This window comes from Chenopodium quinoa, unplaced genomic scaffold, assembly GCF_001683475.1.
Source record: "Chenopodium quinoa cultivar QQ74 unplaced genomic scaffold, ASM168347v1, whole genome shotgun sequence".
NCBI classification, from domain to species: Eukaryota; Viridiplantae; Streptophyta; class Magnoliopsida; order Caryophyllales; family Amaranthaceae; genus Chenopodium; species Chenopodium quinoa.
Window position 1 is genome coordinate 803,349 of NW_018744093.1, and position 71,937 is coordinate 875,285.

The 71,937-nt window shown below is 37.2% G+C and overlaps 4 protein-coding genes across 7 annotated transcripts; all 4 read left to right on the forward strand.

Moving 5' to 3' along the window:
- The first annotated feature begins 1,596 nt into the window (after positions 1 to 1,596).
- Positions 1,597 to 21,783, forward strand: LOC110692110 (protein NRDE2 homolog). Its single transcript, XM_021869096.1, has 10 exons — positions 1,597 to 2,223; positions 4,658 to 5,417; positions 6,752 to 7,373; positions 8,740 to 8,905; positions 11,779 to 12,133; positions 12,327 to 12,437; positions 13,702 to 14,056; positions 15,840 to 16,065; positions 18,757 to 18,975; positions 21,542 to 21,783. Exons 1-10 carry the CDS (start codon positions 1,694 to 1,696, stop codon positions 21,705 to 21,707), a joined length of 3,510 nt encoding a protein of 1,169 aa, XP_021724788.1. The 5' UTR covers positions 1,597 to 1,693; the 3' UTR covers positions 21,708 to 21,783.
- Positions 21,784 to 36,856: 15,073 nt separating this feature from the next.
- Positions 36,857 to 45,248, forward strand: LOC110692111. Of its 3 annotated transcripts, XM_021869097.1 has the most exons (10): positions 36,857 to 37,372; positions 38,659 to 41,365; positions 41,458 to 41,940; positions 42,954 to 43,178; positions 43,287 to 43,522; positions 43,612 to 43,824; positions 43,911 to 44,003; positions 44,081 to 44,182; positions 44,262 to 44,655; positions 44,979 to 45,248. In XM_021869097.1, the coding sequence occupies exons 4-9, from the start codon at positions 43,091 to 43,093 to the stop codon at positions 44,577 to 44,579; spliced, it is 1,050 nt and encodes a 349-aa protein (XP_021724789.1). In that variant the 5' UTR covers positions 36,857 to 37,372; positions 38,659 to 41,365; positions 41,458 to 41,940; positions 42,954 to 43,090; the 3' UTR covers positions 44,580 to 44,655; positions 44,979 to 45,248. The 3 variants fall into 3 exon arrangements, with proteins under 3 accessions (XP_021724789.1, XP_021724791.1, XP_021724790.1); XM_021869099.1 differs by having other exon boundaries at positions 38,659 to 41,940; positions 44,985 to 45,248; XM_021869098.1 differs by lacking the exon at positions 41,458 to 41,940 and having other exon boundaries at positions 38,659 to 38,724.
- LOC110692189 lies at positions 39,128 to 39,946 on the forward strand. The gene has a single exon (XM_021869189.1). It carries the CDS (start codon positions 39,128 to 39,130, stop codon positions 39,944 to 39,946), a length of 819 nt encoding a protein of 272 aa, XP_021724881.1.
- Positions 45,249 to 47,217: 1,969 nt separating the features above from the next.
- LOC110692113 (BTB/POZ domain-containing protein At5g60050-like) lies at positions 47,218 to 55,450 on the forward strand. 2 transcript variants are annotated; one of them, XR_002505390.1, is made up of 6 exons: positions 47,218 to 48,067; positions 48,948 to 49,949; positions 50,224 to 51,009; positions 52,616 to 52,738; positions 53,470 to 53,573; positions 55,080 to 55,450. XR_002505390.1 is itself a non-coding variant. In XM_021869100.1 (2 exons), exons 1-2 carry the CDS (start codon positions 47,492 to 47,494, stop codon positions 49,908 to 49,910), a joined length of 1,539 nt encoding a protein of 512 aa, XP_021724792.1. In that variant the 5' UTR covers positions 47,219 to 47,491; the 3' UTR covers positions 49,911 to 50,166. The 2 variants fall into 2 exon arrangements, 1 of the variants encoding a protein (XP_021724792.1); XM_021869100.1 differs by lacking the exons at positions 50,224 to 51,009; positions 52,616 to 52,738; positions 53,470 to 53,573; positions 55,080 to 55,450 and having other exon boundaries at positions 47,219 to 48,067; positions 48,948 to 50,166.
- Positions 55,451 to 71,937: the final 16,487 nt, after the last annotated feature.

Below are 71,937 nucleotides of genomic sequence, written 5' to 3' on the forward strand. Positions count from 1 at the left end.
TATATGATATATTAATGTGATTAGGTGTGTTATATTCACTTGATTGTAATTTGAATTTATTTTAACTTAATTGAACTTGTCTAAACTTATATAAACAACTATGAATTTATCTGAATTTATATAAACATATCTAAATTTATCTGAACTCATATCAATATGAACCTGGCCTATCTTAATTTATTTGAAGTTATCTGAACTTATTTAAATATATAAGAAAATATCTTAATGATCTAAAATAATTTGAACTTATATTAATTTATCTAAACTTTTCCAAATTTATTTGAAATTATCTGAACTTATCTTAACTTATCATAATTATTAGAACTAATCTGAATATTTCAAAAATTATCTGAACTTTTCTTAATGTATCTGAAACTATCCAAACTTATCTGAATTTATTTGAACTAATTTGAATTTGTGTGAACTAATGTGAATTTATATAAACTTATCTACAACTATATGATATTATCTGAACTTATAATCTTATAATAAAAGAAAATAAGGTGAATTGAACAAACCTTTATCTGAACATACTTTAACTTATTAGACTTTATTATAGCTTATTTTAGTTGTAATTTATTTAAATTCAGATAACCTTTATTAAGGTTTATTGAAACTTATATTAGTTATACGTCAAACTCAAGTAATATTTATTCATTATTGACCCTTAGTAATGTGTCCTTACAAAATAAGGTGTTAGAATTATTATGAAGCTAACGTAAAATAAATGTGTTGCGATAATTACGAAATTGAGTGGTATAACTTCATTAACAATAACAAAATTCAAACATTACTAGTCTTTGAAAAACTTGTATTCTTAATCACAATTTAGATACTAATATATAATAAACAATCTTGATACTTCTAATAATCAAGTTGCCAATGATTTGACGATGATAAATAGCCGCAAAGACAACGATAAACGCAAAACGGTAAGGAAAAAGACATTTTACAATGATGTGATAATCACCCGATCAAAGCGATAAATGATCATTTTCAGCAATTCCTTGAGTTGTCAATCTTATAACAATTCTAATAAGCCAATACGAAACTTAATTAAATAAAACCCAACAGACTATATATAAATGAAAATCTCCAATAACAAAACTGACATTCCCTGTGTTTTTATATACCTAAAACGACTTGATCTGAGATTGACCCGAATTCAAATTAGTCGACTCAAAACTGAAACTAAAGTAATTTTAACTGAGAAGGAGCTAATAATCGAAATAACCAAATTCATCAAATTTTAACCGGAACTTAATTGATTTGAACCGAGATCCAATTTTATTCGAAGTGACCCGATCCAAAGTCAAATAAATCCATTTTAACCCAAACAAACCCGATAAAATTCGGATTCGAGTTCATCTTAACTCGATATGACTACTCGACCCGAATTTGGCTTGACCCAAGTTTGATTTGTATCCGACCATGTTTGAACTCAACTTTAACCTGAATCTAATTAAGCTCAACATGATTTGATTTAATTTGTTAGATTAAAATGACCCATTATTACCCGACCCAAACATCCCGAGCCGTCGTGGGTTAACTCAAACTCTATCTAGTTACCTAATTTGACACCTTTAGGCACATTAGAGTATTAGTAGAAGTAGCAATTCGAGTATTCCTTTCCTTCCCCAATTTTTCCATTCAAAGTATAGTTGTCATCGTTGAAGCTTCGGCTATTGCAACAATGGAGGAAGAACCAACCTCAACACCCAATACATCTGCTCCAGAAATCAACCCAACCTCTCTCTTCCCCATAAATTCCGACACCACCGTCGTCACCACCGCCACCACTTCCCAATGGCTAAGCAGTTCTAGCTTCACCACCGACCTCTCCGTCATCAACGACACCGTCGCCGCTCTTCAAACTTCTAAAAACACCGACGACACCGACGACGAAGATTTAGCTAAACGAGCATCACCAATATTAACGAAGCCGTCTTCAACCTCGTATGAGCTTCTGGAATCTTCTGAATCCGACAGAAATGGTAGAGATTATTCGGAGAATAAGAGGGAGAAGAAGAAGAAATCCAACAAGTCGAAGAAGAAGCAAAAGAGAGAGACTAAAGGAGGAGGTGCTGAATTTGAGCCGTTTGCATATGGTGGTAGAAAGTCTGGTGTTCGTGCTTGGGAGAATTCTGATACAAAACCCTCTAAGGATTATTATATTGATATTCGTGGCGATCGCGATAATTTGGCCTTTGGTTGCTTGTATAGGTAATTCTTTATCCTTCGCATTTTTATGCTTGATTTGTATTGATATTTGGTTGAATTTTGGGTTACATTAAGGTAAACTTCTTTATATGATTTTGGTGCAATTTGTTTATTTGTATATTGGAGATGGATTGAATGGAAAAATTGGGGAAGGCAAGGGATAGTCGAATTTGGTTTGATAGCTAGGAAGGAAAGAAACTAACATAAAATCGATTGTAATCGTTGTATTGGTGATTCTATAGTCCTAATGATGAAAAACTCATAAATCGATGGCAAAATAATGCAGCACATTGATTACAAGAGTATAAGATTCAGCTCTTAGTATAAGATACTAAAGAACTCTATAACTAAAGTATCTTAGACTCTAAGTTCAACTTGGAATTCAAACTAAATTCCACTGCAGCTGTAATTGCCAACTTGCTTCCAGTTTTGTGACTAAGAATTGAAGCTAGCTCCTTGTTGAAGCAAACATGTATCAACCGTCTTCATTTTTGCCCTTAAAAGTAATGTGTTTTAGGAATTGTGTTGTAACACTTGATTTATGCCAACCTTTTTAAAATAGAAAAATTAGAAATAATAATCCCAACTTTCATGAATTTTGCTAGAATAATCCCGACTTTGGATTATTGTGAAATAATCCAAACTTTAGGGGTTCTTCTTTTTCTTCAATCCCTAACCGGTCAACAAAAGTCAATGACCTATTATATCAGGTCACTTGACACATGTTTGATTGGTCCAAATTTTTTTTAAAAAAAGTAATGAAAAACAAAAAAAAAAATAAAAAAAATCAAAAATCAAAAATCACAAACACCAGCCAGCCTCCCCTTCCCTAATGGCCACCAGCCCGCTGCTTGGCCAGATCGCCGCCGTCCGTGTCGGCCGACCACCCCTTTCCAACCGCTGACGTCACCACTTTCCTCCTCTGCCATTCCCCCATTCAACCACGAAGAAATCTCATCCCCCCGCTCGTAAAAACCCCAAACCGCCCTTTCCCCCATCTCGAAACCCTAGCGGCTAGGGTTTTCGATGGTGGGGGAAGGGTTTTTGGGAGTTTGGAAGAGTTTTAAAGGGAGTTTTGAGTGGTGGTGGCTGGAGAAGGAGTTTCGAGTGGTGGTTGCCGACGGAAAAGGAGGGGAGGAAGGTGGGTCGCATCACCGACGTTGGGGGAGGGGGGAAACCAGTGTTAGGGGAGGGGGGAATCCGGCGCGGGAGGAGGGGGAGTAGCAGCATCCGCCGGCGGCAAGGTTTTGGGTGGCCGGATTCGGGGTTTGGTTGGTGGTTTTTTTTTTAATATTTTTTTTACCAATTAACTCGTGATACGTGTCACATTAAAAAAAACAAAAAAAAATTAACCCATTCAACCGGTTATCGGTATTTGGGATTGAAGAAAAAGAAGAACCCCCAAAAATCGGATTATTCCAGAATAATCTAAACTTGGGATTATTGTAGCAAAATTCATGAAAGTTGGGATTATTATTTCTAATTTTTCCTTTTAAAATTATGATCATGTGGTAATGTAAAAAATCATCCCATTCAGACCTTGCATGCATGTAAGTTAACACAACTTCTTTTATACTTAAGACTTTCATTGCCTATTCTTAGCAGCAATTACAAAGGGAGGGTTGGGGGTAGCTGAAAGGGGAATGTTGTGGGAGGGAGTTAGAAACGTTTTGATTTGCTTTCTCTTTCTGAAAATTTTAGAGACAACAGAACCCGAATGTATTTGTGGTGGGTTCAAGTTATAGGATTTGCTATAAACATTGCCATTTGGTTATATTTCATCTTTGATAATAGATCGGAATTAGGAGCTTCAATGGAAATACGAGATTCTAAAGTTATGGCTTATAATTACCAGCCTAATTTTAATCAGTAACTCGACCAACTTGTGGTCACAATCTCATCACTTTGGTTTGGTGTGGGCAATTTTTTGTGTTTTATGGTAGCTCAATTTCTTATCTAGAGCAACTAGGAACCAAACTATTCAATGAATAATTATGTAACAAGCAAAGTCTCTAGGATATGGTTTGCAACTTTGCTAAACTACTTACAACTTAGCTTTTAGGAAAATAAGAAAGGGATTGACAGGAATTGTAGTTGGTTTAGGGAGGGGTGGGGGAGAGGGGAGCCTTGTAAAGGTTGGAAGTTTCTGATACATTAACAACTAGGGTTTTTCTGATATTCAACTTTTTCCATTGGGAAATTATGGTGACATATACTATTATAATTGGATATCTTAACTATAAGAGAGAACGAGGACATAACTTGTAAAGGGTATTTTAGTGATTTTATGCTGAATTCTTTATTTTAAGGGTTTGGAAGTTTGGGGCAGTGTGATTACTATTTTCAGATAGAGGAAATATATTGTCTCAAGTATCAAACTTGTGCTTGTGTCATCTGCTTACCATCTAATTTGTGTGTATTGTTTTGCTTGCTACAGGATGGATATTGGGCAATATAAGCTTCATGATACTACAAAAACTTCAATGATTGATTTCAAACGGCATTCTCGACCGAGTGATTGGGGTTTTCTTACTAGAGGGGAGCTTGATGCTGATGGATTAGATTCGAAACTGAAATCTAGTGGCCGTTATTGGTCTGCTAAGCATTCGGTCTTTGAACAACATAGGAATTTTAAGCGCATTCGAATTGTTGCTCCTGCGAAGCATGTTTATGTGACATGTGATGATTTTATTCCTTTTTTGGATGAAGATGATGATGATAGCTTACATTCCAGTGCTTCTGTGATTGTTGAGTCATGGGAAGATGAGGTGTTGCGGAAAACAAGAGAATTCAATAAAATGACTAGGGAGCACCCCCATAATGTAAAAGTATGGCTGGATTTTGCTGAATTCCAAGACAAAATAGCAAGTAAGCAACCACAAAAAGGAGCACGTTTACAGACATTTGAGAAGAAAATCAGTATATTAGAGAAGGCAGTTGAGTTGAACCCAGAAGATGAAGACTTGTTGCTTTGCCTTCTTAAAGCTTATCAGAAAAGAGATAGTGCCGATGTTTTTATTGGTCGATGGGAGAAGGTTCTGATGCAACATTCTGGAAGCTGCAAGTTGTGGAGAGAGTTTTTACGGGCTGTTCAGGGAGACTTCTCCACTTTTAAAGTATCTGAGATTCGGAAGATGTATGCTTATGCAATCCAAGCTCTTTATGCTACATCCAGGAACAGGAAGAAGCATAGGCAGGTTCTTACGTCCACTTTATGCTTGTGTTTTCCATTTGCATGTTTGCATCTGTGGGTGTAGCATCAGCTCTAATTTTCTTGTTTATTTGCTCTTGTGAACTGGCAAATGTTATTTGTTCTCTTCATGCTATATAATGTTTTTCTTTGGTTTGCCTTTCTCTGAATCTATGATGATCAATCAATTCATCAATTGTACCTCAAATACCAGCAATGAGATCTATGTTGGGTGTTAATAGATTTTTACTATCAACAAATGGTTATGGAGTATAAGTGTTTTAATATTTTTTGGGGAGGGGGGGGGGTGGAGGTAAAAAGAATTTCCCTACCGGTTTGGAACCTCTCGGTTAAAAGCTACACTTTAAGAGTGAGGGGGAAGGGTAAGGGGATCTACACCCTCAAAGTGTCCCTAGTGGAGATTGAACCCCGACCTTAAGGTTGGAAGGTCATTTCCTTACCACTAAGCCATCGCTTGTTGGTAGGTTTTTTGTCCTGTTGAGCTCCGTATTCGTAATGATTAAATTGTGAATTGTATGCCTACATTTTTTTTAGGGGACACTGCTGCAAAATATTTACACGTTTTTACAGTTTTATATTACCGTGATGCGATCAAATGGAGTAATATGTTTTGGATTATATTCTAAATGTCATACTTCCTCCATTAAATGTTAATTGCAATAAAGGAATATTTTATATCTCACAAATAATACCCCTTTGTTGCAATTAATATTTAACGGAGGAAGTACTAAAAAATCAGAAAATAGGTGAATGCCATCTATCACAAAAGCAGGTCCAACACGCCACACACACACACACACAAAAAAAAAAGGAATTGCATTAGTGCCTTAGTGGTTCTCTCTTAGCTTATGCTGTACTGTACTTTTCTTTATCTTGTCATTGCAGTTATCATTCACCTTCTACAGAAAATTCAGATGTCCACTCTCTTTAAACTATTCTTTTAGTTTTCCATTTGTCCTATGTGTGCATATATTACATAGTAAACTTATGAGCGCCTTGTCTTAGGGCCCTTGAGGGAGGAGTAAGGAGTAGGGTTTAAACCCAGGTTCCACCCTTGGAAGCACCACAATATATTGTTGTCTCTGTGGCCTGTTCATTATATTAAATATGGGCGCTGACTTTTAAGGCTTATTGTTAATGTTTACTAGTGCATTAAATATCTTTTTTATTTTGTTTCTTATGGAGATGAAGGCTCTGATTGCTGTCATAAATGCACCTCTATGTGATATCTGTCTCTATTTGATTTATTTTCTGAATTTCATGGGCATTAGAAGGCTCGCTGTCTTGCTTAAATGCTTTATTTGTACATGGTAAGTGCAGGTTTGTTCAATTGCGGATCTGTCTTCTTCAGAGACTGTGGATACTGACCTTGAATTGGGCATTGTCGATATTTTTCTTAGTCTGTGCCGGTTTGAGTGGCAAGCAGGTTATCATGAGTTGGCCACTGCTTTATTGCAGGCTGAAATAGAATATAGTTTGTTTTATCCTCCTTTACAGCTCACAGAGCAGAGTAAAAAAAGATTGTTTGAGCACTTCTGGACTAGTAATGGTGCAAGAGTTGGAGAAGATGGTGCCCTTGGTTGGTGCACCTGGCTGGAGAATGAAGAGGAAACCAGACAGAAGCTCTTGCGAGAAACGTCTGCTAAGGAAGATAAGCAAGCTGGTTGGAGTGGGTGGTTTGTCCCACCATCCAAAGCTAAGGAGAATTCACCTAATTTAGAAGATGTCAATACTGATATGGCTGTGGAGGAGGTGGAAGAACCAAAGGATGACATGGATGCAAATCAAGAAGAGGACGATACTTCTTTGCTGAGGATGTTGGGGATTGATGTCGATACTGAAGCCAACAGGGAGGTTCATGACATAAAAACGTGGGTCAGGTGGTCACAAGAGGAATTATCAAGAGACCATGATCAATGGATGCCAATTCGTTTAAACTCTGGTACTAAGCTTTTCTATTGCGAAATTTCTATTTGTGCTTTCCACTTGTGGAGGGTGGAAATCTTAGCCCTTCTTTTTTCTTTCCTTTTTTTTTTTTTAAATTCTTGTTTTTTGGGTTTTCACTACACTGCCCTCTTTTTTAGCTCACTGTGTTTTTTCTCGTTGTTTCATCTACTTTCATTTTATCAATTTTCTTTCTTTGTTCCATTTTGGCGGATTGTTTTTTATGATGATTCAGGTTAGCCGACCCCAAATCATTTTGGGACTGAGGCTTTGTTGTTGTTGTTGCTGCTTTCCACTTGTGCATAATTCCTCTGTTGCCTTTTCTTTTCCCTTGTCTTAAGTAAAGAAATAAGGCTACCAGATTTATCATGCTGGTGGTTGGCATTGCTGCTGCTGTGGAATCTTGTGGCGATGCATTTGTATTTTAGTCTGGTCTTATGTTTTCTGCCAGGTCCAATTAAGTGAGAGAAAATTTATTAATCTGCATAGCCTTTTCTTGAGATGTCTTTAATTTATGAAATGGTTGAAAAAGTGTAAGAAAATCACTGTTTAGAGTGGTTGTCTACATTTTAGAGATTTTGAAGAAGGCATGACCTTGGAACATGCATTCACTTGACCTCGGGTAGACATGGATTGACCCTTATAACTCCACTCCCATTCACTCTTGTATTTTATGGATCAATTGAACTCAATATGAGCTTGGGAATATGGTACTTTATTTTGTCTACTTGAGCTATCTTGCCCGGATAAGTCAGGAAAAGTGAAACTAATTTAAGAACATATATAACCATTTATATAACAAGAGACTTAAGTTTTACAATATGAACTCAACTTCTTTAGAATATATCATAAGTTATTAATAACTTAAGTTTTTAGGTGAACAGTGTAATTTATTACCTTCAAAACTTTTTTTTTTTTTTTTTTCAATAATATCGATTTTCAAACGAATATGAAGTTATTGTAGCTTGTGTAAATTGTCAACAACATTCCTTTGTTTTCAGAACGTGAACATGGACTCCAAAGACTAAGAGCATTAATTAAAATTTAAATAAGTTGAGTAACTTTCATTGAATTTGAGCTTGGAATTGAATGGAGGGAGTATATTCTTATTGTTATTAAATTCGCTATCATTATTGCTATTATTATTGTTATTATCAAAAGTCTCAAACCTTTTTCCATCTACTGCATTAAAAGTCTCATCTTATTTTCTTAGTACTACATATCCCGATTCTCAGATATGTAATTAAAAAAAAAAATATGATTGTTTTCTGTGCTGTTCTACATGAATTAACAATTTGCTGCACGTTTACACTCAATTCACATAGTGATTTTTTATTATTTTTTTTTTCTTACCAACAATGCAGGGGATTCTAATTGCAAGGAGGTGATCGAGGAAGAGCAGGAACAACTTTCTAGAGTCATATTGTTTGAGGATGTTAGCGATTATCTTTTCTCATTAACTTCTCCCGATGCTCAGTTATCTCTTGTTTTGCAGTTCATTGATTTCGTTGGTGGGGAGATATCTCATTGGTTAGTATTAGTGGGCAGCTCATTCTTTATATAATCATGTCTTGTTTTTTGTTGATTTTTTTTTTCATGTAGTTATTCATCGTTATTTGAAATAGGATTGGCTTTTGAATCCAATAGTTTACAATTTGTTCATTCTCTTTCCAAGTCTGCCTTTGTTTTTTGTCGAGTATTTGGGTTTTTTTTTTTTTTTTTTTTTTTTTTTTTTTTTTTTTTTTTTTATGATCAAAAGTAAGATGGATACAATTTTAAAAAGTCCTTGTAAGACTGGTAAGTTGGATATGTAGCTTAGTACAAGACTATGAAGTGCATAAACGTTCCAGGCCTTGTGTTTTGATGTCTTTAACAGAAGGTCGGCATGTGAAACATTTTTGCATCATCTTGAAATGTAAGTGAGTTCCATGTGCATGAAATGTAGCAGGGAACCGAAGGAGAATGTGATTCGGACTAACCCCTTGAAACATTCTCTCTTTCCTTTCACCCTATTTCAGTGTCATCTCTCTCTTGCAGTTCACCTCTTTTCTCTATCTCTCAGCCAGAACACCACTGTATCATGAATTTATGTGATTTCATATCATCACCAGATTCTCCACTTATAAATCTCTGCTCTCTCTCTCACTTTCTGTCTCTCTCTATGAAGGGATATGTAAGCTACTTCTATTTCCATTTCTTTCCTTAACAATTGTCCATGTATCTGTTGTCCTTTTGGTTGGGACTCCTGTGAAAAACTAACTGCCTGAAAATTGAGTGTTGGATGATAGCTAATTTTTATAATTATATCTGTAATAAAATTTTGAATATGTCAGAGATTTTAAGGATTTAAAAGCAAGATGATATTTGAGATACGATTTGCAAGGTTTACGCTATGCAAGGAATATTTGTGGAATTTGTAAGGCGCATAGCCGCACAATGCCATAATAGAGTGACAATAGAAAGCAGGAGTCATGGATTAAAATTTGCTGTAGTTATTGGATGTTGGTAAATTGTACCTGGAGTCATAGGGAGTGGCCAAGTTATGCAACATGTATTTGTGTGTGTACAATGAGCTAGCACTCAAATTGAGATACAAATATGGGTATGGCAGACCCTTAAATTATCATAGGGAAGGCTAGGGAGGGAAGGCAACTATCTTGAAAGGTTAATTTCGTTCCTATTATCTGTCTTTCTGTTCCTGGCATAATCTGAAATTTCATCAACTCATTACTCACTTTCTCTCTCTGTCTCTCTCAAATCATCAAGAAATGCACATACTTACATGAACTTAGAGAGTGGGGTCCTATTGTAATTGTGCCTGCTTTTGTTTAGCTGTATAATTTTCCTCTTTAAAAATTTTATCAAATTTGAGGATTGGTACAATATTAAGGACAGTTTAATTGAATAAACAATTTGGTTTTGGATGAACACAGAAAAAGTAAGAGAAAGTGTGGAGATGGAGACATATAAGGCTGGATGTGATTGAGAGAGGAAAGGAAAAATTTATTGTAATATATCCCAAGTAGGTGTAAGAAATATCAAGGGACCAATGGAGTAATCATAATAATTTTGAAGAGCATTATTATGTAATTGTATTATTGGCAAGTATACAGATCTTTGTTTGTAAGAATTTGTAAACTTGGATCTCATTTATCATGCTCTTGGACACAGTTTTCTGTTTTTTCTTAGATCTATGTTCTTTTTCCTTCATTGAGCAGGTTTGCAAAATTTTCTATACTTTCTGGCTCTCCTTATGAGTGGCTTCTGCAAATACTACCTATGATACTCCTCATGTCCCAAATAAGTCTCAAATGCCGTTTGCACATGTTTTTCAGTTTTTAGGAAGATAATATAGTGGATTTTAATTGATTAATAGTGAATAAAAAAACACGGTATTGGGCTTGGTTAGTTATAAAGTGAACGAATAGAGAAGATAGTAGGCTTTGGTTGATTAAAGGTGAATTAAGTCTCATCTGTCTTATGCACATGTTTTAAGAAGATAATATAGTGGGGGTTAATTGATTAAAAGTGAATTAAAAACTAAGGTAGTGGGTTTGGTTGATTATAAAGTGAATGAAAGAAAGAAGATAGTGGTCTTTGGTTCAATAAAAGTGAATAAAATAATAGATAAAGAAGAAATGATAGCTATATAGGATCAAGATTTTGGGTCAAATGAGATTTTGTTTAGGGATGCAGGGAGCAATACACTAATACTAATAGGTAGGTCAGTACATGAGGATTTTTCTTTCATCATTCTCTACTTTTCACATCATGACTTCATGAATGACTCACTTTGAGATGTGAACATGAGTATTATGGGGCATTAGATCAATAGATGTCTGCATTAATAGACAGATTTAGGTGTTGGTTTGGTTAACCTTAAAAAATGTAGGAAATGAAAATTCATGGGAATTTGCAAATGGGGGAGTTGTTTGGTTAACAACAAAAAGTGAAAACGGGGGAATTGGAAATTCATGGGAATTATGACTTCCCACAAAACATGGGAATTCACTTACCTACCTCCCCCTTGTTCACTCAAAATTCCCATGAATTACAAATTCCTTTATGAGAGCCAAACAACTTAAGGTCGTTTCCTAGGAATTGTATGAAGGAAATAAATTCCCATGAAATACAAATTACCATAGGAATTTAATCCCTATGTTAAACAAACGAGCCCTTAGTTTATTAAGGCCCAAATTCGAAGAATCACATTGGAGTCAAAGTTAAATGTAGTCACCCAATTAATTCTTTTCATACATTAATTTTAAAATGAAGCATGGGGCGGTTATTGCCTTAGTTAATGTGAATTACTACATAAATTTCTGTATTGGTGATACATGAAATGTTTGTGCAATATGGTATTCCTATGTCCTTGTTTCTCACTTACTGCCTAAATCTTGCAGGTTTTGTACAAATTCTTCATATTGGAATGAGAAAATACTGAGTCTAGAAACACTGCCAAGCTCTATTCTACAATATCTAGGAAGGGTAAATGGTACTAAAATATTGGAAAGTGATCCAAGTGCTCTCAATATGGAATCTCTGTTGAATCGTTCAGAGGCTGTTGAAAGGGCAGAGATCATGAGGTTTTTGCGCAATGCTGCTCTATTATGCTTAAAAGTTTTCCCTCGAAATTACAAGATAGAAGAGGCTATTCTTATCGCTGAAGAGCAAACTGCTGTTGCAATCAATTCATCGCAGTGTTCAACTATGCCTTCTCGGGCTTTGGCAAAGCACCTTCTAAAAAGTGATCGACAGGTATATCTGTTTATTTATAACTTCATGTTATTATCATATCCCAGGTTTCACATTGTGGAGAAAATTACATGTTGAAAACCATTGTTAGAATCTTTAACTTTTTCAACATAAGCTACTAAAATGAAAAGTGAAGGACCATTTATGTTTATTCATTAATAATCGTTAACTGTGTAGATTTGTATCTATTTGTTAGGATGTATTATTATGTGGAGTTTATGCTCGGAGGGAGGCTGCTTACGGAAATATTGATCATGCAAGGAGGGTATTTGATATGGCGTTGTCATCTATCAGTGGGCTGCCCTTGGTATGCTAGTACTTTTACTTTTTCTTGTGTTTGTTTCCTGGTAGAAAAGAATTATGTGTATGCCTTTACTGCTCGTGGACTTGTGTTAGACTATTGGACCTATTGCTCTCAAGAAAAGATCATGCCTATAACCTTTGAACTGCCGTGCAATGAGTTAGATGGGAAAAGGAGCTGGGGGGGGGGGGGGTGGTGGTAAGGGCGGGAGGGGGTTGAGGAGATCCAAAGGCTGTCTCAGTGATTCTATTTATTAATTAGAAAAGAGGCTAGTTCTGCTGGAATCGTACTAATATATGCAATATCATGTGTTGTGAAATGGTTGGGATGAAAATTGGGAAATTATACATCATCTTGTGGTTTTCGACATTTTGTTAACTTCATATTTTTTACCATTATTAGTTGTAAAAACATGGTTCTTTTGAAGAAATTCCAAAGTATTTGTGAAATTGGTTCTTTTGAAGAAATTCCAAAGTATTTGTGAAATATTTAAATATTCATGTAAGATTTCTTTTGTAGAGGCACAATTCTAAGTAGTGGTTGATTGAGAGTGAATGAAAAAAGTGGGGAGCATCATAATACTTGATGTTGAATTTTGTTATTTTACATGACTTGTAGTGGTGGACGAAGGGAGTTACTACTCCATTCTTAGATTATTTTTATCACTTATTACGACACATAGCTATAGGTGATAAGCTCTTTGATTATCATTTGTTATATTATTGAAAAAGTGCATGCAAAGGAGGTGAAGTGGTATTTTTTCATTGAAAAAGTAGATTTGATAGGAGATTATATAATAGTTTTAATGTGAGAGTGTGGAGCCCTAATGCCTTGGTTGTGGAAAGAGAGTTATGAAAATAATAGTTGGGTCTTTCCCAAGATAGAAGTGTAAAAGTTGATTTGGGACATATGAGAAAGGAAAGTGTAAAAACTACTTTGGGATAAAGGGAGTATTTTTTTCTGCAATATTTGTCTTTTATAATTATTATTTCTTGTAATAATTTCCCCACTTCCCTAGTTTTTTGTGAATTGTTGTTAGACGTATTCTTTTGTGTGCTCGTTTCAGTACCTATATCCATATATGTGAGTGCTATAGCTGCTAGCAACTCTTCTTCTTGGAAGTTGGAACTAGAGCATGCCTTTTCGTATCCTGAAATTTGAAATAGTTATCTTACCGGTTGGGTTGTGCTAGTGTTAAACTAAGTGTCTTCAAAAATAAGTAAACCTGAACTTAAGCAGTATCACTCTACCGTCAATTTTGTTTGAGCAGGAAACTCAGTCAATTGATGCTCCCTTGCTTTACCTATGGTACTCAGAGATGGAACTTGCTGATGAATTTGGTGGTGAATCAGAGTCTACACAACGTGCTCTGCACATATTATCATGCTTAGGAAGTGGTGTGGCTTATGCTTCATATAAAAGTCGACCGTCAAGCACACAATTACTCAGGGCACACCAGGGTTACAAAGAACGCCTAAATACTATAAGGGCATCGTGGGCAAAGCATGTTATAGATGAGGGTTCTATTGCTCTCATCTGTTCAGCTGCATTATTTAAAGAGCTGACTGCTGGTTGGGCAGCAGGAGTTGCAGTCATCTCTGATGCTCTTTCCATGGTGCTTCCTGGTACAGATTCTTCATTTACTCTCTGTTGCTCTTAGGTGGTTGATATTTCTTTGATTAACATCTAGAGTCTTTAACCTTATTCTTTTATGTGCTTGTCAATAAACAATTCTAGGTTAGGTTGATATCAGGAATCTTCTCTTGAAGAGTTATTAACTATGAAAAACAAAATGCCTTATTTCATTTTTTTTTTTTTTTCCTTTTCTGTTTTTAAAATTTTTTATTCATTTTATCATGCTTCTATATTGTAGTTCAATTATGGCGGGGGAAATTAATATGAAAATAATGGAAAATTTTAATGCTATCAATTTATCCTTTGATTATAGTTCATGTTCATGGAACGATAGGACCAATACCTTTTCCTTGCACCTCAAGCATACTTGGCAAATTTCTACTCTTATTGTTGGAATGATCACCTGTAGTAAATAGTAAACAAGAAGTGTGGCATCCTGGGTGTTAAAAAGGAAGTTATGCATGGTGATTGGTGAGTGACTGCAATTTAAGTTAGAGAAAATGCCTGTTGCATGACATGTGTATTGTCAGGAATGTATTCATCCCACCTTTTCCCCTCCCAAAGAAACTTATTTTCCTTAGTGCTCTCTGAGTGTATATGGAGAAATCTAGCGTATTTTTACCGGCCTGAAGTCCTATGTTGAAAATAACAATATTTTGTGTGTAATTTACTTTTGCTCATGGAACTTTATCTGCAATATACTCTCTAAGTCCTTGACTAGTTTGCTCACTTATCATGTCACATAGTTTTAGGAGATTAATTGGTGTTTATTCATCAATTGTTCTGATAATAAATAAGATATGATGGGTGAGTATAGATTTTTGTGAAATATGCGAGGGTGTGGGACCCTAACTTTATGTAGTGGAAAGGAAAAAGGTAATTAATAAATAGCGGGCCATTGCCATTTATAAAAATGGGCAAACTAATCTGTGACTGATAAAGAAAATTGAGCAAACTATTTTTGAGATGGAGGGAGTATATTCTATCGTTGGTCTTGAATTATCTGCAGCTGCAATCTATGCAAAAGCTTTCATCCTACCTGGAACCTAACTGGTTTCAGATGTAATTTTGTGATATAGATGCGAGGTTATTATCGATGTTTGTGTAAGGAATCTATACAATTTGTGGATAAAGATGATCCTAGTTAGAATTTTCAAATTGAGTATCATGAGACATGCTTCACCTCTCAGTCTTGTGTAAACTATTCACAATTACAGGTTGTCTTTCTTTATTTAGCATTCCAGTTGGGCCATTGCATGAAGTAGAGAGGTGATATAGGCTGCCTCCTAAAATTTTGCACTCAATTTGCTATGAACAAATCATGCAAGAAAGCTCAATAACATGTCTCTTGTCTCTATCTGACACCATTGAGAACCAAAGGGCCTTTAATTAATGGCATCTTGGATACTTTCTATCCTTATGATCAGGAAGTCATCCTGCGACTTTAGCAGTTGCCTACTGATGAGATTAGTGTTGGTGTTTTATTGTTGATGCATGTGCAATTTTGACTTGTATTTTTTTAAATAATTAAGTTATTGAGCTCCTTTTATTCACAATGACGTTATGAGTCCTGCATGGCCCATTGGATGTACTGGTTTGCTATGTATGATTATATGGTAGATGGTTGATGCATGGCCAATTGGATGATTTTATGTTAGAATTTGACTTTATGAATTTGACTAATTTGACTACTTTGTATCGCATGCCCATTGGTTGCATTGTTTTGCTATATATGAATTGTTTTCATCTATTGTCTCCATAATTTTGCTGCAGAAAGAAAGAGACAAAGCAACAAACTTGAATTGTTGCTCAATTTTCAAATGAGAATGCTTCTAAAGCATCATCGACAAGCAACTTCGTCAAAAGTATTGCAGTCTGTGTCAGTAGGATTGCAAGTCTATCCCTTTAACCCAGAACTTTTATGTTGCCTAATGCATCTTGGTCATCTCTACACTGTGCCCAATAAGCTTCGACGGATCTTTGATGACCTCTTCCAAAAGTAAGTTATTTTTTGGTGAGAGTTTAGTTTACTTTCCGAGTCCATGCATATTGTGTGTAATACCCTATAAATCAATTTGATACTCTTTATTATTCTCTCCATCTCTCAGTTTTTTTTTTCTTTTTTTTGGCATCGGTTGGCAGAATGTAAGATATTAATAAAAGTTGCACTCATAAACATGTAAGAGAGGGTAGGAATGTAAAGAGAGCAAAAGAACTGATGTGATCAAGAAAGACGTATATATAAACGTATGGAAAAATTATAAATTCTTGTGGGGTCTTGTTAGATTCGTCTCAATAAGAATTTTCGGGATACCAACTTTGTTAATTTTACAAATACATAAAAAATTAATGGTCAAAGTTTTTCATTGACATACGTGAAAAGGTAAAGTGTTTAAAACTTTTAGCAATAGAGGCAGTGTTTTTGCTATGAACACTCCCACTGGTTTGCTAATTTTATATAACTTGAATGAATTGGACTAAGAATTTTAATATGAAATGTTTTCTATCAGCTTAGTTTAAGAGTGGGGTCAATACCAGAAAAGGCAATTTTTAGGATTAATTGTTATTTATTCACCCTCATTGGGGATGGAAGAGTTATCATGGCCGTAGAGTAATCCCATACTTTTTCCAAATTTGTCATCCTTCATCACTTTTAGAATGGCCAGCATTTTGTCATCCTTTTCTCAATTCCAACCTTGGGCAGTATTTTAAGACAAAATAGAGGCAATACTGCTCAATCAGTTGGAGAAAATCAGATCAGTAGTAACCCCAATTCAGAGGTTGAAAAATCTATTGAGAAATGAACTACTCCCTCGTCCCTATTTCGCTGGCACACTTTCCTTATAGGGCTGTCCCTATTTATTTGACACAGTTCTACTTTTTTTTCCTTAAAAGAAATGCTCCCGCTAATTTTATATTTTATCTCACTTGTCATGGGTCCCACTTTTTTTTATCCCTACTTTTATTGAAACAATTAAAAGTTCAACTCCCTACTCCCATCAACAAAAATAATGGTCCTAACACCCTACTAAACTACAATAAAAATTACCCCACTACCAACTTTTACATAATAAAAACACTAATGTCAATAAAAATGCCTAAAACTCTGTGCCAGTCAAAATGTGTCAACTAAATAGGGACGAAGGGAGTACTATACTTTGTTATCTCCAGTCCTGTTAGTTTGCTACAACAGTTCTCTACTGCTCATCTCTGTTATGCATCTTTTTACTCCTTGTTTATTTCCTGAAGCTGATAATCTCCTAAGTTTGTCCATATCCCCATCAATAATTTAGGAGATTTCAAGATTGTCTGTATGTTTAAGATTTCTGCTTCTCTTGAATTAGCAAGCTTAATTTGGTATTCCTTTCCAAGGTATCACTTTTTTTTTTTTTTACTTTTACCATATAAGTAGAAGAACGGGAGTAGTGATTAAAATAGTGGAGGCATTCCATAGATACCAACCATGATTAATATGTGTATAGAACTTAAAGATGAAATGTAAGTAGTATAGAGCTGATGAACGAGGCTATTCACTACAGTAGAGTTAAATGAAGCATAGGCATGTTGAAACGAGAGAAGAATAAAAGTTAATGGAGGCCAATGTTGCTACTGCTATTATTGTCCTTGCTGTTAGTGCAGCTGTTGCTACGGAGAAAAGTCTGAAGGTACAATTCAAGATGCTTATCATATATGAGAGTAGACAGAGAGCAATGAGGAAGAGTCTAGTGAAGATATGGAAGTTAGGCGATGAAAATTTTCTAGATCTATTGTGACTATTGTAAAGATTTTCTGACTATATTATATTAACAATCTTCTACCCGCAAGGTTTTGTTGTTCCACCTTGTTAGTTAAATCATCTCATTTGAAATCAGCAAGTTCTGATCACTATCTATGGGTGCTTTTGATCTTTTTTTTTGAGTGCCTTGCAATTATTGACACTCACTACTGTTTTGTTAAAATTTCGGGGACATTTTTTAAAATTTGAGAACTATTTTGAATGCTGAAAAAGGCAGTACTTGAAAATTCCCATATAACCAGAGTCGATTTCTTTAAAAGAGAAAAAATTAGTTTAGTATGTTATTATATAGATCTGTATTTTTATCAAGTTAGTAACTTCGATTTTTTTTTTTTTTTTTTTTTTTTTTTTTTTTTTTTTTTTGAGGCTTAAACACCAATTGCTTTGGTTATTTTTCAGATATCTGGATGTATTCATTTTTGTATGTTGAATGGTCCAACACATGCAGATGGAAACCCTCCTGGATGGTGAATTTTACATAAAAAGAACAATAATCTGGGTCTAAAATATGCATTTGATTCTTAGAAAGAATATTACTCTAATATTGAACTTGGCTCCGTCATTACATTTTTATAAAATGAGAGATTGAAGGCTTTTGGTTGCAAGTGAATGCTGTGGTGACCAGTGGTAACTGGTGTATGTAAGAAAGATAGGTCGGTGCTGGCTTTTGGATGGAGAGAGATCTTCTGCTTTAAAATTAAACTGCATGCGTTATTGCTTATATCTCTCCTGCACTTTACCATTGATCTTGTGCTTCAATATTGATTTTTTTTTTTTCATTTTTTTCTTCTCCAACTATGTCATTACATGCATGCTTTGCTAGCAACTCAATTGTGTTTTTTTTTTTCTTCTAGGGGCGCGTGCTTATTTATGTGAATTTTGTTATGTTCACAGAAAACCATCAGTTATCCTCTGGCTGTTTTCTCTGTCATATGAACTGAATAGAGGGGCTCCTCGGCACAGAATCCATGGATTGTTTGAAAGGGCATTGGAAAATGATAGACTACGTTCATCTGTTGTACTTTGGCGCTGCTACATCTCATATGAGATCTATATCAGTAACTTTCCTGCTGCAAGAAGAGTTTTCTTTCGAGCTATCCATGCATGTCCATGGTAAGAATTTTTTTTAAGATTTTGCACAGTTTTCTGTCAGTACATAATCACCTGATTTATTTATTTATTTTAAATTGGTGTTTCTCACATGGGAAGTAAATGTTCATGGTGCTAAAATGCTGCCTCTCCAATACATTTATAGGATATATATATGCTGCTGATGAACTGCTTTTGTGATCCTTGGTCTTTATCTTTGGATTGTTGGCTATACATTAAAACACATATGCTGTGAAAAATAGTTTATATAGAAATAAGGAAATGAAAAATCTTTGCCTTCTGGGTTACTTAAACTGCTGTATAACATTGTAGTACGATTTTAATTTTTTACTTGTGTGCTTAAGCTAGTAATTTTTGCATTTGCTCAACTTACAATCAGTGATCCCAAATGAACTTATGAACAAATGACTTCCTGCTGTGAGTTCAGACTATGAAAATTTAGTGAGTGCCCCCTTCCCCAGGCTTACTCTTCAGTCTGCCCCAGTCGCCTGCTTTCTATTCAAGGAAAGTGGATGATTGGGATACAATGGAAATGATCTTAGGGTACCTAACAAACTGAAATAATGTAAGAAGTTTAAGTAACTTGATGATTAGGGCTATGTTTTCTTTAACCTATTTCGGAATTCGGATACTTATTAGTATCAGTCCACCAGATTTTGTAATTTGTTTTTGCTTATTAACAGTTATTTGGAACTTCATTTAGAAAATGCTATAATATTTGAAAGATATATGTGCTAACAAAAATCTAACAAGTCCCCACTTGATTATGTTTTTTCTTTTACTTAGCTTACATGTAGTGTCAAATTTTAATCAAAATAAGAGATAAGATTTAAAAAGACCAGATTTTCCAACCAAGTCATGTCAGACATCCTGATAACTCAGTCTAAAAGATTATAACACCTTAATCTTGGCTAAAAGATAGCCTAAGAGGTAACCGTGGACCTGGTTACAGCTTGGATGTTCTACAGCAAATTATGATTTTCAACTTGATATATACTGCGAACAAACTTCTCTAAATCTCCATCTATAATTTTGGATTTGAGAAAGATTTTTCTGATGAACTAAAAAACAGAAGAGAAACGAAGGCTATACAGCTAGAGACCTGGAATTGAATCAAATGGTGGAGACTAAAGAGAAAATTACCTCTACAAAAAGGTTCAAATAGCAGCAATATACATTCCTTAACCCCAAAATTTAGCAGGCTCATGACACTGCTACCTCCTGAAGTAAATATATGTTGAATTCTAAAATGATTAATACATTTATCAAATCACAAGAACTATATAACCAAATAATAAAGCTAATCTGCAAACACTCCCGAAGACTAAAAAAGATAAATTTGCTTCTAATGTGAATTTTTGTTATAGATTAGGGACTTGCATTTATATATATACCTGCATTAATAGTTCACCATAAGAAAAATTTGAGCTGAAGAAAATGTTTATACCATTCAGCAGAAAAGCTGAAAACTCTGCATTTTGCCAAAATCAGATCTTATCGGCCAAACCAATGCCCTGAAACGTTAGCCAAAATGATACCAAATGCAGTACATGCCCCCAGGTCAAGTACTTATGCATTGAGTTCTGGAAGACCTTTTTTTCCTTTCCAACACAATAAACTGAGAGAACTTGATGTTTACTTGCCCATATTTTGTAAAAAACCCATATATTCTTGAGCATTTTCTAACCTTTTCCAATATTCTCAACTACAAGGTCTGTAAAAAGCTTATTCCTTGGGAAACCCATGAAGAGGAACTAAGAGGAAGTTGTCTATGATGTAAAGTTCCCTGCAACACAACCAAAGCCATTTTAAGTGGAGGTGTCAATTCAACCCTAGTTCCTGGCAACACTATAATACTGCCACTAGATAAAATAAAGAAAATATAGGAGGTGGATGAAGGTATTCATGTAGTGATTGTCAAGAAGGAAAGAATGAGGGAATTATTCCCATCTTGCAGATATTAATTACCTACCACTGCACCAGGATAGTGTACTACCCAAGATGAGGGTGATATCCCCCCTTTCCCTCCCTCCTTTATTCAATTGTTAATATATTCACTTACACCACCACCTAAAATCATCATCATTCTCTTTATTTTTTCTTCATTACCCTGTTAATATGTTACCTGTAATCGAAACGTGCCCTTAGGCGATCGAGATTTTCAAAGTCCTAAAGGTGTTAGATCAGGAGAATAGGAGAAATGAGAAGCTTCAAATATCAGATCTGGAAACCCCACGTAGCAGTTCCCTTTAGTTGCAACAGCTTGTCAAAAAACTCTCTTAGTCAAACTGTTGCAGCTAAAATTGAATAAAGAAAGTACGGACTACATAGTATTAAATATCTCAGGTTTAAGAGCTTTAACATTTTAAAATTGGCTTGTGATTACAGAGCCGACGTATTAGTTTTCAAGAAACTATAAGATATCAGTCAGCAATTTTCTACTTGTAGGTGCTGCTTGTTTTTTACTGTCTACTTGTCTGAAAATTTGCTTGTTCTTCAATTTAAATGTTCACACATCAGCTGGTGCTTTGCTCTTGGTATATAAATTCTCTCCCTTGTGCTCTTTTAGGTCGAAGATGCTTTGGCTTGATGGCTTCCAGAAACTACATAACATTGTTTCTGCGAAAGAGCTATTGGATCTCCAAGAGGTGATGCGAGATAAGGAGCTCAATCTACGAACAGACATTTATGAGATTCTTTTACAAGATGAATTTAATCATTCAGGAATGAACTAACTAGCAGTATTTATCATTGTGTTGTACAGATTATAAGAGAGTATGAAATGTTAATATATGGAATATTTGGAGAGCTTCTCGGGTGTGTACCTGTTCCTTCCACTTCTTCGCGCGCATCTAATTTCTGTTAAAGTTTTGGATTAATGATTTATATATATACATATAACTAGATTTAAATTATTTTTTTTCAACAAAATTAAGTTTCTTTTTCTTGTAAATTCTTTTTAAAAATCATACATGATTGGGGGATTTTTCCCCAACCAATCATCATCTGACACGTGGACCATTCAGGCCATGCCAAGTGTCTTCCACATGGACCAGTTGGAACCTGCCACGTGTCAAGTGTTGATCAATCCACCTAGGACCAATTGTGCCACGCCACGTGGCCTCCCCTATGCCAAATGGGCAAAACAGCCACCTAGGCCCAGTCTCCGAAAGAAGCCCAATCGGCCCTAGGTTTGACCTAAACCTAGGGCTGGCACGCATCCCAAAACTATAAATACTCTAATTAATCCTCATTAAGGGGGATTCAGCAATTAATTACTCTCACCTAGAGAAGCCAAAACACCTTAATCACTCCTCACCTTGAGGAACTAGATTTCCCATCCTTTTACTTTCCGCACTATTTACTTCTCAAATACGTTCTAACTTGATCGTCGGAGGCGGAGCTCCCACCAACCGGAGTTTCCGTTGTTTTGCAGGCGCAAGGATCCCAGTCTCGGAATTGTAACTCTCCCGCAGGACATCAGAAAACCCCGAAACATTTTGGCGCCGTCTGTGGGGAGAGTACTTTCGAGATGGAATCACAGTCTGTACCGATCCTAAGTGACAAGCGTCCCACGGACGACCCCCTGGTTCAGGCGGACCAGGATACTGACAATGAGGTTGAAGTTGAGACTCACACGGCCGCCGACGGGACCTTAAGAGCTCGACAAACTCGTTCCTCCGAAAGGAAGGAGCGACAGGATTGCCTGGCTGGATCTAGTAAACCAGCATGTCAGCCACTTGATCATCAACAAGCGGCCGAGGGATCTGCCCCCATCACTAGAAGTGAACTCATGACCTTCATGAATAGCTTCAAAGGGGAGATCCAGGATCTCATCAATAAGAAGACGCCTGCTCCATCCAAGGAGCAATCGGCTAGAAGACCCTCCCAGTCGGGGAGGAAGAAGCTTCTGAAAGATCGGGAGGCGACTCCTTATCCTAAGTCTAGGAACTGGGAGCCACCTGTGATTGATCTAACTAAGTACCGCTTCCCTTCTCCGGGAAAAGAAAGCCCATCCGTCATGATCAAGCGGTTGGGTCAAAGAAAATGTACTCTGATGCTCGATTGTTGCTAGAGCAGAAGAAGAGTGACTGACTGTCAGAGTCGGCCTCTACTTCCGAATTTCAAGACAGTTTGCACAATACCTCCATGAGGTATTCACAATCAAACTATGAGAGCCAGACAGACGGTACCTCCCACTAGTCTGGCTCCCTGAAAAACCAGGCGGCTCCGTATGTGCCACCCCATCCATACGTACCGCAACACCAATATTTCATGCAGCCTACCCCCTTTGGAGGACAGGCGGCAAGAAACGTCCAGCCTTTGGACTGGCAACTTAGAACACACGTGCTTTCTAACTGTTAGACCTGACTTAGCGATTAATTGCACTTCCTGATCACTCCTCCCCGAGAGGAACCAGATCACCCTTTACTTTCCGCACCTTTTTACTCCACATACAAGTACTAACTTGATCGTCGGAGGCGGAGCTCCCACCACCCGGAGTCTCCGTTGTTTTGCAGGTACAGGCGCGAGAATACCAGTCCCGGAATTGTAACTCTCCCGCAGGACATCAAAAAACCCTGAAACAGACTCTATGTCAGAAAAATGATGTGTTAGTCCTGATAGACTTGCAAGTGGGGTCAAACCCATTAGTTGTGAAAGTTTATTCGAATTCTTCAAGCGATTGCTAATTTTTCGATTACGAAATTTGGCAGTTGGACGTCAAAACCGCCTTCTTGAAATTTTATTGATGGAGGATGTGTGTATCACACGACCTAAGGGTTTTGTGAATCCAGGAAAATCCTAAAAAGGTTTGTGCACTTCAGAAATTCATTTATGGATTGAAGTAAGCATCAAGGAGTTGGAACATTCGTTTCGATGAGGCAATCTAACAGTATGTTTCCTTGAAGAGAAAAAGAATCTTGTGTATACAAGAAGTTTAGTGGGAGCAATCTGGTCTCTTAGTCTTGTATGTAGATGACATACTGTTCATATGAAATGACATATCAATGCTTGAGTAAGTCAAGTAATGTTTAAAGAGTTGTTTCTATATGAAAGATTTGTGAGATGCCGAGTACATATTGGGAATTAAGATTCATTGAGAAAGGTCTCAAAGGATATTGAACTTAATTAAGAGACTTATGTTGATAAGGTTCTTGACAGGTTCAAGATGCAAGACTCTCCGAGAGAGAATTTCACTCCCATGTCTCATGGTATTACGCTCAGTAAAACTCAATGCCTTCAAAAGCCAGAAGAGTTGAGTCGTATAGTTAATGTAACTTTTCCAAAAGGGTCCATTATATGTCATGATATGTACAAAGCTAGATGTTACAAATGTCTTGAGCATGTGTAGCAGGTTTCAAGCAAATTCAGGATAAGCATACTGAAAGCTACTAAGAACAAATCCTTAAGTACTTGAGAAGGACTAAAGGAATGGTTCTAGTTTATGGTGGAAAAAGTGAACTAGTTGTCAAAAAGGTTATACGGACGCAAGTTTCCAAATAGACAAAGATGATTTTAGATTTGGATCTAGATACATTTTATGTCCGAATGGAGAAACGTGAGCTTGAAGTGTTCAAAGCAGAGCACTGTTGCATACTCAATGTTAGAATATGAATATTTAGCTGCAATAGAAGCAGTTAAGGAGGAAGTTTGGATAAAGTTATTTTGTGACAAAATTACCCCTTTGTCAAATCAAAGGAGTCAGGATCACATTAAAAATCCAAACATGTTAAGATAAAGTATCACCTCGTTAAGAGATCATTGGCTAGCTGGATGTCAAGATCTGCAAAGTTTCATATAAGTGAGAATATCACTTATTTACTTACTAAACCCCATCCATAGACCAAAGTATGGGAGTCATGCTAAGGCTCTTGGATTGAAGCAAGTTATGTAATTTAAGTTGTATATGTTATGAGAAAACATATTACATAAGTAATACATCAACCTTCAGAATTATGTTTAATTAGAAATTTTCATTTCTCTTATTTAATTATGGTTTTTGAAATTAAATAAAATGTCCAAAATAATTATGAATTTATGGGCTCTTCAAGTTGATGACTTATTGAATGAAACCCCACAAGTGAACAAAATTCATATATTATTTAAGTTCCTAGTTCGAAATCATTAAATTGGACATAAATGATTTCAATAAATGGACTGGCATGTAAGATTGATTAGATAGTGCAGTTTCATGGGCTATAGGGGCATAGTGATGCTCGGTCAATCACATGGATATGCATGAATGATGCATGATATAACTATTGACCTACTTTGAAGTTCAAATATAGAGCTTCTAGATATATTAGTGGATTCCTTTGACATGAGTGGAACATTGTTTTCATTCAATGATTAATTCAACTGTGGTACATTCAAACGTCGTGTCGTAAAAGGAGACTATAAAAGGTGTTTCCCGGCTACTTCAAAAGTTGAGTGGGAGCTTTGGTTGCCACAAGATTGGATTGAGTCAACCTATTTAATTAGGGAATGTGTCATGGTCGCTTGAAGAGGGAGAATTAAGAAATTACGTGGCCGCATTCAAATACATTACTCAGTAATCATTTGGTTTTGTAATTCTAAATCAGATTTAAAGAAATGATTTGTAGATTAATATGATCTCGAAATGGGATGCAATCATATTATCAAATCGACGCATATTGACTTAAGGAATTTGAATATTGCACACTTGTCTTAGACAAGTGGGAGATTGAAGGATTTATGTCTTCATCAAGTGCAATTACTAGATATATAAATGGATCAAATTATGGAGATAATTAAGTTCGTCCATTTGGGTCGTTGTTATATTATAGCTAGAGGTACTAACGATCTTTAGGCTAGTAAAATAGGCTAAAGCCCAATTGGATGGATCCTATAAGGTCAAAAAAGGGCCTAGATTGAGCATTAGAGGAAGAGGCCCATGATGGGCCTTCTCCCTCTAGGTGGCCGATCATATGGAGCATTTTAGGTGGATTGGGCTTGCTTCCTAGTCTAGTAATAATAAGATTACAAATAGACTAGCTGCCTAGGGTTGAACATAACATTCAGTGATCATTAGATCAAACCTTAATTAGCAAACACAAGCCATCCCCTTTCATACTCTCTCTCACTCTCGTCTGCTCTCCTTGGTGTGCGCCGGTGGTGTATGCACTGTGGTGGTTTCTCGTTTTGGTGGTCGGTTGTCCGTAAAGGTGGTGATCGTAGTTTTCCTCCTTCACTCGACCAATCTTGTATTGGTGGACGGCTCATTCGAATCCCGTGGACCAAGTAGAGGAGTCACGCTTGGGGCTCTATTCATTCCCTGATTTGTTGATCGAATAGCTACGTGGAATTCACGCTTCAAATGTACAATTATGTGATTCTTGTGTGTTATGCATGTGAACGCGGGAAAATTAGGTCGTTAACTAACCTCCTAGCGATCAAACAAATTTATAAATTCTAAACTAACCCTTAAACAAGTCTAGAGGTAAGTTCGAAGTCGAACCACAAGGAACGGTAATGCTATATTATTCTCGATCTAATGCTTAAGCTACGCCGAAGTCGGTTCATGGATAGAGGACACTACAACTAACTTAAAACACATATAAAGAACAAGGTATAATAAAGTCTACTAGGGGCAAAGATCCACTTTGAACAATTAATAAGCTGATGAGAATCCATTTGATAATCAATTATGCTAAGAAATAATTAAAATGGGAATTAATTACACTCAAGAGCAATCTCTCAAATTCCTAGCCTAGATCCCTCTATGACTAGGTGCATAAAAGAAATTAACCCAAATTGCAATCAAATATATCAATTCTAATTCACAATCCCTTGTCAAACTAGAACCAACATGCAATTAAGTTTGCTATCATGGGAGATCAATCCAATCAAAAACAAACAACATGCCATCATCAATTCAATCAATTTAATCACACAATTATCATCAATTTTATCTTAAATAACTCAATTAACCATTACAAAGCTTCACTCAACACCAAGTAGAAGGAAATCTACTCAAACATGATTAACAAAGCAATTAAAGAAAGCATAAAGAGAAAAGACAGTAACAATGCTCATTAATATAAGATGGAGATCTTCAAATCATCAAATTCCTCCTTTGATTATCTAAAATCCATGAAAACCATTGTGTTTCTCACTTTCTTTCTCTAAAATTTGAGAGTTTCTCTCTGTAAAACCCTAAACTACTGAAAATTAAGAATGGAATATCTCCGTTTTACAAATGAAGCCAAGGGGTATTTATACAACCCCAAAGGCATGTGACCAGTCGTTGGAAAGATCTTGAGATGAACTTTACTCTCCATTTTGAATCACTTTAAAATATTGAGCAGAAAAAATGTTATGGTCAGTTGAAGTTGACCCTTGTGCAAAAATCATTCCAAAGTTCTTCCAAATGCTCTTTTCTTCACTCCAAGGCACTCTTCCTTGCTTCTTTCCTCGTTCTTCTTTCAACTTGGTGATAAGCTTCATCTTTTCCTCTTCATGCTTCCAACTTTATTGCCAAGCATCGAAATGCCTCAAAGTGTCGTCGTTGTGCCTGAAAGTGCACCAAAAAAACAATAACCCCGTGAAGCGTGTGACACAAAAAATGCATGAAAATAGAGTAATAAGTGGACAAAGACATTGAACTTAAACAATATCAAGGCTCAAAACCACCCTAAAATCACACTAAATAGCAAGCTATCATCATGTGATCCTGATTTAGGTGCGTATGAATGTGACTCATGAAATTCCGCTTATAGTACCTAAAATTCCTACAACATTTACTTGGAAAGATATTCAAAATATTGCGATGTGATCGTAATAATGAGAATTTAAGCCAAGACCTTGATAAACATCCAATAGTTGTGAAATCGTTTTACAGCAAACTCCGAAAGAAAACCTTGTGAAGTGTTTATGAAAGGAGCTATCAATCTATATGAGATATATTTTGATAATGGATGAAATACCCTATCTTCCAACCATTATTACAGGGATATACTTTTAAGATGAGCTACAATACTAAACAAAACTACATATGTCAAATCAAAATGTAGTATAGGCTTCATATGTGATATGGATTATAAATGTTCTTATAAAGCCTTTCTACAAAGCAAGGAATAAAAGTTGTACTAAATCGTTTAATACATGTTTGATACCTATACAGAGCACGGGGTACTACTACTGTAGGCGTCATTCGAAGCGCGCCTACGTTTACCATATGGTGAATATGCTTGGCACTCATAGGAAGTGGGAATTGACATGCGATTAGGGACACGGTTAGGGACAAAGCAAAGTAGGGAGCCGCCAACAAGTTTGTAAGGAACTTATAAACCGTTACGGATCATTATAAGGCAACCACGATAAAGGGACAACAATAGGCAACAACGATTGACCCATGAAGGTTACACCCCATTCATAATCCATGAGATTACTAACTCTATATGGTTCGAAACCACGAAAGGAGGATCAGGGATGATAGTACGAAGTGAGTCATGGAGTCACATTCGCCCGTATTGGCCTCTACTCGAATCTTATTGTGAAAAGTATTCCTGCAATCTCAAAGGCACACAAACAAAGATTTAATTTGCTCCAAAATAATATTAGGCTAACTTGGTTGAATATTAATGCAACACATAATTCTAAAATATCGTGATCACTTGATTAAACAATAAGATTAAAAAGGAACCTAAACAGGTCGTCCAAATTATCTTATTAAGCGTTATATTCAATTACATATTCCCTTTAACATGCAATATGGTGATCAACAATAAACAATAGAATAAACATAAATATTTGAAGCAATTTAACCATAATAACGTTAGTCAAATCAAAGCATAATAATAAACCTAATCATGATACTAGCAATAAGAATAATTAAGTGAATTAATTACTCACGTTCCTCGCTTCTTTAAATTGCTACATCATGAATAAATTGTTAGTAACTTCAAAGAATAATAAATCAAATTGAAATTAAATTAAATTAAAGTAGAGTTGATTTAGTCTAAACCCTCAATCAGTTCTACCTTTAACGCCTTGGTTTATGTATGGATCTTCGGGTGTTGTATGGACTCCTTGGAGTGCTTAGGGAAGGAATGGTGTAATTACGAGAAAAGGTTTAAGGCTTAGAATATGAGAGAGAGAGAGAATAGAATGTGTGTTGGTGCATAAGAGAGGAAGAGAGAATTATTTGGTGCTCCCGAACTGATGAAATCAGCCTCGTATTTATAGAGAAAATGTGAGGGGTGAGCTACGGAACCCTAGAATTGAAGGCGTCGCCAAAAAAAACCCTAGAAAATTGTCGCGACACGGTGGAAATTGTTGTGACACTACAATGTTTGTCGTGTCACGGTATTTTTACTGTAGCGCGGTAATTTCCAATTTTTACGTGTTTTTAAAACTTTGATAACTTTTGACCCGTAACTCGGAATAAGGCATGTAATATATCTTTGGAATTATTTTCAAGTCTACTTTCCAACCCAATTAAAATAAGGTCAAAATCTTTTGTAGATTTTAAGAAATGGACGTTTTAGTGCAAAGGTGTCGGTTTTGGGCCGAGGTTTAGTGTTTTACTCACATCTTCTTCGTTTTAAACCAAAATTGGGCTTATGATATAACGTTGGAAAGCTTATTTCAAGGCCTATACAACTAAATAATATTTGGATCAAAATTGTAGGGCCACAAAATCAATTTAGCTCAGTTTAGTGATGTGGACATGAAAAGTTGAAAATAAGTTATGGTTTGGGGAAATGGGCTAAGAATTAGGTTGGTTTATGAAATGTATTGGGTTGAATATGGATTTAAGCACTCAAAAGATTAAATACTAAACACGACCAATATTCATCATCGGGTTTGGTTTTGGGGAGACATTTTTAGGTGTCTACAACTACACAAGCCATACTTAGCACAAAATGTTTGTTGCTTAAGTAAATACCCTTATGGAGAAGACGTCGTTTCCAAAAGGTCAAGTGGGAGTAGTATAAATCTCGAAAGAGTTCTAGAAAAACAATCATTCCATGCTAATGCGCCTCTTCATAAAGGCAAGTGGGAGTATATGAATCTCGAAAGAGTTCGAGAGCCTCGAAGGAGTTCGAGAAAAGTTAATTCGAAAATATTGAAGAAATTCGAGAAGCAATCGAATAAATGCAACAATATGAGCATGATTTACCTCATGTTATAAATGACAACGCGTGGTCTCATTAAGTATAATGGGAATAATAACCATGTGTCGAAGGTAGTACATTCCAGGTGCACATCCTCTATTGTCAATTCTCATTGAAAATCGAACAAAGTTGTTGTATAAGTTTCAATTGTTGCATAAAGACCCACAATCATGACTAGCATATCTAAACTAAGCCAAAGAAATATAATTTCATATTGACTAAGACCATGGAAATCTGAAATAGATTCTAAGTCTGTAAGCAAGTATATGACAGTTGATTTATTTGCATACACTACAAGAAAACAGCTGAATTCCGACGGACTTTTTCCGTTGGAAACAAGGGAAAATCCATCGGAAAACGGCATACCGACGGAATTCCGTCGGAAACGGTGTCTCGGAACATCCCTTGTCGGAAATTCGACGTTTTCCGAGGGAAATTCCGTCGGAAGCCACTTTTCCGACGGAATTCGTTCTGTCGAAGCTGGTTTTGACTTTAACCGAAATTGCGTCGCAAAGTTCCGACGGAATTTTCCGTCGTTGCTGAAGTGGATTCCGACGGAATATTCCGTCGGAAGGGGAATATTTCGACGGAAATTTCCGTCGGAAACAGTATATTCCGACGGAAATTTCCGTCGGAAAATTGAATAAAAAAAATTAAAAAAAAAAAAGCCACCCCCTACCACCACCAGCCCAGCCCACCACCCCATGCCCCGCCTCCTGCCACCAACCCCCTGCCCTGCCCCCTGCCCCTACCACCCCAGCCCACCTACCCCCTGCCCTGCCCCAGCCCACCACCCCCTGCCCTGCCCTCTGCCACCTACCCCCTGCCCTGCCTCCTGCCATCCTCGTCACCAGCCATCGCCCATTGCCCACCCACCCAGCCACCACCATCCCCCACCCTCACCCCCCACCAGCAACGAAACCCCTGCCCACAGTCGCTGAAACCCTCGTCGTCCAACCCACGTGTCAGACCCAAGCCCAAACACCGCCCAACCACGACCACCCTTTTATGTCATTGCCACATTCAATCAAGCACATTTCCATGGAAGATGTTTTACCTTGTTGAGGAACATCTTAACCCACCTCCCCACACCGAAACCCACCTAACCGAAACCACCCAAAAGAACACCGAAACCCACCTCACCACCACCGAAACAACCACCAAAAACACAAAAAAAAAACATAAAAAACATCCATACTTCACCAACACCATATATTGAAAAAAAAAAACCAGAAAATTCAACAAATTAATTAAAATCAAAATTTAGAAGAAAAAAAACGAGAAACATACCTTAATTTGAACAAAAAAAAGGTCGAAATTGGGTTTATAAGGTCAAATTCGACCATGAAAACTCTAGATCTAGAGATTTCATGGTCAAATTTGACATGAAAACCTTGATTTTCATGAGTTGCCATTGAATTTCTTGAAATTATCTTCGATTGCCAAAGAAAACGAAAAAAAAGAAAGAGGGGAAGAGGAAAGAGAAACAGGGAAGAGGAGAGGAAGGAGAAAGAAGGGAAGAGGATGCGCCGGAAATTCAAAGGAGAAGTGAGGAAAGGAAGGAGGAAAGGAAGGAGAAAGAGGGGAAGAGGAAAGAAGAGAGGAGAGAGAAAGAGAAGGGAGGCGGGGAGAGGGAAAGAGTGTATGGGTTAGGGTTTTCTTAGGTTTCAAAGAGAGTTTTTTTTTAAAGGGGTTTTTTTTTATTATTTAATTATTTCCGACGGATTTTAATTCTGTCGGAAAATTAATGTTTCGACGGAATATTCCGTCAGAAACTTCCGACGGATTTTATTTCCGTCAGAATATACATTTTCCGACAAATAATTCCGTCGGAATGCCCATATATTCCGACGGATTTGTATTCCGTCGCAAATTTCCGCCGGAATATAAATCCGCCGGAATTTATAGCATTTCCGACAGAATTTTGTACCCGTCGGAAGATTTCCATCGGAATCTGGCCTTTTTCTTGTAGTGCTAATTGGGTAAGACCCATTATAAGCAAAACAAAAAAGAAAGAAAAATGTTTTCTAACCAAAGCAAAGACTTGTTAAAGGATTCAACAAATTCATAGTATGACTAGAACTACAATGAAACCTTTACATTAGTCATGTTGCTAAGATATATTAAAGATATTTTAGTGATTTCTACCTTATGAGATTTGGTAGATGGATTTCAAAATGCTTTCTTGAAATGGTTCATGAAAGAAGATTTGTATATGATACAATAATAATAGTTTTGAAAATCCAATAATCCTAGGGATGCATAAAAGATCCATTCATGGATTGAAGTAAGCATCATGGAGTTGGTGTTCTTAATTTTGTGAGTTAATCAAAATTGTTTGATGTTCTCATAAAATGAAGAAAAGGTCTTGTGTATACAAGATGTTTAGTGGGAGCTATACAGTCTTCTTGGCCTAGTACAAAGAACGACTATTCATTGCTTGAAGGGTCAAGTGATCGCTAATGCATTTTGTATGACAAACCTTGAAGAGGAAGATGAGAACATTTGGGAATCAAGATCTATAGAGATAGGTCTCGAAGGATGTTTAAGCTTAGTTAAGAAACTTATATAGATAAGATTCTTTTGAGGTTCAACATTATGTTGAAAGAGTTTCAATCCCATATAACATAGCACATTGCTTAACAAGATTCAATGCTTTGAGAAAAGTTGATGAAATTAAGGGTTTGAATGATGCTCCTTATGCATTTTGCAAAGGATACATCATGCATGTCATGGATTATGCTCGTTTATTTTATTTAAATGTTCTGAGAATGTAACACCCCAATAATTCTCTCTTAAGAACCTGTAAATACCTTTATCAATTTGCAAGAGAATTACTGACGTGCTACCGCCACGTGTTCAAACTTTAAGGCTAGTTCAGAATTTAACAGCGGAAAACTAACTCAGTTATAAATAAGTTTCAAAACCAAAAATTAAAACCAAATTTAGTCTTACAAGTCGGAACCATTAAGGCCCTTATTTAAAACCCAATAAAAGTAGTAAATAAATCAAACCAGAGTTAAAATAAATCCAAACTTATGAAACGAAATATACTGTGGAAATATCCAACACACTTAAAATACCACCACCTTGACGCAAGTTCTGATTATGTAAAATCCTGTGATTAATCTGCTCCCCAATATTACAAGTGTAAAAATTGGATCATTACAAGGTCATTGAAAAGGCGAAGGCCATGACCAGGAAAAAGACACACATAAGCACGCAATCAGCAACGCTGAGTACATACAAGCTACGTAATATAACAAAGAATCCCTAACATGTTACTAAAATCAATCAGCACACACAATCTAATTATTGACTCAAACACACACGCCTCAACTGTTAACATTACTAAGACCTCACTAATTACTAACAATAATTCATTTCATTCATTGGTTGGATTAAGCAATAGACTAGGTTGTCTCCCCATGCTCCAATTCGGAACATCAATAAAAGAAAAACCCTATGCCTCCTTTCGGAAACATTAATAAACATCCAATGGCAGACGGGCGCGACTCCGTGGCCATAGCTAGTATGAGATCTCATCTAACTCCTTATAGTTTAGAAAAACATTTGTAAACAAGAGACTCGTAGATCAGACGGCCTCTAGAAAGTACACAACTAATACCCCGTGAACCCCAACCCCTGATTGTCAATACTCTAGATGTGCACAAATCCAGAGTTTTATTGCTCATCCATATTGCACTTTACATGATTTACAAGTTTAAACTTATTGATGAATGCAAAACAATACAACCAATCATACATCAATCATTCAAACAATTCAAATTTCCAATTCAATTCTTGATTTATTAGTGACAAACAATATTTAGTATTGAATCCTTTAACTACCTCGGTGTATAAACACCTTAAGTGCATAAGGCACCTCAATCCTCAACCTCGTCTTATAAGACTTTAATTCTCCCTTTACTCGTTCCACTTCAATAATCATGAACGAGTAATAAAATAATTCATTCCACATAATCACGTACCTTTGCCTCTAAGCTCATCTTGCAAGTTAATGCATAAATAATACTTACAAGAAAAATCAATACGCATTTCTCATACATGAATCAAACCAATTATCACATTAGTGATCAATCAAACTCACTACCAAACAATTTCATCCAATCTACAAGTTTGCTACAATGATTCTAAGTTTTCCAAGTCCTTAAACATGCTCCTAGAGTCAAGGTTTTCGTATCCTTGTACGTACCTTGAGTAAACGAATTGGTTGGCCACTTTAGGAACTAAAAATCGCCTTCTACAAAGTCCTCTCCTAAACCAAACAATAATAATTCAATCAATACCCAAGCAATATAATTTTCAGCAATACTAACTTACTTTAAAACCCCTTAAACCTTTGAAATAATGCTTTTAAATTATTCTCAATAGCCAATGTTAATAATTCAATAGTTCAACTATAAGTCTATATGTTAAAATCATGAAAATATAGCTTATAACATAAAATTCCAACAACTTTAAAGTAAGGATTATAATCTGGAAATTTAGTTTAAAATTATAAAACTACCTTTTGGACATCTCTACTTGAAATAATCATTATATAGTAGGTTAGTATGTTAAAAACCTAAAAATCCATCATAAAACCATGATTTAAAACCTTTAAAACCAAGATTAAAAATCTAAAAATTTAATTTAATAGTAGTATGTATGAATACAACAATCTAAACTTGAAATATATAATTAGAATTCAATTAGTTTCATAAAAACTCAATTAAACCTTCAAAATTCAATTAAACAACACTTTAAAACCTTCCTTTTTGCTAGAATTAAAAGCTTATATATTATTCTTAAAATTTCCTACATAAAAACATTAAGATACATACTTATTCATAAATTACAGCAAGTTTTGAGCTTTATAAAAATCTAAAAATTTATTTTAAACATTAAACATCCATTAAAAATCAAAAATTGCTCGAAAACCATATTTAGAGGCTGAATTTGGCCACGAAAGGGTAGTGAGTTTGATTAAAACGTTGTTTACACACGAAAAACACTATTTTTTGTAAAAATCGGACGAGTTAGAATCTAAACGTGATTAAAAAAAAATTAAGAACGGAGATCAAAGTTGATTATGGAAAACTGAAAATTTGTTTTTATGCTTAATTAATCATTAGAAATTCAATAGGAACAAAAGCCCCAAATTAATTGATCATTAGAATCCTAAAATCCCATTTTAACTAAATTAAAACCCTAGGTTTAAAATTACAAAATCTAAAAATTAAAACAACAATTATAATTTGAAATTATTAGTTTAAAACATCAAAAACATGATTTAGATACTAAATAAACTAATTTCAAGCAATAAAAAACCAAAACCCAAAAATCAATTTCATAAGTGTTATGAAAATAATAAGAAATAAAGGAGGAAGAAATTAAGACTAACCTTTTTGTGTGGGGAAAAATTTGGGGATTCATGGGGTATTTATAGGAGAGAAGGGTAGAATTGAGCCTCATGAAAATAATGGGCCAATTAAATAAACAAATGGGTTGGCTTTGTTTTTATGATAATGGATTGTAGGATATAAGTTCATAAAATAATTTAGCCTAAAATAATTTTTGACCAAAATTAATAATTTGAAAATTAAATTCTGGAAAAAATACAAATAAATATTATAAATAAAATAAAATTTCATTTATAAAATATTTAAAAATACGGGGGATTACAGAGAATATGTGGTGATGGATTTCAATCGAAAACCAATGTAACATTGGAATACAATTTAGAAATTCCTAAGTTCCTTGTGGAAGGATGAAAGAAGATTCTTAGTGTACGGAGATGAATATTATTATAAAATTTAGAGGTTGCAAAATTCATGTTTATGAGAATGCCTCATGAATTGTACTAACTAAACTATTTCAATGTATAGCCTAAAGAACAAAAAGGCTTATTTGAAATAACATGATGGTGGATGGTTTTGATTGTGTGCTAGGGAGTCAAAATTGCAAAATCATCAGACATGTTTCCCTATGTTTATCAATTGAAACAAAGTTTCAATCTTATTTAATCATGGTTTAGTATTAAATAAAATGTCCAAAATAGTGATGAGTTGATGGGTTCATCAAGTTGATGACTTGATGAATGAAACCCCACAGGTGAACTAAATTCATAAATTATTTAAGTTCCTAGTTCGAAATCATTAAATTGGACATAAATGATTTCAATGATTAGACTAGCATGTAAGATTGATTGGGTAGAGCAGTTTCATGGGCTATAGGGGCATAGAGATGCTCAGTTAATCACATGGGTATGCATGAATGATGCATGATTGAACTATTGACCTACTTTAAAGTTCAAGTATAGAGCTTTCGGATATATTATTGGATTCTTTTACATGAGTGGAACACTAATTTCATTCAATGATTGATTTAACTGTGGTACATCCAAACGTCATTCCGTAAAAGGGGATTATAAAAGGTGTTTCCTGGTTACTTCAAAAGTTGAGTGGGAGCTTTGGTTGCCACACATTACTAGAAAACGAGCCTTTAGTATCAGTAATTATTATTGATACTAAAAATGTCAATAGTATCAGTTATTTTTTTTCTGACACTACTTCCATGGTTTGGACGATAGGCTAGTATTAGACTTTATTATAGTGTCGGAAAAATATTGATCTAATACAAATAACAACATAGAATCAGAAATGTTCCGACACTATAGGATTTTATTATCGAAATTAATTTGATACAATAAAATAGTTATAGTAACAAAAAGATCTGACACTAATAAGTTTTTTACCATCAAAATTAATTCTGATACAATTAGATACTTATAGTAACAAAAATTTCCGATACTAAATCACATTATGCATATCTCAGAAAAAATTGGCGGTTTCACAAAAAAGAAAATAAAAATATGGCGTTGGCGCCACATTAAAATATTAGAGAAATTTGAAACCATTTTCATATCTAAAATTTCACCTCGATAATGTAACCAAAACCAAACCCAAAAGAAAAGTCCTTCCTTTTCTCATTTCATCAGTAAAAACAACAAGAACACTCTTATTATCTCTCCTCATTCTATTTCACGAAGCTAGGGTTCTAAAATAATCTTCTCAAATTTACAAAAATTATCACTCATCTACTCAAATTTACAAAAAATAATCACACATTACGCTCGAAGTTGTTGCTCATTTATAAAATAATACAAAATTGAACCTCCTATTGTTCTCTAATGGTTGCGCATCAAGTGGGATTCGCTGGGATTTGCCGTTGAAATTCTCTAGCGGTGATTATTTGTAAGTTCATAGTACTAATCTTTGAATTTCATTTATTTTGAGCTTAATTTGTCAAAAAATGTTGATTTAAATGTAAAAAAATTAAGGATTTTGTCTGAACTTGTTTGGTCATAAATTAGTGAGTATTTAAATGGTCAAAATTAATTTGGCATCAAAATTTCAAAGGATTTTGTCAAAATTGTTAAGAATCTAGTTGGTCTGAAATTATATAGTAAAAAAAATTCGAAAGATTGTGCGACGGTGTTTATTTGTGCGATGGGTTTTGTCGATGAGTTATGCTCTAATAGGCATAAGAGCAGCGTTTGATGTAGGTTTCAGGAAGTTGGAGGTCTCCTCTGATTGCCTCCATTTGTTTGAATTGCTGAATGATTCTAAGCATGAGAATTCTCCTACTCAATTGGTTGTAACAGATATTCTGAATTTTTCTCATTGTTTTGATTTTGTTTGCTTCTCTTTTTGTCCTAGATTATGTAACAAAGTGGCACACTCCATGGCTAATCTTTCCCTATATCTTAGTGAGGAAAGGTTGTCCTGCTTCTGTTTTTCCCCTTATTGATTCTGACAAGGTGGCTTTGATTAATGAATAAATCACCTATGGTTGCCTGTCAAAAAACAAAAAAAAAAGGATGAAAATTTTACTTATGGGCCTACTACTTTGTAATTTTCTTTTTAATTTCATTGTTAAGGGCACAAAATCCGTTCAAAATTTGACTAATTTTAGAGCAACACTAAAAAATTTGTCTCTATACTTTTGTATTGGTGATTTGGGTTCTCATTTTTTCCCTATTGGGAAGTTCTTGCCTTTTATCTATAATCTTGAATTTTTATTGATTTTATGATAATATGGAGTAGCAAATTTTAATTAAAATAATGTAGTTTAAATGGCCACTAAATCTAAATTAAATTGAAACAAAGTAGCTAATTTAAAACTACTTTAATGATTATGGGTAAATTAAGCACAAGAATTGTGACATTAAATTTTCTTCAAGTGTATATAACAGGCTAGGCTTAAGATATTCTACATCACAAAGGGTTATTATTATTATTATTATTATTATTATTATTATTATTATTATGAATGAAAGAATGACATGTCTTTATTATTTGGACTATTCTTTTTTTTTATATCTACAAAATTGTTATTGTTTTTTATAAACTTTCTTGATAATACAAATGAATTTTTCTTTGTTTATTTGTTTAAGAGATTATGCATCTTTGATGACCGTTATAACTTTCTTCTATTTTATTTTAATTTAATGTTCATTGATGTTGTAACAATGTAACAGGTAAATAAGTACTATATGTAGACAACTTGAGGTACATTAGGCTTTTCAAAAAGGGAAATTATCAAGGTACTTTTATTGGTATTGCTCGTTCTTGCTGTTATGATAGTTATTAGTAATATGTGTATATATTATATGGTGATTTGTGCTTATATGATTTCATCATCATTATTATTATTGTTGTAATATTAGTTTTAAAGTATGTGTGTTGTGTTTTCCATGTGATTGTTTTTTCAATATTATTAAACTTGAAACTACGTGTAATTGATTTTATCTATTTACTTTAAAGTTATAATTCGAGTTTGAAAATAATTGTATTCATTTATTTATTTTTTTTTTTTTTTTGTATTATATGAATATTTATATTGAGTTTTAGTAACTTATGTTGATAGATACTTTAATATTGCTCCTGAATAGGATTTGATAGAAGTCACTTATTAATTTTATGGATACGAGAAAAGGTTGGGTATATATGCCAAGAAATGGTCTTGAATATAGGGAAGGAGTAAATAATTTCATACAATCTTCACTTAATACTTCAGCCTTTAATGGGAGAATTAAATGTCCATATAAGAGATGTGATGTCACTGTGTATCTTGATCCTAAAGATGTTCGTGAGCATTTATTTTGTGTGGGTTTTGATAAAAATTATGCTAATAGTATTTGGGTATTTCATGGGGAAGAACCTTCACCATCTAGAGTCGAGGATGAAGTTTTAAGTGATGAGGAGTCTAATGATGGGGCTGATGATATGTATAGATTACTTCATGATGCTTTTGGATTTCCTAGTTCAAAAAATAACCTAGATGACTTTCCACAAGTTGGTGAGGGAGAGATGAATTTAGAAGTTCAAAAGTTTCACCAGCTTATGCAAGATGCTAAAACAGAATCATATCCTGGTTGTGATAAATTCACAAATTTGTCATTCATTCTTCGACTTCATCAAATGAAATGTTTGTATCGATGGAGTGATACATCAGTCAATCATATGCTGCAATTATTAAATGATGTTCTTCCTAATAGATCAAACTTGCCAAAAAATTTATACCAAATGAAGAAGATCATGGCTGATTTAGGTTTAGGATATACTAAAATTGATGCATGCCCTAATGATTGCATGTTATACTGGAAAGAGAAAGTTAATGATGAAAAATGCACTGTATGTGATGTATCAAGATGGAAAGATCCATTAATTGGAAAGAAAAGTGGTCCAACAAATGTGCTTCGACATTTTCCACTAATCCCACGTTTGAAACGTCTTTTTATGTCACGTAAAACATCTAAGTTATGAGATGGCATAAAAAGGGACATAGTAAAGATGGGAAACAAAGGCACCCTGATGATTTCTTAGCTTGGAAGAATTTAGATGAAAATTATCCAGAGTTTGCTCGAGATGCTAGAAACCTTAGACTTGGTTTGGCTAGTGATGGTTTCAATCCATTTAGTAATATGAGGACTAATCATAGTACTTGGCCTGTTGTGCTTATGGTGTATAATTTGCCACCTTGGTTATGCATGAAAGATTAATATTTTATAATGTCTCTCCTTATTTCTGGTCCTAAGGCTCCTGGTAACGACATTGATGTTTATTTACAACTGCTAATTGATGACCTAATGGAATTATGGAATGGTGTAGAGACTTATGATGCATTAACTAATGATACTTTCATATTGCGTGCTGCTTTGTTGTGGACAATAAATGATTTTCCTGCCTATGGTAACCTCTCGGGGTGGAAAACAAAAGGTTACTTGGCTTGTCCTTATTGTAATGTTGATACATGTTTTCATTATCTGAAAATAAGTAAGAAGTTGTGTTACATGGGACATCGTTGTCTCCTTGATCAAAATCATCCATTTCGAAGATGTAAGGCTGCATTCAATGCTAAAGTTGAAGAGAGACCACCTCCAGAATTACAATCAGGGGCTGATTTGCTTTATCAAATGCGAAAGATCAAAGTAACTTTTGGAAAGCATAATAAGATGCCTAAGTGTCGTAAGAGAAAAAGAAAAGGGACTGAAAAGAAAAGCAAAGAGAGAATTGGCTGGAAGAAGGTAAGTATATTTTTCATATTGCCGTACTGGAAAGACCATTTTATTAAGCACAACATAAATGTCATGCACATAGAGAAAAATGTGTGTGAATCTCTACTTGGGACTCTGTTGGATATTGAGGGGAAAAGTAGAGACACTTTAGCAGCCCGCTTTGATCTTCAAGACATGAAGATTAGGCCTAAACAACATCCTGTGAAAGTAAGAGAGAAATATGAAAAGCCAAAAGCACCATTTCATATGGATACAAAGGCCAAGGAAATTTTTTGTAAAGTTTTATCATCAGTTAAGGTCCCTGACGGCTATGCATCTAATATAGCTCGTCGTGTGGATGTGAAGAATGGGAAAGTATTTGGCTTAAAAAGTCATGACTATCACATTATTATGCAACAATTGCTGCCTTTAGCTGTTAGAAAAGCATTGCCTAGAGAAATAAGTGCAGTCTTGATTGAGGTCAGCAACTTTTTTAAGGAATTGTGCTCTAAGGATGCTTCCTTTGATGATTTTGAGAAATTATAGCAGAGTGTAATTGTGACACTTTGTTGCCTAGAAAGGATTTTTTTCTCCATCTTTCTTTGACATTATGGTACAATTGGTGAGTCATTTATCATATGAAGTGGCCATTGCCAATCCAATTTCGATGGATGTATCCAATTGAGAGGTATGATTTAATATATTCTTTAGTCATAAATATCCTTATAAAAAACACTTTTAGTGATTTACTTTTTTATTTTTTTAAATATGAAATTGCAGGTTTTTGTTCAAGTTAAAATCTTTTGTGCATAATAGAGCAAAACCAGAAGGTTCCATAGCTGAGGCATTCATTGCTCATGAATGTATGACCTTCTATGCTCAATACATGCAAGAAGTTGAATCCAGAAATAGTAAATCCACTTCTAATTGCGAACGCAAAGGGTTGTCTATCTTTTCAAATATGAGTGAAGTTTTAGGATATGAGGAGAATATTCATTTGAGTCATGAGCAATGGATCCAAGCACATGAATATGTCTTGTTCAATTGTGACGAGGTTACAAAATATTTAGAGTAAGATGCTCAAAATTTTGTCTGTTTTTATTTTTATTTTCTTTTAACCTCAATCAGCACCTACTAAATTTAGTATTATTTTTATAATGTAGAGAGCATAGGAAGCTTCTTAGGCAACAACATTTGCATATACAACTATCAAACCTTGAAAAGCTCCACAAAGAAACATTTGTGAAATGGTTTCAAGCTAATGTATGTGTTTAATGCAAGAAATTACTACTTGTATATGTTATTTATTTTATTTATTTATCTATCAAAACAACATAACATTTTTTTTTTGACATAGGGTGAACGCTTGTGCCAAGAGGAAGATAGAGAAAATTAGTGAGGATTTTCGGTGGCTAAGCAAGGGTCCAAGTAGTTTGGCAAGAAAAATGAAAAAAAAAATTGTGTATAATGGATTAAAATATCATACAAAAGATGTTGAGAAAAATTCCCCTACTCAAAATAGTGGGATAGGTGTTTACGGAGAAGGGGGTGTGATATATTATGGCATGTTAAGTGAAATTATAGAATTAAATTATTACGAAGAAAGAAGAGTAACGTTACTAAAGTGTGATTGGGTGGATATGAGAAATAGGAGAGGAATAAAAGAAGATGACTTGGGATTTACCGTTGTTAATTTTAAAAACTTGTGGAAAACCAAGGAGCCTTATGTTTTAGCTTCTCAAGTTTTTCAAGTCTTCTACACCCCTGATCCAGTTGAGCCTAATTGGAATGTTGTGACAAAGATAAAACCCAAGGATGTATATGATATGGATGAGGTTGCACTTAATGAGGATGACATCAGAACTTATTATGATAGTGAGCCTCACATCAATGATTCTTTGGAAACGGCAATAGTTGATCTTGATAACTTCTATGTGGAGTCTTATTCTGAAGGTGATATTGAGAAGGACAATAATACAGAGGAAATTGGTGATACTAGGGAGGATAATGATAGTGATACCGAGGATTCTATGGAAGATTATGACACTAGTGATACTGAGGAGGAATACATGGAAGATAATGACATTGAGGAGGATCACACTTATTATGACTTCTAATTCATGTTTAACTATGTGTTAAAATTTAAAAATTATTTTGTGGTAGACTTATTTATTAGTTTTGATAAATTTTGGTTGTATCCGACGATTAATACTTCATATACTTTTTGTTAGACGGTTGTATAGTTTCTCTTGTGTTAATGTGTATATATACATCAGGTTGCTATGTTATAAGTTTAAAGAGCAAGTTGAAGGGCAAGGGTCCTATCTCATCCTCTTCCCAACGAAAGGAAGATTATGCTTTTTTAAGGAATGATGAGAGTTCAAGTGATGATAGTGACAATGACCAGGAAAATATGTTTGATGAGCAACAAAGTGAAGGTACCAATGTTGAAAATAATATAACAGAAGAAACTCATATAATCCCTGATATCAGTTCACAAGGTATGTATTTGAATCTTTATTATAATTTTATTTTATTATTAACATATAGAAATTGTATCGCACTCAGTTAAATGAATCATTTTGTTCTATCTTATTATTTTGTGATAGAGAGACTGAAGAAGAAAGTTCCAAGAGGACCTAACAAGTGTGGTAACCTCTCAAGCAATGAGAAAACTATTGTTAGTGTAAATATCAATGGACAACCAATTGGTAAACATGGCAGAAAACTCTCATCTTACCTTGGTCTATTTGCTAGAGACCCAAAATTAGTACCACTTGATTTGAATGATTGGAGGAAGTTTTTGAACAAGGAAAAAGAAGAAGTTCTTTGGAAGATTATTTTGGTATAAGACTAAATTGATACATATTGGTTATTTTTTTTCCTGTAGTTTTTATTTTTAGTTGACGTTTCTCTTTGCATTATGTTGTGTAGACTAGATTTACATTTGAAGGTCCTACTTCTCCAAAAGATTGGTCCATGGAAAAGATTGATAATTGTCTTAGATCATGGAGAACAAAACTTAAAAAGAAACATTATAAACCAGAAGAAAAATCTTTAGAAGAGTTGTTGGTGCCGCCTAATAATAGAATTGATCCTGACCATTGGACAAATATAGTGCGTAGGTGGGAGTCAAACGAAGGAAAGGTATATGTAGTCAATCCCTTTGAGTTTGTTTACTAAAATTTTCTTGAATATGATGTTATATTTATAGTTTCTTTTGTAAAAACTAGGATTGCAGCAAGAGAAATTTTGACAATCGCATGAAGTCTACAATGGCACATCACTTGGGCACAAAAAGTTTGGCTCGATTAAGAGAGGAAATGGTAAATTTAACTATTCTAAACACCAACTCTTAATACAATATTATCATCTTCAGTATGTAACTTAAATTTATTTTTAGACAGCGGAGGATGGTGAAGCACTTGATCGCTTTAAGGTCTTTGAAAATGCTTATGGTGATGCAAAAAAGAAACCAATGGATCCAATTTCTGAGATGAAGCTTGTATGTATACTAATTTTTTATCTTTTTACACTTTCTAGATATGTTTTGCCGTATAATAACTAGGTAGAGACCTTTGTAGGCTTCAATGAAAAACCATAAAGAGAAGCTTGCCCCTGATTGTGATATTGTTAGTGAGCAAGACAAAATATTTGAGCTTGTGGTTGGAGAAGATAAGCGGTACAAGCGTACGTATGGAATTGGTGTGAAAGTGTCAACTGAAGGTAGTTCTATGTACCACAACACTGAAGCAATACATATGGTTGAAGAAGAAGTGAAGAAAAGAAAAGCCTTGGAAGAAGAAGTGGAGATAGAAAAGCAAAAAAGGCTAGAATTGGAGCAAGAAATATCCATAGAAGCTGATAAAAGAAAGGAGCTAGAAGAACATATGTTAAGTTAAAAAAGGAAAAGGGAAGCTTTGGAAGAAGAAATGCAGACATTGAAGAAATTGGTTCTCCACATGCAATCTAATCAAGGTATGTTTTACCATTTTTACTCCATTATTCAAAACAAATATATATATTATGATGTTACTACTCTCTTTTGCCGCTCTCTTGCTACTATTTTGATTACACTGTTGTTGTTTCAAATGTAATTGAGTGTGTTATTTCAAGTTGTTAAATAGCTTGAATTGTCAATGTATTGAGGTTTTTGGGTCATATTTGGTTGTCACATTGTTGTAGTTTTGTGGTGCTACTTATGAGCTATTTGTTATGCGACTTATGTTTACTCTCTTTTGTTGCTCTCTTACATGTATTGCTTCAATTTTTTTTAATTTTTTTTTATTTTTTTTTTGTAGTTACAGCTAAAACCCAGTGATGAATTAGAATATCCAAGCTTGAAGATTGTTGATGTAGGTGCATAGATCTTTTTTGGAAATCAAGTAGTTGCATTGTACTTTTGTTGTAATTATTTTATGCTTTTATTGTACTTCTTATATCTTAAATGGTGGTGGTGATGATGTAAAAACACTTTTTTTATATTAGTATGCATGCACCAGCTTTTAGTACTAAAACTCTATTATGAGAACTTATGGATAAATAGTAAAAATATTCCTTTTGTTCAAGTATTTGTATTGTGTATTAAATTTTAAATAATCATATATATTAGCGTAACAGGGCTGTGAGTTAATAGTGATGCTAAAGAATTTGATACTAAAGTATCAATTTTTTATGATAATAATGCATTTTTTCACTACAAATTTCTCTCTTTAGTATCGGAAAATTCTGTTACTAAAGCAATTGTCAAAAATAGGAAAGTATTATGGTAAAAATAATTTCGGACACTATAGGGTTGTTTAGTATCAGAAACCAAGTCGATACTAATGATCCAACACTTTTGTATCGGTTATTTCCGACACCATAGTATATGTAAAGTAACAGAAGAACATTGATACCATTGGATATAATAATTGTATCGGATATTCTGTTACTAATTAATTGATACTATTGCTATATTTGATACTTAAGGCAACCCTTTTTAGTATCGGATTATAGAACTGATACCAACATATTAGCCACGGAGGTACTAGTATCAGTTTAGTATTGGAATATATATCCGATCTTAATGATTTTTGGTATTGGAAAGTCACTCTTTAGTATCAATTAATTTCCGATACTAAAAACCCATTTTGTAGTAGTGAAAAGATTGGATTGAGTCTATCTATTTAATTAGGGATGTGTCTTGGCCCTTTGAAGAGAGAGAATTCAGAATATGCATGGTCGTGCTCAAATGGATTACATAGTAATCATTTTTTTTTTATAATTCTAACTCAATTTTCAAGAAAAGATTTGTAGATTAATATGATCACGACATGAGATGCAATCATATTATCAAATCGACACACATTGACTTAAGAAATTTGAATATTGCACACTTGTCTCAGACAAGTGGGAGATTAAAGGAATTATGTCTTCGTCAAGTGCAATTACTAGATATATCAAGGATCACTATTATGGAGATAATTAGTTCATTTTTTTGGATCGTCATTGTCTATTGCTAGATATGATAAATGATATTTGGGCTAATCTAATAGTCCAAAAACCCAATATAATGGATCCAATGAGGTCACACACAAGGGTATTAGATTGAACAATGGGCCTCATGAGTTAATGACAGTACAAGCTATGTAAGGAGTAGGGCTAGTGTAGTTAGAATTGGGTTAAGTGTTTGGGCTTCACATGGACTCTAATTATATACGTGATATATAAATAGAGGCCATGCCTAAGGTTGAGAGACAAGTCATAATTCACCCATATAGTGAATTGTGAAGCAAGCAACCAAAACACCCAAACTCTCTCTCTCTCACACACGCCCATCTCTCTCCCCTCCCCTGTCCGTACGCTACGGACACTGGCCCCCCTAGTGGCGCATGGTGGTGGTGGTGGTTCGTGGTTAATACGTTCTTCTCCTCTCCGTAGAAGGTTGATTGAAGGGTTCAATCACGACTAACTAGCATTAGTGGAAGTTCAATTAGTGCCTGTGGACCAAGTAGAGGAATCGCGTTTGGGGTACCAGATCTCCTCATTGTTCTTGCTCGATTGATCACACGTGGAATCACGCTTCAAAGGTACAATTATGTGTTCAATAGGTGTATGCAATGATCTTGGTTATTAGATGCTTATGAATATGATTTATGCAATTCCGCCTATAGTATCTAAAGTCCTACAAGTACTTGTGTTTTATTAGTGATGATTGCTAGCTTTCCTGTTTGCATTGGCTTAAGTGGTTTCGGTGCTCGTTTTGGGATTAGGGTGTCGGTTGTGTGGGTTCTCCAGTGAGGGAGGAGTTTGAGATGCCATCAGCCGGGCCGAGCTGAGTGCCAGCAAGGGGAGTGGGGTTGGCGGTGGGCTGGGTGGGTGGGAGGGGTTTGGATTATTTTATTTTATTTTTAAATAATTTGAAGGGTACTAATACATTAGTACTTAACCAAGATTAATCCTAGTTAATTGTTTAATGATGTTTTATTATCTATAATGTTATCATTGGCTTAACAATATTAATTCGTAATTACCTTTGGTAATCAAAAGTTTTATACTTTATCACTGAAAATCAAAAGTTTAGAAAAAAAATACTTGTGAAAAACAGGGGCCATCTCTCTGCTCACTCTGGTCTGTACTCTGTCCACTTTCAATGTCAGTGTCAGTCACAGGTGAATTGCCAATTTGCTATGCTATTACACACAGAAATTAAAGAATCACAGATCTAAAGCTTTATTCATAAATTTCTGATCTTTAACTTTTTTTCTTCTTCCTTGGATTCTCCTCATTAACTACCCACCAATACTTTCGAGCTTTCTCTCTCCTCCCTTTAATGGCGTCTTCAAGAGAAGTTTCAACCATGATTAAACAAGGCTTTATTTCAGACCCATCAATTTCTCTCTCCTCCATTAATAATAAATCCAGAAATTCCCCTTCTTCTTCCCCTTCTAAAACCCTCTCTCTCTCTCCCCCCCCTGCATTTTCCCGACCTACCCTTTTCGAAATGATGTCGGAAGAACAGCTCCGAGAATCCAAACAGTCAAGCGACAATCATCGCAGAAAATTGACCGAGAAATTAGCCAGGGTTTTGTCGAAAAACCCTAATTTTGCGGATAGCAATAACTGTAGTAGTAATAATTTGGGGGGTTTTGGAGATGGTGATGTAAAGCTTACTGTAAGTGGAAGAGATGGTTTCAAGATTTCAATGGATGTTCATAGAAAAGTTTTGGCAGAAAAAAGTAGGTTTTTTGCTGAGAAATTGAGAGATGGAGGTATTACTCATTCAGTTGAGATTTGTGATTGTGATGATGTTGAAATTTATGTTGAAACTCTTGTTTTGATGTATTCTGATGATTTGAAGAAGAAATTGATGGGTGAAGATGTTTCCAGAATCTTGAGCTTGCTTAAGGTCTATCTTCTTCTCATCTTTCCCTTTCAATAATTTTTGTTTTATTATTATTAATTTTTTTTTGGGTTTATCTGATTGTTGTTTTATGCTAAATTGGGGGAAATTTGTTTGTTGATGTGACAATGGCTAGCAATTAACATTAAGTGGCTGTCAATTTGCTTGGTCAGGCTAGTATTTGTAATTCTATGATTTACTCATATAATATGTACAATCTATTCTTTGGTCTGTATAAGTACCTACATTAAAGCTCTTTATCTCCCTAATGGCCCTAATACCTTGGATTTTAATCTTGGATACATTCAGTTAAGGCGAAAATGAAAGATATTCGAAAATTGGAGCTTGTTACATACTGCTAGTTTAATCTGGATTAATTGCATCTGAGTCCGTGCAAAACAAATTTGGATTGCTGCCACTGATATGATAAATAATTTTGGAAGGAAGGCCATACTTTTTTTTTTTTGGTCATGTTTTTATATCTGGCAAAGGGTGACTCCTATGTTAAAATTAAGGACAATCTGATATATGTTCTGAGAGAAAGAGTTAGAGCTGCACTATTAATTACAACAAGGGGAATTTTATATGTACATTGGCTTTCCTGAGGGTGCAAACACTGTAAAGGCCAAGGGCAGTCCAAGACTTAAACAATAACTATCAAATACAACTAGAAGAACTAATCAAAGAACAGTTACAATGGTTTGGTTGTACCGAGATCATTTCTGAATCGTGATTCTTCTCAAAGTTGTGGCTATGGACTTCATTTTGTACATTTGTTTCTGTGGGAATCGAAAAGCAAACATCTTTGAAACTATGACTACTTTTTTAAACTTGTAATTGTTGTTATGCCCTAATTAATAAGTTGGGATGTTGACCTATTTTTCAGGTATCTGCAGCCATTTTATTTGAAGCTGGGATTTTGTCATGCTTAGATTATTTGGAGGCTGTTCCATGGTCTGAAGACGAAGAGGAGAAAATAATTTCATGTCTTAATCAGCTTCACATTCACGACTCAGTGAGTGAAGATGTGCTGCAGAGATTATCAACTGAGCCATCCACATTTGCAAAAGCTGATGACATGTTCATGAAAATGCTTACTGGTGTCCTTCAGGCAAAGGATGATAAAGCTCGTAGAGAAATGAAGTCTCTTATTTCTCGGTTGCTTAAGGAAGATGCTGTAGATTACAGCAACTATGGTCCCAAAATTGATGTTTCCAGAGATACCCTCTATAGTCTTTGCCATAGGTGTCTCAGTGCTCTTATCCTTTGCTTGTCTGAAGCTACATGCATGGATGAAAGTAGGCAGGACCGGGGGGCTATAATGGCTGAGATAGCTCGTGAAGCCGACAATATGCAGTGGATTGTTGAAATCCTAATCGACAAGAAGATGGGGGATGAGTTTGTAAAATTGTGGGCAGATCAAAAGGAACTTGCTACCCTCCACTCAAAGATCCCGACTATGTACAGGCATGAGATTAGTAGGGTTACAGCACAGCTATGTATTGCCATTGGAAGGGGGCATATTTTGGTGCCTAAGGAGACACGTTATTCTCTTCTTTCCACTTGGTTAGAACCTCTATATGAGGACTTTGGATGGATGAAGAGAGCTAGTAGGTTTGTTGACAAGAAAGTTGTTGAAGATGGTCTTAGCCAAACTATTCTTACTCTGCCTATATCACAGCAGCAGAGCATATTGATGAATTGGTTTGATAGATTTCTTACCAAAGGAGATGATTGTCCCAATATTCAAAAGGCATTCGAGATTTGGTGGAGAAGGGCTTTTATCAGGCAGTATGCACCAGATCAAGATCAGCGCATGCAGATTACCGTGTGCAATAATGCTGATTAATTTTGCCCAATTCACCTAGAACAGGATTGAATATATTAGGTAATTTTGCTTGCTCATTGATGGCTTTTTCAAAAAAGTACTACCCTTTGCATTGTGTGGTAATATTTTTGCACTGTCATGTGTTGCACTTAAGACATGAGACAGATATGTTGTATCAAATTAGCTCATCAAGAGTTGTTGAAGCTCAGTAAGGTTGTACATTGTATATATCTTCATCATATGACTTTTCTATCTATATATTTATTACTTGAGTAAACTTGCTGTTGCATGGAAAATTAGAAGGCAGCTCCTGAGAGCTGTGCTTGATTTTTAGTTTGCAGGATTAATTGTGGGCTTGTGGCTAATCAGCTGTAACAGTGTAATATCTACCCATCTTTGAAGGTTTTGATTGCCAATACATGTGTGCAACACTTAAAAGACGTTATGAGAGACAGGACTGTAGACCTTAGAAATCCAGACTGAGATCTCTGAATAAGGCCTGGTACATAGGAATGGAGTATGAACATTGGCAGTTCAAGAAAATGAAAATTGATTTTTTTGCTACAGTATCTATATTTATTTATTAAGGCAGAAACTTCAGTACGCTGCTCAGGTTCTGTTCATGCTAAACAATAGTTCTGGTGTGCAATTGACCAGTGATCACTACATACAAGCAAAGGCCAAGGCTTGGACAATCTAACTTGCTTCAGCAAGGTAGCAAAGCCATAATTTCAGTCTGAGAGTATTATATGGGTTGTTCAGTTTATTTTGGTTAAGAGATTTGATAGACCAATCACTTCTGGGAAATTCCTACATAAAGGAAATATGTTATGTAAACATATCCTATGCACTTTTGTAAAAATAATGAACTTTTTTTTTTTTTAAAATTAAAAAAGATTAAGAAAACGAAAAGAAAACAAGCATTACGAACGGAGCAATGACAGTCTATTGACGGGGTTAACTGAAGCTTCAGTCAATTAACTCCAACTTCAGTCACTTAAGTCAATTAACTCCAAAAGCAAACAAGACAAGGAAGAGAAGCAGCCAGATTCAGGAAAGCTTGTAACAAGAGTTTTTGAAGCTTGAATCTGATTCAGTTGAAACATCAACCAAATCGCAGGTAATACTGAGTTTTGCTTGATTTATTATCCTAATTATATTTGCACAAGTTAGGGTTCTTGTTCTTTGAATTTTCTGGATTTTCGGTTTTATTGTCACTGTTAGTTTAGTCTCTCTCCTTAAAATTTCGTTTTTAAGGGTTTAATTTTTCTGGGTTTTGTTTATTTCATCTCATCTTTTTCTGGGTGAATTCTGGTGAAATATGTCTTGATAATTGGATTTATATATTTACTGTTGCAATTCTTGTTTTTGTTTGGGTTTTGTTTGTTTTAGCTCATATTTGCTGTAGTTTTTGCTGGGTAAAATTTATAGGATTGGAACTATATAAGTACGGAAGCTTTATTCATTGATTAATTAGGGAGGATAGGAGAAAACAGAGCTGATTGCAATCTCAGTAAGGTCTGTTTGGGAATAAGAAATTCATTTCAAATTTCAGATTTAGATCAGTTCATTTGCTTAGGAAATTCAAGAATTGGATTTATATTTGCTTCAATTCCCTGACAATGAAAACTGCCCTAAATATTGCCCTAAATTTAGAGAATTTCAAATTCTTTGTATAACCTTGTCTTTTTATGACCCTAATCCTCCTTTCTCCTTATTAAAGGCTGGCAGTCAGTAATGTTGACACCAGCAATATAACACAAAAGCTTTAGATGTTCTTCTTACTTTTAATTTCTTTTTTTTTTAATTTTTTATTCAAATTTTTTTAATTTAATTTAATTTATTTTTATAATCAAATTTAACAATGTTTCACCTTTTTTTTTTTTTTTTTTTGTTTTTTTTTTTTTTTGGGATCATGATAAATGGTTATTTGGCTTATTTCAAACGTGGCCTGCCGACCTTAGAGTTACATTTGGGTTTAACTTAGTTTCTTGTTTGAGTTGACATAATTTGATGGTGGGAAAATTTATCATGGCAAAATTTGATGGTTGAGACTAATAGTATAATATTGATTTAGGACTTAATATTTTGTTTGACTCTTTGCCTGGTTTGTGCTTTCCTCCTCCAGCTTGGATTGCGGAGGTGTGATAGAGAACTTACAATGTTGATGTATATAGTGTAATTTGTTTTGTGCTGCATTTTTAGTATTAGAGGTGGAATTTGAAGCTTAACTTACTAATTTCTCGGTGGGGTGTGTTGTTTCATTAATATATCCAGTCTCATATTTAGAATATAATTTATCACTGTATGCTTAATGTATCTAATAGGTATGTAAGACCTTTTAATCTAAGATTCTAGAATTAGCCAATTGTATGCTCAATGCTTACTTGATTTTATTTGCTTGGTTATTGTACGCAGTTTATTATATGAAACTCCTATTGTTTGATTCTTTTATGCCTGATTATATGATTAATTAATGTCAATAAACTCACAAGTGGTTATGGTGGTTAACTCTCCTGTGAATACGTGGGAGATGGTCTTTGATGTTTTTTTTATATGCTCTTCAATCATGGATTGAGTGCATATATGATAGGAAATATGACAAACTTAGTGGTTTGTGGGACTAGCCAAACTAGACATTTCATGACTATGCGCAACGCTCTTCCTTTTTATTACAGTACATATCCTTTGTATGACATTACTTGCATTACATCTGTTTCTTACAGTACAAGCTGCTTCCACTTTTGCACTGAGGAATAGGCTTCCTGTAAGCTTACGAGATCAAATGGTTGCTCACTAGTGTTTGAAAACAGAACTGATTCTGAAGGTACGCAATAGATCTTCTGAAGGTTCGCAATAGATCTCTTCCCAAGGCAGTCAAATCAAGTATTTCATATTTTTTCTTCTATTCACTGCTTGATCATATGTATCTGTTCTGCAGTGTATCAAATGACTTGCTTTTCCATCGACTGTGTCTCTAATTTCAGACATCTTTTTTTACATAACATCAATACAATTTAATGAAGGTTTACTGGAACATTTTAAGGGTATACTGTGTGCTTTGTATTTAAGTGAAGCATATACTATAAATCTCTTTCTGTTTTGTCTTGAGCATCAAGAATTTGAACGTTTAGGTCCTGAATACCATTATAAAGCCTCCATAAAAATCTCTGTCCACTCATTTTCTCAATGCATATCATCCAACAAATTGGAAGCTTACAAAGCATCACTTTCATAAAATCATAAGGAAATTTTGAGTTATTCTCACTTTTTTCCTGGGAATTCTGGTTCCTCGTCATTCAATGGTTTTCAATTTTCATTCGCTGACTTGATGTTATATGAGTATATGACTAGCTATGTAATATTCTGCCTAAACAACCACATTTAGTTTCTGCATGCATCACCATGTCTTTTGGTTGAACTTCCGCAGCTATCTTCTCTGGACTTGTTTTCTTCTACAAGAACAGATTTGAGTACCTAATTTGGCATGGGGTTTAATTAACGATTGGGGGTCTTGTCTCCTCACGGTGCTGCTTATTTTCTTAATGCTTTAGTGATGATTTTAACTCATTTGTTGAAGGTTTCCAAGATGAAAGCTGAGTACTACCCTTCCAAAGAAGACATGATCGTGGAGAATGAGGGACCTACTGATCTGCATGTACTAGTCTCTGGTGCCATGGTATGGTAAGAATAAAATGTCTCCTAATCTATTCATAGAATAGGATAAACGCATGCAACATCTATGAACATAGTTACTTCACCAATACTTTTGAACATACATGGGACACACGCTGTTCATATCACTTATATACTATTGCATCTGGTGAGACACTATTGTATGATTATTATTAGTGTAAAAGCTAGATAGGTTAGTTTCTTGCTTATCTTATAAGATCTACTTCTTCCATTTTCTTAAAGTGAATTTTTGATTAGTATTGATTATTCAGCCTACAGTATTCTGTTTGATGATTATCTGCCTCAATTGGTTGATGAGGGATGTTCATTGGGTATTATATGCGGGTTATTAGTTATGATACTGCAAGAGTTGGTTTCTTTCATGAGACTTAGCCAATTAGCCAAAACTAAAATGATCTTGCTGGAAAGTCATTATTTTTTTCTTAATCAGACAAATAGATAACTATTGTTTTGTTGTAATGTTTCAGCTATATTTTTTTTGTGAAAATGCTAATCTAGTGAGGACCTTGATACGTATGAGGAACTTAAACTCATGCTTATTTGTTAGTTGTGAATCATGTATGTAGTATGATGCCAATGCTTGTTTCAGAATAATTAGTGATGTGCACCTTAGCACCAAGATAGTTTTACTTCGTCTTCTATACCTCCTTTCTGATTTTTTCTTGTTTGTTGTGGATGATGTTGTGGATCATGTGCTTAGTATGATGCTCCTCTCTTAAAGCATGCTCAGACCCGATGCTTTTAGTTTCTTGAACACCCATCTGAAGTTATCATAGGTATTAAGCATGTTCAGTGGTGTATTGATTTCTTCTATTTATGTCTAAGTTTTCTTTTTTTTTTTTTTGTAAAAATTTTCTGAACATATTATATTCTCAACTCAATCAGATTTGAGAACTTATTGAAAAAGTTATGCTTGTTTTGCGTTTACAAATGACGAGACCAACCATTTTTTTTAATGCAAAGTTTTTAGTAAATTCAATTTCTTTCATGTTTCTTTTGCAGTTGGCTTGTGATCCCACTCTAATTTTATTTTGTGTTGATCATTTTTTTCTTGCTGCTGCTCTGTTAGGTTCAAAATTTAACCTTGTGCATTTATATTTGGATTCATTGACATAATAATCCCAACTTTCAGCCATTTTTTAGAAATAATTCCAACTTTTGATTATTCTAGAATAATCCTAACTTATAGAGCTATCTCCCAATTATATTTCGAACTTTAGTTTTTGTTATACAAAATAGTTCCAAAAGTATTAACAAAAGCAACAAAATAAACACTTTAGATTATTTTGAGAGGGTTGCCTTTAAAAATGGGATTACTTTAAAATTTTAAAAATTTGGGATTATTTTGAGAAAATGGCTAGAAGTTGGGATTATTCATGTCTAATTTTTCTTTATATCATGAAAATCAACTTAGCTTTCAAGTATGATTCATTTCAGATTTTCTTCATAAAAATTTTATGTGAAGATGTTGACTGTGTGGAATCTGCCTCCCAGGAAGTGTACGTGACAAGTAGATGTGTGATGGTTCAGCAGGACTAGACTGCAGGCAGGTTGATTTTGAGGAGTTCGAGGCTCTCAAGCACTAGACGATTTATAGCGCTTCCCTTGTTGCTGCCACTACTGTCACTGATGCATTTTTGCAAACGGTTAACATTTATCAAAAATGACGCCTAATGAAACCCTGTTTAGATTGTTGAAACACTGTCGAGATTGTTATATCTTTGACGCCCAATGAAACGCTGTTGGTATCTTTGAACAATTAAGTTATATTTATTTGAGATAAAATTGTAATGTTACAATCATAAAGAGTATACATAAATTGAGTGTCTTGGCAATGAAAGATCCTCGTTAAAAGCCAAAGGAATTTTTCTCCAAACTAAGCCCAATTGACAAAATAAATACCAAAATGGTTGTATGGCAAAAGTATTTACCAAACTAAACTTCTAGGGTAAAACGCTGTCTCGGACAGCGTTTTAAAAACGCTGTCTGGGACAACGTTTTTAGTTGTTGACTTTTTTTTTTTTTTAAAATTTTTTTGTAATTTCTGTTTTTTAAAAATAAAAAGAAAAAAAAAAATTAATAAACACATAAAACGCTGTCTCAGACATCGTTTCTCTGTTGGTCTGCAGCACCAGCAACCAGCAGCCTTTGTTCTGTAATTTTTGCCCTGCTTCTCTAATTTCTGCCCCAGCACACCACCCTTGCCTTGATTAAGCCACCACAGTCAACCACCACCCCCACCACCAACCCCCACCGTCGACCACCACCTTCCGCCACGTTCGACCACCGTTATGCACTTCAAAACAGTACCACCTCTGTTTCGGGTGTTTTTAGTCCCTAGGGAGAGTTACAATACTGGGTATGAGCGCCTGATTTCTATACCTGCAAAACCACGAAACTCTGGTGGGGTGGAGTTCCGCCTCCGAAGATCAAGTTAGTATGATTTCGGATGAGTAAGCGTGCGGAAATTAAAGTAGGTATTTCTCTCTGATTCAGGGAGATTCCGCAATTAATATTGCTCGGGATTTGTGTATGTATTTATGAATGCCAATAAATGAGGATGATTCCTCTATTTATAGCAGATGAGAATCCGCTCCCCCATTGGGGGTTCAATGCCACGTGGCATCCTCTGATTGGATCCTCTTGGGCCTGTATGAGGGTGACACGTGTAAGGCCCTCATTGGTCCATGCGGCAGGGGTAATTTTTACCCCAATCATTTTCCCCTCACAAGTGTGACGTGGCTTGCCACGTGGCACCTGTGACACTTGTCACCATGCGGGAGGGCGACGGTTCGCCTCCTTCCCTCCATTTTTTGAATTTGAAACTGAAGGGGGGAAGGTGACGGTTCGCCTTCTGGGATTTCCTATAAATAGGAACCCCCCTCCTCTCATTCCTCACTTTGCCAAACTTGAGAGAGAAATCATTTGAGAGAAAAGAGAGCTCCTGATCCCACTTGCTTTTTCGTGCAAACAGCCTCCAACCTCAATTCATCCGGATACCGGTTGAGTATTACTTTGCTCGTCTTACTAAGGTATCCGCCTGACCTTGTCATTTTCTTCAATCTTGATTTTTGATAAACCTACAGCCGGTCTCATGCCGTCTGGAGCTTCTTTAAGCAATCTCATGATGAATTGCACCCAATAGACCCTCAGCCGGTTTTCACCATCTGGGGTATCTTCAAACAATCTCATTGTGAGTTGCATTCAATAGACCCTCAACCGATTTTTCACCGTCTGGGGTATCTTCAAGCAATCTCATTGTGAGTTGCATTCAATAGACCCTCAGCCGGTTTTTTGCCGTCTGGGTGATCTTTAATAAAATTCTTTTGAATTGCTTTGCGGTTCCCTTAGCCGGTCTCACACCGTCTGGGGTATATGCGAGCAATTCCTTTCTAAGCTGCTTTGCTGACACCTCAACCGGTCTTATAAAGTCTGGGTTATCTGCAAAGAGCCTCTTGATTTATTGTTTTAACGAATGCGCAACCGGCTTTCAGCCGCCCGTGGTAGTTCCGTACAATTTTCTTCATAAGTTGCTTATAATAGTCCTCAGCCGGTTTATACCGTCCGGGGGGTCTTTGGACAACATTTCATAAAAAACTCCAGACTACTTGTTCAGTATGTCTACCACAGCCGGCTTCTTCTGCCTGTGGTATCTTTGGGCAACATTGGTAATTAACCTCGCTTTCTTTTGCCAATTTGTAGTCTGTTCAAAGTGATACCGTCTGGGGTATCTTTGGTCAACAATCTCAACTTCTTTCACCAACATCGTCTTTCAACTACAAGGTAACGCCTTTGTTCCTTGCTTTTTTGGAGGTTATTTTTTTTTATTTTTTTATTTTAATTTTCCCGGCTGTATATATTGGTAGAATAATGGGTTCACCCAACACACACACGACACACCACGATTTAGAGGTCAGCCGGTCTCCTGGTACGGCTGAGTCTAGGACCGGGGGTGCCGCCTTTGGGTACTGGGACTCTCCTTGTTCATCTCCAAAACCGACCGTCTCTGTCTCTATGCAGGATGCAATGGCTCGAACTAGGAAAACATCTGTTGATCCATAGTACAGAGGGGAAACCTCTGAAGAATTGCCGCCTGACTCTAATCAGGCTGAGATGACAAGGGGATCTCCGCATGGCACCCCAAGCACTTCCATTGATGGAATACTGGGGTTGGGTTAGGAAGGTGGTGAAGATGTCGCCTCTCCCTCCATGGTTGAACAGGAAAACCCTTCAGAGAACGCGAGCAGTGAAGAGACCGCCTCCTCATCCGGTTCAGAGCAAAGCGGCAGTAGCAGCAGCCTTCTTACACCGGATGCGGATAGCGAGGAGGAGGAGAGGCCCACATGGAACAATAAGGGCGACCCTTTCCTTATCGCCGTCTCTGCAAGAGATCGGTCCAGCATGGCCAGAAACTTAGAGGACTTTGTCAAAATACGTCCTCTTGGAGAAGATTGGAGAATAATTATGTCGCCTGAGATGGGCACTATAGTCTGGGAAGATGATCAGCCAAATTCAAACGGGTATTTCGGTTGTTACGAGGCGGCGTTTCTAGCCGGTCTCCGCTTCCCTTTGCACAACACCATAAAGGCCATTCTTTGAGGGTATGGTCTGGGTATTTGGCAGTTAACCCCTAATTCATGGGTTACCATCTTAGGTTGTATCTCCGCCTGCGAGATGCAGAACATCAACCCCGGCTGGGAGGCCTTTGCCCACATGCACTATCTGAGTAGAAGCCCAGGCGGGTGGAGAGCCTGGTATACATTGACCACCTACCCTCAATACCTGATGACCCTAGACAAACCGTCCAAGTGGTCGGACTGGAAAAATAGGTTTTATCTGGTTTCTGCTCCCACCAAGGAGGAAAACCGGGAGTATAGGATATACATCCGGAAGCCAGACCTCTTGGGGCACAAATGCAAAAAGCCTCGAGTCCCGGATGAGGACTACAAGAGGATAATTGAGGTGGGGTTTTTTGAACAAACCACAACCACCCTCTCTAATGGAGAGTTAATAAGCGTACCCAAGAATTGGGTACCAAAGCACGAATTCCTTCGTGATGAGGCGTCTTTGTCCGCCTGTAAACTTAGCACTCAGTTTGAAAAACGTAGGTTGCACTAGTGCTTGATCCTGTTTTTCCGTTTGTACATGATATGCTTTCTCAACTCTCTTCTAACCGGATGGGTTATTTTTGTAGTGCGAGCCTTAGCCATGTTGTAAGCAGAAAAGACACTGGCTAAATCTGCCAAGGAAATCCGCAAAGAAAATGTGGAGAAGAAACTTGCCGCCCAGGCGGCAAAAAATAAGGTATACTGCTTTTCCTTTATTTTTCCTTCAATTCCCGCTTGACTTCTTGCCGGCTGACCTTTTGCGCGCTATTTCAGGATGGGACCAAGGTGCCTTGCTCCCTTACGAAGTTAATAAGGCCCTGGCCGGGGGAGGAGCCGGCTACTCAAAATAAGGCGAGGAAGACTTCCTCCCACACAATCCCTAGCCGGCTGACGGTTGGGGGCAAATCTGTCAAAAACACAGGCCTAGGATTTTATCTTACTTCCAGGCAGTCGGATGTCTCCGAGGCGCCGCCTAGGGCATCCGGTGCCTCGGTACCGACTGAGGGCAGTCATGACCCTCTCCCAATAACACAAGGTACAATAGACCCTTTCACTCCTTCTTTGCTTGGCAAGCCCATGCGGGTCAAGTCGCACTCCCAGCTCCAGCCAGAAGACTCTTCTGGCAGTCGGCAGTCAATAGGAGGGAAGTATGCTGCCTTCTCACCATCTTTTTCTGGTGTAGATCTCTCCCCTCGCCGGCCGGATGTACAGCAGTACGCCCGGGCCATGCTGAAAGTGATCCCCAGAGAAGAGAAGGAGGTGATCCCAGGGATCAACGCCTTCAATGCCGACTAGGTCATGGCCGGCCTGGCTGAGGTATATGCTCTTCCAAGTGTTTAAGTTATTATGCCGTCTGACCCCTTCTAACACCGCTTGGGCTTTTGCAGTCTTTGTTTCGCGTGGAAGGGCTCAAGAAAGCTTACGACCGCAAGCAAGAGGAGGTAAGACGGGCTAAACGGGATGCGTCCAATGCTCATAACGTTGCCCAATATTCCATGATTATGCATGAATTGAAAACTAAAGGCATAATCATGCAACAGGCGGACTCCATCAAGACGCTCCAGAAGTCCCTCATTGAAGTCAACACAAAACTCCACAATCTCCAAGCGGAGAAGGAGAATGCTGAGGTGGAGGTGAAGAAGGCGTCGGATTCTCTCCAACTCCTGGAACGAACCAGGAAGGAGAATTCCAAGCTGTTGACCGAAAACGTTCACCTGAAGAAGGAGGCAGCTTCAGCCAGTCAGAACTTCCAAGCCACGTTGGAAGCAGAACAGAGCCGGCTCATTGAGGAGAATGAGCAAGATTGTGCCAACCGAATGCAATTGGCTTGGCCCCTAGTGCATTCGGAAACGGAATATGCCGTCTGGGAACTTGCCTACAAATACGCCGATCTCGCCATTGAGGCCCAAGAGTCGAACCAGCCGGCTCCGGAGCCTTATGAGGAGTGGGCCAAGAAAGAGATCGAGGCCATGCAGGCGGAGATCGGCTCAGGCGGAGGGGATGAGGCCCAAATTGAAGAGCAAGGAGAGATCGCCCCCTTCCCGCCTCGGAGATCGCCTCCAAGGATCCGGCTCAGCCTTAAGCTTTTGTCATTCAATTCCGGCCTGTGTGCCGTGTACTTCATGTATCACTTTCACCGGACAGGGGTCCGGCTAACATTTGAACAATTCTTATATATATATATATATATATATATATATATGTACCGATTGGGTCGTTTTGCTTTCACTTTCGATTCTTTTCAATTTTTGCAACTTTTGAAATTTTTATTTATTTATTTATTTATTTATTTTTTGAACTCTTGTGATACGCCGAATGCACTGTCTATGTATGCCCCTGGACGGTTGGTTGCTTACTCCAACCCTAAGCAGGCAGTCGTCCATAATCATCCGGGTTATTGCAGAAAAGAGTTGTCCGACTTCATATAGGCGGCGTAGGACCGGACGTATAGACAAGGTTATGGCCTTGCTTCCATTCATGCAAAGGTCGGTTGCGCACTGAAGTGCAATTTGCCGCCTATTTTGCCATGGGGCAATAGCAAGGCGGGTGCTGGGGTCAACAAGGTATGACCTTCCGCATGGATCATTAGGCCGGATGGGGTGCTTTTAGGTAAAAGACGACTACTGATCAAGGTCGATATTACCGTCTGTACTGCGTTAGGGCAATAACCGATTTTGACCTATGACGCTACTTTCCGGCTGTATTGCCTTGGGGCAATAGCCGGTTGTAGTATGACAAAATTTGCCGATTGTATTACCTTGGGGCAATAGTCGGTTACAATTTTTAAGATATGATTTCGACGTTAATTAGGGTTGAATTTCAGGATAGAAACGGGGTCCGGATGTAGTGCTTTTGGGCAAAGCCGGCTGATTAACAAGATTTAATTCACCGTCTGTATTTCCTTAGGGCAATAGTCGGGTGTATCTTGTTTGCAATAGGTCATTCGAACGGAGATGGGTTATTTTTAACCTAACTGGTTGAAGCCGTTTGAGTTTATGACGCATAGAACAATATACTACCCGAAAGGGAGATGTTCGCTTCGACAAAGTCACCCGGATGGGCGTCGTCGGATGCCTGTTTATTGTTAAAGCAGGCGGTTTAGATTATGTTGGCTTTGTGCCTTTAAACGTCTAAGTTAGGTACTTAGCATTTTAAAAGCTAATTTAGGTACTTAGCATTTTATTTGGTTGAGCAAATGGGTGCCCGGTTGTGCATTGCAGCATTAGGTCTTAATAGGTGCCCGGCTGTGTATCGCACAGGGGACTTTGGAAAATGCCCGGTTGTGCATTGCACATGGGACTTTAAAGGATGCCCGGATGTGCATTTCACATTGGGACTTAAACAAAAAAATTTGAAATAAAGTATTACTTTCGTACATTTACTCTATTTACAAAAAATAATTACATCTCCGTAGAAGTAGTACTTTTTCAAGTTATCTACATTCCAGGTTCTGGCCAACTTCCTGCCGTCTAGCGTTCCAAGCGGTAGGTGCCGCCTTTAACTTCTTTAAAAATCCGGTAGGGGCCTTCCCAATTGGGGGTTAGCTTTCCTTGTTCATTTTCCCTACCGGTTGCCTCCATTTTTTGTAACACAAAGTCCCCCACTTTGAGGGGCCGCTTGTGTACTCTTTTGTTGTAATCCCTCGTCATTCTCAAACTATATAGCTCATGACGCAAGGCGGTGTTGCCCCTGCGCTCCGGGAGTGAATCCAATGCTAGACGCATGGCCTCCAATTAGCCTCTTCGTCATAGAGCATGACTCGGAGTTTTGGCTCATAAAGTTCAATAGGCAAGACGGCTTCAGTGCCATATGTCATAAGAAACGGGGTTTCACCGGTTGCCCCCTTTTCTGTTGTCTTGATGGCCCAAAGGACGTGAGGTAACTCATCCGCCCAAAGACCACCGGCTCTTTCAATCTTCTTTTTTATGCCGTCTAAGATGAGTTTGTTGAAGGCCTCAACTTAGTCGTTTGCTTGGGGCCGGCCAACAGATGCAAAACAATATGAGATCCCCTGATCTCCCAACCAACTCTTGAGGGTAGATGTTTCAAATTGAGGACCGTTATCAAACACCATAGACATAGGAACCCCAAACCGGGTGATGATGTTCCTTCAAATGAAGGAGATGACATCCTTTGTCTTGATGCCTTTGACCGCCTCTGCCTCGACCCATTTGGTGAAGTAGTCTACAGCCACCAGAATATATCTTCTGCCGCCTGTGGCAGGCATATAAGGACCTAAGATGTCCATGCCCCACTTTGAAAATGGAACCGGGCTGTAGATAGCCGTCAGGTCTGTTGACGAACGGTGTATGAGCCGGCCAAACCTTTGGCACTTGTCACATTTCTTCACCAATTCCATGGCGTCTACCTCAAGGGTGAGCCAAAAGTAACCTTGCCGCTTGGCCCTCTTTGCTAGAGTCCTGCCACCTATATGTGACGCATAGAAGCCCGCATGTAGGTCCTCTAGCACCTCTTTTCCCCTTTCTGGGGTAACACACTTCAGCAACGGCTGGAGGTAACCCTTTCTGAAGAGTTCCCCCTTGTACATTTCAAAGCTCAAAGCTCGTTTTTTAAGTGCAGCTGCTTCTGAAGAGGCACCCGACAATGTTCCGTTTACCAAATAATCCCGGATAGGGTCCATCCAAGTAGAGCTTCGGTCAAGAATTCCAATGGTGTCATGTTCAAGTCATGTTCAATACTTCTTTTTTCCATGACCTCCTAGAAGACTGACCTAGGTGTATCACAAGTGGCGGATGAGGCTAATTTGGACAAAGCATCCGCCTGATTATTTTCTGACCGGGGCACCTGCCATAGATCGAATTCATCGAGCGTCCCCGCCTCATCTTTGACCGCCTGAAGGTATTTGATCATTGCCGGATGGGTGGCCTCATAGTCACCATTGAATTGGCTAACAATCAATTGAGAATCAGAACAGGCGTCAACTTTTCTAGCCCCTGCCGCCTTACACACGCGTACACCGGCTAGCAGGGCTTCATATTCAGCTTCATTGTTTGAAGCTTGAAACTTGAATCGTAGTGCATATTCATACGTATCCCCTTCCGAAGATTTGAAAATTACGCCTGCACCACAGCCGTTCAAGGTAGAGCTTCCGTCTACAAATAACTTCCAAACCTAATCGGAATTTTTCGGCTGTTCCGGCCTAGTCATTTCAACAATAAAGTCGGCAAACGCCTGAACTTTCACTGCCCTCCTAGGTTCGAAAGTTATCTCCAGGCTCTGCATTTCAACAGCCCACTTGATCATTCTGCCGGATGACTCTATAGTAGTCATTGGACGCTTAAGTGGCTGATCAGTATAGACAATCACCGGATGAGCCAAGAAGTAGGGCTTCAACCGCTTGACTGCTTTGTAAAGTGCCAACCCAAAATTTTCAATCATTAGGTACCGGAGCTCAGCATTTCTGAGTATGTGGCTGATGAAATACATCGGGAGCTGTTTGCCGTCTCTCTTAGCAAGGAGAACAACACTAAGGGAGTGATCTGAGACGGCTAGGTACATGTAGAGAACCTCATTAGGCAGGGGGCTCATTAGCCTTGGAAAAGAATGCAAGTGTTGCTTTAACCTCTAAAAAGCCGCCTCAGCCTCTTCTCCCCATTCAAATCTAGACCTCTTCCTGATTGCTTGGAAGAAGTAAAGGCACTTGTCACCTGACCAGTTGAGGAATCTTCCTAGGGCCGCCAGGCAACCGGTTAATTTCTGGGCCTCCTTGACGGTTCGCGGTGATTTCATGTCAATCACCGCCTGGACCTTTGATCAATCTATGCCTCTTTGATCAATCAGAAATCCGAGGAACATCCTAGACTCAACACCAAAGACACACTTCTTGGGATTAAGCATGACTTTATGCCGCCTGTGGGTGGTGAAGGTTTCTCGGAGGTCAGCTAGATGATCCGCCTGAAGCTTGGATTTGACTATCATGTCATCAATATACGCCTCTACGTTCCTTCCAATTTGATTGATAAAAACGGTGTTGATCATTTGTTGGAAGGTAGCAGGCGCATTCTTTAACCTAAACGGCATCACCGTGTAGTAGTACAACCCCTGATCAGTGTCGAAGGCCGTCTTCTCCTGATCCTTCTTCCATATGGGGATCTGATGGAAGTCTGAGTAGGCGTCCATGAAGCTCATTAAGGCATAGCCGACTGTAGAGTCGACCAGGCTGTCGATCTTAGGAAGTGGGTAGCTATCCTTTGGACATGCCTTGTTCAGATCTGTGTAATCTACAAACATCCGCCAGGTACTGTTCGGCTTCTTGACAAGAACAACATTTGCTACCCAATCCGGGTAATAGCATTGCTGAATGAACCCAGCATCCAGGAGCTTTTTAACCTCGGCGGCTGCCGCCTGAGACCTCTCCTTGCCATGATCCCTCTTCTTTTGCCTAACCGGCTTTATTTTGGGATCAACGGCTAACTTGTGGACAGCTAGATCCGGGCTGATGCCTGTCATCTCCTCCACTTCAAAGGCAAAAATGTCTTTGAATTCTCTCAAAAGTTGGAGCAGGTTTGCCCCCAACTTTTCAAAAGCTACTGTCCCTACCTTGACTGTTTTGTTAGGACGGCTGTCGTCTATGACGACATCCACACTCTCACCAGCCGGCTGGGGCCGGGAGTCATCCGGCCTTTTCCCGGCTAGTGATTGCTTTTTTGTTTTTCTTGCGGTTGCCATCTGGTCCGCCTTTCTCTTTTTACCGGCTGCCTTGAAGGCAGGCGCGAATTCCTTGTCCTCGAGGTCAATAGGTTCCTCATTATGACCGGCTGCTATAACAGTCGGCCTAATGTCTGAGAGATAGCACTCTCTTGCCGTCTTTTGATCCCCGCTTAGGGCACCCACTGATCCGTCATCCCTCTGAAACTTGATCATCATAAGAGAGGGGATGATGACCGCCTTAGACTTGTTGAGGGTGGGGCGGCCCAGAATAAGGTTATAGGCGGTCAATTCCTCGACCACCAAAAACTTGACAACCATGTGTCGCCCTTCCTCCTTGTCTCCTAGCCGGATGGGTAGGTCAATCCTCCCCACCGGATGCACCACCCCTCCCCCAAAGCCGACTAGGGGGTGGGGAGCCTTGTGCATGCTGCTAGGCTTGTACTTGAGCTTTGTCAAGCATTGATAGGTGATCTGGACAGATGAGCTCCCGGTATCGATTAAGATCCGGCTAACTCGTTGATTGGCAACTTTGAATTCGATGACGATGGGGTCATCATGGGGACGCCTGACCATGCCCCTATCTTTCTCAGAGATGAAGACCTCAGGGAAGGTGTCTTTCGACGCCTGGCCCTCATCCTCTGGGCGGGATAATTTTCTGATGTTATCCTTGGTGGCCTGGATGTTGGGACCTCCGCTTGCGAAGCCGCCTGCGATGGTGAAGATGTGCTCTTCATCAGTTTTGGAGCTTGCAGCTGGCTTTCTGGACGGTTGTCCACCGCCTGATTTGGGGTTGTCCTTGGACTTCACCAGGTAGGAATCCAGAGCCCCCTCATCAGCCAGACGGTCCAATAGCCGCCTGAGGCTATAGTAACCATTGGTGTCATGGCCAACGTCCTCATTGAACTGGCAGTACTTGCTTTTGTATCTGTTCTTGACAGAGCTTTTCATTGCAACCGGTTTTTCAATTGGCAACCGGTCCTTTATCTCCATGAGGATGGAGGGGCAGTCTTTGTTGAACTCGTACTTGGGGACGTACGGTTCCAACTTCCTTTGCTTCTTTAGGGACGGCTGACCTGGGCGGTCTGTTGCCCAAACTTCTTTTCTTTTCTTCTTTTTTGGCTGGCTGGGTAGGCCGGCTATCTCTCCTGTTGGACCGCATGCTTGATGGCGTAGAGCTCAGTTGCCTGTATATAGGCCTCCGCCTCCATCAGCGCCTCTTGGAGGGTAGCTACCCTCTTGCGGACCAGGTTGAATTTGAAAGTTGACCCATCCTTCAGACCCTTGAAGAAGTCTGTGTATGCAACTTCGTCAGACAGCCCTTGAATCTGAATTCTCATCAGATTAAACCGCCTGACATAGGAGCGAAGTCCCTCCTTGTCACCCTGCTAGATTGCCCCTAGGTCGAGACTTGTCTTTTTTGCAGGGATGTTTATGGAAAAGTTGGACGCGAACAGGTATGCAAGCGTCTTGAAATTATTTATGCACCCGGCTGGCAAGTTGCCAAACCATCGTTGGGGTATGCCCTTCAATGTAGTCGGGAAGCATCTGCACCAGGCAGCATCGTCCAACCCTTGTAGGTACATGAGGTTGGTGTATGCCATGAGGTGGTCTTCCGGGTTGGTGGTACCGTCGTAGGTACCGACCAACACATTTTTAACCTTGGCCGGCTGTGCCGCCTCGGTTATTTCCCGGGAGAAAGCTGAAGGCTGTTCTCCAAGGTTTAGCAGTCGGAGCTGCCAGTCCATAGGCTGGACCTGGTACGCCGCCTGACCCCCAAAAGGAGCCGACTGCATGAACGGAGATCCATACGGCGCGTATTGCTGTTGGGGCACATACAAAACCTGCTGAATCACATGAGGGCCAGTACGTGCAGACACGCCGCGTGACTGGATCCCTTGCTGCGTCTCCGAGTGCTTCATTGAAGCATTTCGGAAACTGTCTGAGTAGGTTGACGTTGAAGCCGAATGAGACATGCTCTGACTTCTCTTCTCCTGGATGAACATCCAGGCGTCAGAGAAAGTCTTTTTTGACCCATCCGGCTGTGTATGCCGGATGGCCTTCCTTTGCCATGATTCAGGGATACAAAGTTTTGAGAGGTCGATCAGGGGTCCATCCGTCCCCTTGGGTTTGGGGTGTGGAGTTGGCACCCGATCTTTAGTTTGCTTCTTCCCAGAGGGAGAAGGCTTCTTTGCCGACTGACCCTTGCTTGAGCCAGCTGACTTCTTGATTATGTTTTTGATTTCCCCCTTGAAACTATTCATGAGATTCATGAGTTCGTCTCTGGTGACGGGGGCAGCACCCTCCGCCGCCTGGGATTGTCTAGGGTGCTTGCCGCCTGGGTTGTTGGGACAAGCTTTGTCTTGGCCCCGTTCCTTCTTTTCTTTGGAATGGGTGCGTCTTGAACGAAATGACCTGTCTAGGGCCATGTTTGTGTCCACATCATAGTCGTCACCATTGTCATGGTCCGTATGAACCTCAGGGCCAGCCGTAGGCCGGCTGCCCTCTGCATTCGGTACAATATCAGATGTCATCTCAGTAGTACTCTCCCCACAGACGGCGCCAAATGTTTCGGGTGTTTTTAGTCCCTCGGGAGATTTACAATACTGGGTATGAGCACCTGACTTCTGTACCTGCAAAACCACGAATCTCCAGTGGGGTGGAGTTCCGCCTCCGAAGATCAAGTTAGTATGATTCCGAATGAGTAAGCGTGCGGAAAGTAAAGTAGGTATTTCTCTTTGATTCAGGGAGATTCCGCAATTAATATTGCTCGGGATTTGTGTATGTATTTATGAATGCCAATAAATGAGGATGATTCCTCTATTTATAGCAGATGAGAATCTGCTCCCCCATTGGGGGTTCAATGCCACGTGGCATCCTCTGATTGGATCCCCTTGGGCTTGTATGAGGGTGACACGTGTCAGGCCCTCATTAGTCCACGCGGAATGGGTAATTTTTATCCCAATCAACCTCCATCACCAGCCCCAACCTTTCCACCGCTGTCGACCACCATCCACCACAACCAACAACACTAAAACCACCATGAACAACTACATTAACCACCACAGGCCATCGCATCTACCCCGTTTCTGATTATGGATCCCAAATGCTGCTGTTTGATAATATATTGGCCTAGAAGAATCTATTTTGACTGACATAAGTCCGATTTGGATAAATAAGGAAACTAAACTTCAAACTACACAGATTCATTCAACAAACATGTATTATATTAATAATGTAATCGTTATATACATCATTCTAGAAAATGTTTGTCTACAACAAATAAATCATACAATACTATCCCGACTCATTAATTCGGGCTAAAGGTTCCGTAGCCTGAGTGTTGTCCGTCTGTCTATGACGCCGACTGTAATGAGAAATGGTGGTGAATGGGTTTCGGGGCGGTGGGGGAGTGAGCTGGCAGGACGATGTATACTCCTGGGTCCCGATGGGCGCAATATTGTGGATGATGTACTCCTCTGCGTCTGTGGGTGTCGTATGATCACCGTGTCGTATGATCACCTCCACCGCTACTCTGGACGGGGTTGAACTGTGAATGGAAGGAGTGGACATCTTGACTGTCCCGCTGGTGGACGAGATAACCGTTACCATGTCTCTGTAAGGAAGTCACGGACATATCTCGCATCCGCTCGACTTGGGCTCTGGTGGGTCTGTCTGCAAGGGAGAGTGACGGTGCATAAAGGCGTTAAACCATCCCTAAATCACCACAATTAAACAAAAAAATGTTTACATACTTTACAAAATAACTACTATGAACCCCTAAACCACCATTATTACACAACAATGTAGGTTATCACTATTGTTCAAAAACTAATAATTATCAACTATTATCATCAATTTTGCAACATAGCCAACAACAACAATTCAACAATATCCAAACTAATATCAACACTAACAATTCAACATTCACCAACACTAACAATTCCACAATACCAACACTAACAACTCAACATTATTAACACTAACAACACAACATTATCAAAATTTTACAACAATTCCAAAAAAATTAAAAACTAACAACATAAGCCCTAGAATTTAAAAAACTAAGAGAGATTGAGTACATACCATACACGGGGGTGAGGTGAGGCAATTTTATCCAGGATTCCGGCGTCCGGTCGTCGGCGAGTGGTCGGAGTTAGGAGGTGGCAGCGAATTAGGTTGAGGGAGAAGTGAGGGAATGCGAATTTGGGATGAAGGTTTGATTTTGTGTGGAATGCAACAAACTGAAGCGCTGCTTCTGTTTTTAAAGAAAAACGCATAAGACAACGTTTTATGCGTTTTTCTTAATTTTTTTTTTCAAAATCAGAAATTACAAAAAAAAAGTTTAAGAAAAAAAGTCAACAACTAAAAACGCTGTCCCAGACAGCGTTTTTAGGATTGAATTTTTTTTTTTTAAAAAAACCAGGGCATAAAACGCTGTTCGGGACAGCGTTTTACCCTGGAAGCTTAGTTTCGTAAATACTTTTGCCACACAACTATTTTGGTAATTACTTTGCAAACGTAGCTTTCTTTGGGAAAACGTCCAAGAATCTGACTCTTGATATCCTCCAGTCATGTAATAATCTTACTTATTTTTGTTGTTGTTATGTGCCTAGGAGTGTCACCACTAGAGCCCATGATCTGGCAATGAAAGTTAGAAAGGGGATCTAGGGGTTTCACTTCCCTTATTTTGTTTCCCAGCTGCCTAGGAAAAAAAAAGAAAAAAAAAGTAAACAAAGAAATAATTGATTGTTTGGCATTGTTTTTTGTTTTCAGTTTTCTGTTTTTTTTTTTAAAAACAAAAAACCAAAAATAGGAAACAAGAAAAAGGCGTTTTCACTTTTCTGTTGTCAGTTTTCAAAATTATCATGAGTTTAATAAATTTGACTACTTTTTTTTTATTCATTATATGACATATATCATATGATAATGAAAAACAAAAAGCCAAAAAATAGAAAACCACAGTAGTGCCAGACGAACCCTAAGGTTTTTTTTTTTTTTTTTTTTTTTTTTTTTTTTTTGACAAAAGAACGTTATAAATAAAGGGCAAATTACAACCTAAGAGATCTCAAACAAGTAACGAAAAACAACTAAACCCACCTAGCTAAACACGCAAATATAAAAAGAAAAACCTTGTGTATCATAGAAGGACCTACATGCCCAAACAAACCCATAAGTTGGGTTTGCCACTAACCAGTAGAGGGAAGATGAAGTGAATGATTAGACTCTTGTGCATCATACCAATTACTCTGGAGCTCGAAAAACCAAAAGGTTCTTACCAAAACCTTTCCTTGGACCAATAGTTGCCAAACAAACCAAAACCATGGAGATGGACAGAGAATGCAAGCTAACACTAAAGAAGGGAACCGAACTTGCAATGACACCTATGCAAAATCACGATGGAAGTAGTGTAGAGACAATACACCCGAAAGTCAAAAGCACCCTGTTATTGGAAAAAGGACCCATAACACGACTCTACTCCTAGGGATCGAAAAGCATAGCCAACTCCTAAGAGTCCGGGAGCCAAACCACTAAAGTCGTATTTTTTCACGACTCTTCCAAGAGAAACCTTACACCAAAATGCAGGTTCTTTTCCTGCAATTCTACCTATATAAAATGCAAGAAAATAGAGGACTTTGCTTACCCCAAACATTAAAGATGGGGAGCCTCCTTCAAGATTGAAATTTTTACAGATGACTGTCTTTGTCATCACCAACACCAACACCAACACCAACACTGGGATGATAGTAACTGAATGAAGACCCAAATCATCCCACAACTAAGAAGCAACAAGACAAGCAAACAAATCTTTCCCCTCAAAATTACATGTTCCCTACAAACTCCAAATGCAGGGAATACTTTCTGCTTGCACAAATAACTCTAGCCTCTGGAAAACAGCACAAACACAGAGGAAACCGCCCAAACTACTAATGAGGGAAACCATACCTTCAAAGTGACAACCCCCTATAACACAATCCTACGCCAAAAAAGCAACTAAAAGGACCACCAAGCAACCAACCCAGGTACTGCTCAACTGAACTACCCTTAAAACCAAGGGTACTACCGACCAACCAGACTCCAAAAACAACCACCATCCTTCATTAGCCTCCAAACTTAGAACCACCCTAAGAAACTCTAACTCAAAATCGAACAGGTCAAGGGTGTTATTGAAAACTAAAAACATGAACAACAACACAAGCAAAATAAAGCAAGAAAACATACTTAAAGTAGGACAAAACATAAACAACAACTTAACCAAAAAACTGTTGGTTTTCGTAGTGTCCGACACTACGCGGAATGAAACCCTCCCAAAATCCGCACAAAAATTAAAGTAACTAATCATGCATATTAATTAATTAACAATCAAATAATTAATTAACAAGGATATAGAAAGAAGGAAATACTGTAATCCCTCGTAATTTTGTGAAATTTAAAATTATATTTTAACATATTTTTGTGAATATTTGATTATAATTATTTATTTACATAAATTATTTTACTATGATTTAAGCAAATAAATTTAATGTTTATAAAACTAATAAAACTATTTCATTAAATTATTTCCATACCCATATTGTAATCATGCAATACAATAATATGTAAGCCTAACCCATAAATTACTAAACCCATTCTTTTACCTAAAACCCACTTACTTTAAGCCCAAATTTTAATCCTAGTTTAATTAGAACTAGGAAAACTAAAAACCCATGTATAATACTCCCTCCTCCCTTATAATTTTCTACTACTGCCTTCCTTATTGCTTCCCCTAGTTCACGCATACAATAAAAAAAAAATTAAAAAAAAAATTCGTTGCTGTGCTGCTGCCGCCGCCGACAGCCACCACTGGCGTCCACCGCTGCTCCGGCGACCATCGAACCTCACCCACGACCACCAGTTCGCACCCCTTCTCTCTCTCCTTCCTTCTTTCTTTCCTCTTTGTTAAATTATTCCAAGTTATAATCTTTATTAAGTTTTGTTTTGAATTGTTATTTTTATGGGTTAATGATGTTTAATTATCTCAAAAGATTATAAATTTATAAGTTTTATCATGTTTAAATTATGCATCAAAATTTCAG

What these genes read in the sequence shown, in the direction of transcription:
- LOC110692111 (XM_021869099.1), top strand. Translation starts at nt 43,091, where the DNA reads ATGTTTGATGAGCAACAAAGTGAAGGTACCAATGTTGAAAATAATATA. An exon ending in TTCTTTGGAAGATTATTTTG is followed by an intron (nt 43,523 to 43,611) that starts GTATAAGACTAA and finishes TATGTTGTGTAG; the next exon opens with ACTAGATTTACATTTGAAGG. An exon ending in CAATTTCTGAGATGAAGCTT is followed by an intron (nt 44,183 to 44,261) that starts GTATGTATACTA and finishes AGACCTTTGTAG; the next exon opens with GCTTCAATGAAAAACCATAA.
- LOC110692113 (XM_021869100.1), top strand. Translation starts at nt 47,492, where the DNA reads ATGGCGTCTTCAAGAGAAGTTTCAACCATGATTAAACAAGGCTTTATT. An exon ending in GAATCTTGAGCTTGCTTAAG is followed by an intron (nt 48,068 to 48,947) that starts GTCTATCTTCTT and finishes CCTATTTTTCAG; the next exon opens with GTATCTGCAGCCATTTTATT.
- LOC110692110 (XM_021869096.1), top strand. Translation starts at nt 1,694, where the DNA reads ATGGAGGAAGAACCAACCTCAACACCCAATACATCTGCTCCAGAAATC. An exon ending in CTATCAGTGGGCTGCCCTTG is followed by an intron (nt 12,438 to 13,701) that starts GTATGCTAGTAC and finishes TTGTTTGAGCAG; the next exon opens with GAAACTCAGTCAATTGATGC. An exon ending in GCTATCCATGCATGTCCATG is followed by an intron (nt 18,976 to 21,541) that starts GTAAGAATTTTT and finishes GTGCTCTTTTAG; the next exon opens with GTCGAAGATGCTTTGGCTTG.
- LOC110692189 (XM_021869189.1), top strand. Translation starts at nt 39,128, where the DNA reads ATGCCAAGAAATGGTCTTGAATATAGGGAAGGAGTAAATAATTTCATA.